At 36.3% G+C, this 72,089-nt stretch overlaps 1 protein-coding gene and 1 non-coding gene across 2 annotated transcripts; one reads left to right on the forward strand and one right to left on the reverse strand.

Moving 5' to 3' along the window:
- Positions 1–15,452: 15,452 nt before the first annotated feature.
- LOC120263697 (patatin-like protein 2) lies at positions 15,453–17,484 on the reverse strand. Its single transcript, XM_039271662.1, has 6 exons — positions 17,287–17,484; positions 17,025–17,206; positions 16,756–16,945; positions 16,373–16,531; positions 15,979–16,281; positions 15,453–15,869 (listed from the first exon to the last, which is right to left on the reverse strand). The coding sequence occupies exons 1-6, from the start codon at positions 17,422–17,424 to the stop codon at positions 15,624–15,626; spliced, it is 1,218 nt and encodes a 405-aa protein (XP_039127596.1). The 5' UTR covers positions 17,425–17,484; the 3' UTR covers positions 15,453–15,623.
- Positions 17,485–51,608: 34,124 nt separating this feature from the next.
- LOC120264205 lies at positions 51,609–51,715 on the forward strand. The gene has a single exon (XR_005537374.1). It is a non-coding gene; the product is annotated as a small nucleolar RNA R71 (small nucleolar RNA).
- The last annotated feature ends 20,374 nt before the right edge of the window (positions 51,716–72,089 follow it).

Here is a 72,089-nt window from a genome sequence, read left to right on the forward strand (position 1 = left end):
TACAAAAGCTTTCAGAGTTTGGATTGATGGAGTTTATCAAAGAACCAATGTCAACATTAGGATCTCTCCACACGTGACTCCCTTCCTCTCCTTGTTGCGCTCTTAGTAGTGAAAATATCACTAATGAATCATGGTCAAAAACATCCTACAAAAAGAACTTATTCTCAAATCCTAATAATTGGCTATTTATACTTAAGTAGTTTTAAAGGGGCTTACACGTGTGTGGCAAGGCTTAAGGGTTTATATCTAAAGATTCCCAAGCCTTACGAGTACCTTGAGAAGCCATAAGATCGTATGAATGCCCACGGGCATAAGGCTTGGGTGTTAGCTAGCCAATAAAGTTTTCTATGTCTTATTTCTTTTGTTCCACTATCGAGGATGACACACCCCTTGCATGTGTGTACCACAAGTGCACGGGTTGTCGAAGTAGTAAGGTACCCAATGGGTGGGTAGTCGAATCCATATGGGAATAGATGTCTAGAAACAAGAATTATTGCTACCTAGCTAAAATGAAAATCAATTGGTGATTGTGATTCAAACGATTAATGAAAATAAAACAAAAGTAAAAGAAAATGAGAGAAAACAAGAGTAATTGGAGAAAATAACCAAATGTCACCCTATGACTATTGTTTCAAGTGCAAAACTAAAATTATGCTTTCTTAATTAAAGTTTAATGAGTCATGGAACTCCAAAGACACACGGTCCCAAACCTATGGTCAACAGTGACTAGCCCTCTACACTATGCCCCGGTGGAAAGGGATACTCTCAACACCTCATACTGTGTGGGACTGCTTGAGGTTCTAGGGACTCCAAGTGATAAACCCTTTTCCCTAATTTAGATCAAACTCTTTGGTCCAAGCAAAAGATCCCTAATCATAATTAAGCCCCAGCACTAAGGATATCTCAACACTTCACTCTGACGCTCACGCAACTAAGCCCTAGAGAAGAAGGTCTCTTATCACTTCACTCTATCATGATCGCAAAGAACTCTTGGAACATGGAGGTAGGATGAATCACGTGGGAGGGGAAAAGGGGACGTTCCGCTACTTCTCGACTCACCCTCTCAACCATCTCCATTCTTGCTAAGTCTAATGACACGTCCGAATATGCGTGTAAACCGCAAGTGCACGGGTGTCGAAGTAATAATTACCCCGGTGAGTGGGTAGTCGAATCCACAGGGAACGGAAGTATTAGTATTAACCAATTCTTAGTTATCTAGTCGAAATCAATGGATGTGATGAAATGAACTAATTGCAAGAGAATTAATAAGCAAGCAAACGAGCAAGAAAACAAGTAAAGGAGATCTCAATCAATAAAGATGAGGTACCCGGGCAATGCTCCCCCTAGGATCTAACATGAAGATCATAATTCACTAAATGCTTCTAAACCGAGTCTAATGAGTCGAGGTAATCCAAGAACAACCGGCCCTTGCCTCCAAGCCACCGGTACTAGTTCCCTACAAGGTCCCGGCGGAGAAATCACTCAATCTCAACACCTCACACCCCATATGACCGCAATACGCTCTAGGGACACCTAAGAGTGAAACCGATTCCTAAAGATAGATCCAGCCCTAATTCCCGGCGAAGGATCTCTAACCCCCTACAAGGTCCCGGCGGAGAAATCTCTCAATCTCACGCCTCACACTAAATATGGTTGCATACAGTTTAGGGAATACGGAGATAGGAAACACTCAATCGGAAGGGAAAGGGGACACTCCACTATCTCATGACTCACCCTCTCAACCCTCTTTAACCTTGAAGTTCTAACTCTAATGAAGACCTCTCTCACATCAAAGTAACAAATCATGCGAATCCAATCAACCACAAGGATTAATTAAACAAGCAAGCAATGGGAATACAAGATTAAAACTCAAATCAACTCGGATTGAATAGAAACATAAATCAAATCATTACAAAAACATAGATCCTAGGGTTCACATGCCCAAATACCTACTAAGGTTTAGCCCTCTATGGAGCAAGTTACAAAACAATGATTATTACAATGAAAAAGTAATGAAAACCATGAAGTAAAACCCCCTTAAATTCGTGATGATGGCCTTGATGGGTTGCCCAACGTCTTGAAGAATCCTTCTCCAAAGCTAGGTCGCCGAAGGCTCCCTCTATGCTATGACGGAGAGAAGATCGATCAAAGTTGGTGATGGAACCCCCCAATATCGCCAAAGACCTCCTCCAAAACCCTAGCTGCCTTGCCTTCAAAGTGCTCGCGAAAACCCTTGCCAAAAGTCTCTCCAAAATAGGGCAAACGGCCTATTTAAAGCACAAAACCGCGCCTATCACGTGCCCTCATGCGCCCGTGTGGATTTTCCACGCGGCTGCATGGGCTGCAGGAATTTCCACGCGGGCGCATAAATAGTAATTTTGCTACAGTTTGGGACACATGTCCAAACACTCTTCTCTTGAGGCTACATGTCCAGGCACACGTCCATGTGGTAGGCTATAAAACTCTTCATCGACATATCTTTGAGAGGTCTTGCAATCTTCACAAAGAGAAGAAACATGAAGATGTGGCTGCCTTTGTGCCCTTCCAACTAGTGAATTGACTTGAATCTTTTTGGAAGTTGGCACACATCTCCATGTTTATGAACTCCTCTCGTGTCTTGGTCCTTCAATTGAACAAGAACTCCCAACATTGTGCCTTTATAGCCTATCTTTGCTTCCTCTTTACTCTTCAAGGCATTCACAACCTATATGCATAAAAGAACACCAAATACACAATATGAGACATAAACCATGGTAAAAATGATGCTCAATGCATGTAAAACATATATAAAAATATGTCTACTCAAGCACTTATCATCTAACCTAATGAAGTGTCACTCATTCAAGAGGTTACCTAGATGAATTCTTGATCCTAGTATCACTCTAAGGGAAAATCAAACCAATAAGTTGACAAGATTGAAACACAATTAAAACATAAATTAAAGGAAACATAATAGAAGTTAATGAAACAAAATCATCATAGGGTTAACAATTAAAAGTACCCACTAGGGGTTTAGCTCTCCATGGAGCAATACAAGATCAAAGATGAAATCAAAAATGAATGCAAGCACTCCATAAAAATAACCCACTTGTTTTCCATGGTGATGGTCTTGAGGAGCATCTTCTTCTTCTCCAACGCTTCCTCCATCGGGCCGAGGGCACACCTCGCTGAATCAATGCCTTCAAAAGCTACCCCTAGTAACTCTCCTTTGAAAGAAATTGATGTCAAATGCCGTAGAAATGCTCTAAAATCACAGCAAAAACCTCCCCAAGCACTAGCCGTGCTCTCTCCAAAAGATAGGCAAAAGATCCCCAAAATGATATTTCGAAGCGGTATTTAAAGGCCTGAAATCGGGATTTTACACGCCCCTGTGGAAATTCCACACCGGCGTGTGAATTTTCAAGCTCTCCATTTTCTACTCACTGTGAACAGTAACTACTAAAATACTTTACTACAGTGAGTTGCTATATTAAACTGGTATAGTACTTTACTACAGCCTCCTGAAATCATCTTCTTCCATTGAGTCCGCATGGTTGGGCACACATCCATGTGGTAAATCATGTCGCATCTTCACTTTTAAACACATTGACGAAGCTCTTAACAATAATACACAAGTTGGAGCATATGTGCGTGATTGCCTTTATGCCCCTCAAATTTCTAGATTCACCTGCACATTTCAGAGATTAGCACACACCCATATGTCTATGATCACAACTTTGTGCCTTGATCCTTGTTTGGTACAAGAGATTCCTCAAACATCGCATTCATGATCTATTTTTTCTTCCTTTCTTCCAAAATTGTCTCCATAACCCTAAATGCACAAAAGAACACAAATACGCACCAATGAGCCACTAAACCTGATAAAAGCGATGCTCAATGTAAGAAAAGTATACTTAATAATACTTAAAACTCAAACACTTATCAGAGGGTTTACGCTATCATGATTACGAACATGTGAGCACACATGTGACATGTTAGAAAGCTCCAAATTCGGTTAATTCACTTTAAAAATGCCCCAAACTGTTTCCTCAGACTTTATATGCACTTTCTGTGTCTTGGACGCATAAAATAAACAAACTAAGTATGAGATAAGTCATAATTCTCCAAGAATACATACAAAGTGGTTTTGTATATTCAAAATCTTATCAAATTCCTCCACACTTAATCCTTTACTTGTCCTCAAGCAAAAAACATGATGAAAACAAAGAGGAAGATATATAAGTGTTTGACCTCAAACCTCAACAATGGGGATCTCAATAATCTAAGACAGATGTATGGTGCCAAATTTAATATGAAAGCTACAAAGAAAGTCGTTATACCATATTCACAGTCTGTGTATGTGTGTGTGTATGATGACTCTCATGCACTAGAAAATGTACTAGTTGCTCAAGTAATAAAGTGATAGGTAGGGTTACCGTATTGCATGAGGACTAGTAACTGTACTATATACACTTTTGTTATCTAGCCTATCAAATTAAATGTGAGGATAAGGAAAACTAAGGTATACTAAATATTACTAAACTAATCCCGAAAAACTACACCAAGAGTAATATCATTTGATGGAGAAGGTACTACAATATTGATCCACCTCAAAAGTTAACTACTATAACTAGACATATATATCGATTTAATTAAGGATTGAATCACTTGGATATCCAAGATTCGTAAGCCATGTTGATAGCTCTCTCAAACCTTACCAACACCTAACCCCATACAAAGCTAAAATTGAAATCTTTGCTGGCTATAGCTTCGTAGAACTGTACTATCACTCTATGAGTCCCCCTCAAGAGTGTTTATACTTTTGCAACCTAACACTAATTAGAAAAACCATGACATGCTACCTCTAGGTATCAAATAGGTTCCCTTCATCTATGCTAAATCAATATGCAATGGATTTCTCAATAATCTACACATAATCATAACATGGATTGGAGTTGTTGCTACAATAAACCATGGCATTAACACAGAATGGATAAATGACAACTTATCAATAAAGTTCAATATATACCTGATATCTAATTACAATGTCATCCTAGTGTTTACCTATATCTAAATACCCAAGGATATTTAGCTACTTATCCTAAGAATGTCCAAAATATCAAAAAAAGGAAAAAATAGAAAAAAACAATGAACATGATGAAAAACCTCCTTTATTGCTTCGATGATTATTGATGGATTATTCTCTCTAATCGATCTCTATTGGTGCACTAGCCTCCATATTATAGCGATAAAAACCTATCTCCAAGCCTCTGGAGTTGGTGTCAATAGTTGGGCTTTATGTAGCAATTAACAGAGAGGCTGCAGCCCATTGGTGAGGCTATGAATCCTCTTTGGAGTTGAGTCCAGAATGGATTCATAGGATGTTGATTAACCCTTTGATGATCATCCCTGTAGTTTGCATGGTTTCTTGGATAAGGCCATAGATCTCCAAGGAAGTTCGATTTTTTACTTGAATAGGGGATAGCATCCATGGTTCTTGCATCGACCATGTGTGTGGTAGTGGATCCTCCAAGAAATTAATCTAGTATCTATCTAAAAAATTGCCCCAAATGATCTTGTCTCTGCTCTTTTCACTGGAAATAGGGTGAAAATGGTCTGAATCACTAAAAAAAACAAATTGAGTACCTAAATAACTAGAATTAATTGAGAATACATGGAAATTAGCACAATTGATAATAAGAAAGTGTATATAAATGAGCATTCATTAATATTATCTTTCTTACTTCACCCTCCTTAACTCAGGTTAGCCCTGTGAACCGAGACTTATTAACTCTTGAAGATTGTATAATGTTCATGTATTTCATATCATTTTGTACACTCTTTGACATGTATTAGATTCATATTGTGGAATTCAATGTTAAATCTAGTGTGTTCCATAATAAATGAAGATGTTAGAGCTCTCTCGGCATCATTTGAATAATGCCAAGGCAAACTGGGTGTTTTACTGGCAGCTTAAGACCTACCTTATGGCCATAACTAGATTCCAGAGAACCTTACGGACATGATTATGCTCATAAGAGAGTTTAAAGCCAAATTAGAGAACCTTAAGGGCAAGTCTTACGTCTGCAAGGACCATCGAGAAGAGCTTATGACCATAGCATAATCCCATAAGGGCGGTCGTAAGAAGCAATATAGAAGACCTTACGGTCCAGCGCTTATGACTGTGAGCTAGACCGTAACATAAACAAAAGACCTTACAGATGAAACTTATGGTCGTAAGTGTTCATGTAAGACGTGCGACCATCTTTTCCAGGTCCCTTATGGCCACGTTCTTACTCCCGTAAGCAGCCTGTAAGCAGTTAGGTATAAATAGAAGTTATGAGAAGTTTTAGGGCATTCGTTACTTTTCTATTATGCAAATCTCAAAGATGAAGTTAGAAAAGAAAGGAGATGAATCTCCAACACTCAAGGAGCTATTTGAAGGGACATATGGATCCATATTCAAGGGGATTCGAGGTCGTAACTGTCAAGTTCACCTTGGCGGCATGCGTGGAAGCTTTCCTATGGCTTCTCCAGTGATCTTTCATCGGAATGATTGAGAAGGGGGTTTTCATGTTCTTAATATCTCCTCCTATTATTTGTATCTTGAATGCTTGTCCTTTTTTAATGGATGGCTAATTTGTAGATGTTTGGGTATAGTTGAACTCTAGGGACATTGGTTGTTGGATCTTTGATGCTTTAATTACTTTCTTAATTACAATCATTTCTATTTGAATCTAATTGCATGTTTGAATGCTTGGTTGCTAATGAGGTGAAAGCCCTAGCTATCATACTTGATGTGCTTTGTGGCGAGAAGAAATTTCCACTTAGCATATGCATGCTGTGATTGGAGGGAATTGTAAGTAACCCTGGGTATAGGGTACTTTGAAGACCCCGTCTCCCTCAATTCTCCTAAGTGAGTTAGTGATAATCTCCATGCTCTTTGCAATCATGTGGAGTAGATTTTAGGAGAAATCACAACTCTACTTTGTTTTTGGATTAGGGGTAATCTCTCTTTTCGAGCAAGATTATCTACTTAAGAGATTGTCATTAGCTCACAGTGAGGTTTCATAGAGTGTTAATGTGATTGTGTTGATGTTTGTGTCAGCTCTGCACCTATTCAGTTACGCTTTGCCTGAGACATCGAGGCTTAGTATAATTCTGGAAACTTATAGGTTCAAATAGGATTGCATGCTTAAACAACCTTTGTCCTTCACTTTATAGGATTCCACGCCCGGACATCGTTTATTTCCTTGATTTCTCTTTGGCTTTATCTCCGTATTTCTTGTCTTTATTCTCTTTTGCTCACACACACACATCACTCGATCACTTAGGCTATTTTTCAAAATTAGGGCCATTACTAGTATTCACTTCCTTCCCTTTAGATCGTCACTCTATTTTGTGCACAATATTATTATACGTTTGGCATGTACACTTGTGTCCCTGTCAAGACTTATCCCTTTTTTTTGTTGTATATTTCACACACCCCTAGGCTTATCCCTTTCTCCTAGTAAGGCAATCTGATTATCTAGGAATAACTGCACAAGACAAAGGTGATAACTCATTCTACCATCTTACTAACACTCATCCTTTGACGTATTCCTCTCTGGCTTTCAGAGAGTAGCTTCACATTTCAAAGGGAAAACTTCTTAGTGTTCTAGAAAATAAGTCAAAATTTTTAATTTTTTTAAAAATGTACTCAAAGACTCAAAACTATGCACAAAGACAAACTAATTATGTCCGAAGTCAAGCAAGCCTACTCCAAGTGTCAAAAGTGCTACATAAGATAAATCATGTGCTTAAGAGTGCATGAATGGGCTACAATTAAAGAAGAACTAGCAATTAAAGGATAGTAATGGAAGATTAACACCTACCATTCCCTCAGAATATAAAGTTTCCACTAAGCGCAATCATAGACCTTCATCGGCTTACTAAGCATGTAGTCAAGTAATAATGACTCGTACACCATTCCCCTAAACTGAAACTCGTGCATTGTCCCTAATGTATGCAATAAAGCATAAAAAAGGTAAATATACAATTAAAATTTCAAGGTGGTGAAAAAGATACTTCTCCTGTTCATTCATGAAGTTTTTGAGAAAATTGAACCTCAGAACCTAGCATGGTCACTTTTATAGAGCCAACATTGTGGGAGCACAACTGGCTCCAAAGATAGAGATTGATCATGCTACTCTCGATTGAAGACTCCATGCCATTACTTGATGTCTATCCCCACAACTTGATTTCTACATTGTCAGGTGATTCAAATGACAATAAAGGTGCAATCAATTAAGTAGTTGATTTAATTGCAAGGACCGTAATATCTTGAATTTCAAGTATAATTTTCACATAAGTTAGTAAAACTATTCAACTATTTTTATGGCCATGCTAACTATCATAGTTGACAACACTAGACGACTAGCAAAGAAAGGCTCAACTACTTTGAAAGAGTTATGCTTGTTATCTTCAAAAAAAAAAGAGGGTCCTAGTGAGTGGTAACCATTTAGAGCAGCCAATTGGGACTGAGGCTCAATTATTAGCTAGATTTTTGGGCATGCTTGCCAGATCTGGATAATGGATTGGCTTGCATTATGAGAATTGGTACATTAAAGGTGGAATTGTTGAAATTTGTTGAGGTGAGCCAAAGTTGAACAACCTAAATATTTTAATTATAATGATGAAAATGTTGTTTGAGTTATGTTTTTAAACTAAGATTTTCTTTGATGTTCATAAAAAGTTACAATTCATCCTTGGAAATTCCAATAAATTAGATGCTTAATTCTTTGGGAAAGAAGTGAAGGGATTATAAACATGACTTAAAGAAACATTATTTTGAAAGTGAAGATAGACCACAAGCAAACAAGGACAAGCTTTCATAATGGAAGCATTCAATGGCAATAGGAATAATTGGTTGATTTTTGGCATTCAAGGAAAGGAAAGGTCAGAATACATGTTATTCTTATTTTATTAGGATACTATATTATACTTATCATTTACTATATGTTTATTTGTAGGAATCAGGAAAAAGTTAGGGTTGCCCATTAAAGGCCACAAAATATTGATAGGGACACAAGTGTGTATGTCAATCGTGTAGTAAAGTGCTAAAAAGTGGGATGTCGGTCCATAGGTTGGAATGAGATTACTAGTAGTAACCTTAGTTCCAAAAATTAGCCTAAATGAAATAGTGATGTGCGTGAACAAGAGAAACAGAGAACAAAAGCAAAGAATATGAAAATAAGGAGGACATGTCAGGAGAAGAAATGATGTCAGGGCATAGTATTCCCTTACGTTTTTGTAAAGTACAGGACAAAGGTTGTCTAAAGATGCAACCTTATTTGAACCAAGAGATTTATAAATCATACTAAACCCCTTTTTCAAGGGTGAAGAGTAACTGAATCAGTGCAGTACTGATACAGTCACCACACAATCACATTAACGCTCAGTGAAATCCCGATGTTAGTCGACAGCAATTTCTTGAGTAGGTAACCCTTCTTGAGAAGATATTACCCCTAATTTGAACACAGAATATAAATGTGATTTCTTCTAAAATCTATCCCAAATGATTACAAAGAGCATGAAATATTCATTAACTGCATCAGGAAGATTAAGGGACAAGGATTCTCCAAAGTATCTTATTGCTAGGCTTACCCACAATCTCTTCTAATAGCAGTTTAACTATCTTAGGTCGGTATTTCTACTCGTCACAAAGCACATCAAGTATGAAAACTAGGGGTTTCACCATGATCGCAATCAAGCATTACAAACACATAGTTAGATTCAAAAATACAAGATTGCAATTAGGAAAACAATTAAATCTTAAATATCCACAACCAATGTCAAAAAATAAAACCCTACGGTTCAACTATGCCTAAACATCTAAGATATTAGCCCTCCATTAATAGAGGGTAAGCATTTAACTTACAAGACATGAAGAGAATGAACATGAAATCTCCTTCTCAATCATGCTGGAAGTAGATCGCCGGAAAACTCAAAGGAACCTTCCACAAAGGCCACCAAGGTGAGTTTCGCAGCTATGATTTTTTTTCTCCTTGATGATGGAATCGAATCCCCTCCAAGAATCATCTCTGAAACCTTGGAGATTCATCTCCTTTCTTCCTTAGCCTCGCCTCTAAGAAAAGAATCAAAGATTGCCTAAAAATCATCATCATGCCTATTTATACCTTACCCCAGCAATGCTCCACCTAGGATCTAGACATGAAGTACAAGACTTATTAAATGTTCCTAAACCAAGTTAAATGAGCCGAGGTAATCCAAGAACAATCAGTCCCTACCACTAGGCCACAGATACTAGTCCCCTACGAGATCCCGGTGGAGAAATCGTTCAATCGCAATACCTCACACCACATATGACAGCAATAAGCTCTAAGGATACCTAGGAGTACAACTGATTCCTAAAGATAGACCTAACCCTACTTCTAGGCGAAAGATCCCTAACCCCCTACAAAGTCTTGGCGGAGAAATCTCTCAATCTCACGCTCACACCAAATATGGTTGCATAACGCTTAGGGAATATCAAGATAGGAAGCACTCATCGGAAGAGAAAGGGGACACTCCATTATCTCATAAGTCACCCTCTCAACCCTTTTTAATCTTAAAGTTCTAACCTTAATGGAGACCTCTCTCTCACCAAGGCAACAAATCATGCATTAACAATCAACCACAAAGATCAATACGACATGCAAGCAATGAGAAAACACGATTAAAACTCAAATAAACTCAGAATCAATAGGAAACATAAAGTAATTAATACAAAAGATAAGATCCTAGGGTTCACATGCCCAAATACCTACTAGGGTTTAGCCCTCCATGGGGCAAGTTACAAAGCAAAAAATAATGCAATAGAAAGCAGTGTAAACCATAGAGAAAAACCCCCTCGAATTTGTGATGATGGCCTTGATGGGTTGATCAATCTCTTGAAGGATCCTTCTCCAAAGCAAGGTTACTAAAGGCCCCTTTGATGCTATGACGGAAGAAAGATCTATCAAAGTTGGTGAAGAACACCCTTCAAATTCGCCAAAGACCTCCTCTCGAAACCCTAGCCGCTTTGCCCTTCGAACGCTAGCCAAAAGTTTTCAAAGAATAGGCAAAAGAGCTATTTATAGGCCTAAACTGTGACTGTCACGTGCCTCTACACCCCCTTGTCAGAATTCATGTGCCTGCGTGGACTACAGAAATTCCCACTTGACTGCGTAGAATTTCCACACGGTCGTGTGAACAGTATTTTTTGCTAAGGTTATTAGACTTTTCTCTTGATAAACGTTGCTCAAACACTCTTCTCTTAAGGCCACACGGTCAGGAACACGTCCCAAATGGTAGGTTGTAAGACTTTTCCTCGTCGAATCATCATTTGGAAGCTCATGCATTCTTCACACAAGTAGAGACATGGTTGTGTGACTTCCTTTTTGTCCTTCCAACTCACAAATTGGCTTGAATTCTCTTGGAAGTTGGCACACATCTCCATGTACATGAACTCCTCTTGTGTCTCGATCCTTAGGTTGCACAAAAACTCCCAAAGTGTGTCTTTTTAACCTATCTTTGCTTCTTTTTCTTCCTTCAAGGCATTGACAACCTTATTGCACAAAAGAACACTGAATACATATAAAAAAATGATGCTCAATGCATGTAAAACACATAGAAAAATATGTCTACTCAAGCACTTATCATGATACCTATACAAACCATGTCCTATAAGGCATCAGCATTTATATTTATGAACCCAAAAAAGTCGATGACGTTTGACTATTATAACAACACTGCCATTTTAGCATTTTATTTGGGAAACGCTGTAACTTTACTGATGATGGCATCCTGGCATAATATAAAGCATTTTAATACACCAGTAAATGGCATATCTGGTGTAGTGATTCGTTATATGGATTTCATGTGCCTTTGGATTGGATTCTACTTTTTAATTAAAGGCTATAATTCAGTAAATTTGTTAGTTTATTGCATATGTTTTGCTTTGAGACATCTAGGTTCACTCTTTGTGAGTCTACGGCTATTTGTCAACGCATTTGGTTTGGCTTAGCTGGATTTGGGCCGTGATAGTTGTTGGTTTGGTTTGTAATATATGTGTGAAAGTCTTAATTATGGGTTCCAAAGTTAGTGACTAGGTGTGTGTATATATTGTAAGATAAGTGGGCATCACTAAGCATGGTAGTGGAGCTACAAACAAAATTTAAGGAGTTTTAAATTTAAATTTAAATATTTTATAAACATTAAATAACTTTATTAATTCAAACTTTGAAATGATAATAATCAATATTTCAAAAATATGAAATATACATCCATCTAAAAATTATGTTTTAGGTGTTAAAAACCTAACATATCTATGTAATTAGCAAATAACTCTATATAATTAGCAAATAAGTCAACTAACTAACAGTTAAATACTAAATTAACAAATAATAAAATTAAAAAACAACTTAGCACAAATTCATTTATGCAACAATTATTTAACAAATAATCTACAAATAATCAATTTTTCATACAATTAATCACAACAAATATCTAACAGTTTTCACGATAATTTCATAACAAATAATTAAACAAATATTTGACAAATATCCAACAATTATTTAACAAACATCAAATATTTTTAGGGGACAAATACTAACACAAAAATTAAACAAATTAAATTATATAAAAACAAATAGAAAAAAATACATAATAAGTCCATATACTGAAAGATAAAATATAAGCTCGGAAGAGATTGAACAAAGAAAGAAAACTCACAAACTGCAATGATTGTTGTTTTACAATTACATTTTTTAGAGTTTTATTTATATTTGTTATTACTATTATAACATTAATATCCTAAAAAATTGATATTATATATTGATAAGTTCAATAAAAATATATCTAAATATAAAAATTTAAACAAAAATATTTGAAGATTCACATTTGCTTAGCCTTGTTATTTATTTTTGTCAAACAACATCAATTTTCTTTAATATAATAATTTTATTGTTTTTATTTCATTTATTTTAAAAATGTGGGTAGAATTTTGAAAAATTCAATAAGAGTATGACTTTCTATATTAATTATAATTAAGAATATTTTAATTATATATATATATATATATATATATTCATTGGCAAGGGGTGCTTGAGCACACCCTTGCGGCCTTGCCCCCATCTAGATCTGCCTTTGTGGAAGCATATCACAAGAGAATGCTGAACCTCTGTTTTCCTGAACCTTTATCATCAATGATCTGATGATCTGTAGCAATTGTTGTATTGATTTGTGAATCCCTTGCACCCTATGTTCTGCATCATTGTATGTTTATTTTCTTATGACAACACAACTAAGATTTAAATTAACTAATTCTAGTCAAACTAGATAATTATCTGTAAATATGGTTAGCATTTCAGCCAACCCTAAACATCTCAGATAGCGGAAGGAATAAAATAAAAACTCTCTAGGTACAAGGATCTTGATCACTTCTCATTTCTTAAGCAGAAAACCAAGCGTTTTCTTTCCTCCAATGCCAGCATGAAAATAATTCTGACTTAAAAGGCTGCATATGCAAAATAGGAAGGCTAAAAATGGAAATTTGCTATTGAGATATATGGAAAGAATCAAAATTGCAGTTGGCCAGAACAGAAAAATCCCAGCTAGCTGTACGATGTCATGGGAATTGGAACACATGCACTTACGTGAACCAAAGAGAACATCTATCAAGTAGTTCATCTAAATATTGCTATTAATTACAATTTAATGGATAAGAATAGCATTCACATGTTTGAAAATCTATCACCTTAATTATGTGGACAAGAATAGCAACTTTTGCTTCAGAAAGAGTTACTGAAGGTGTGACTATTTGAGTAGGTGCATGTGGATTTTCCCCTTAATTTCTTTATAAAACCACAAAGATTAATCACTTGTAACCTGTTAAAAGCTCCATTAATATATTTTTGTACCCACATAAATCAGTTAATCCTCAATCGCATTAATCATCCGCTGCGAAACCATCTATTTTTTTTTATGTAGAGTTAAAAAGAAAAAATTAAAAATTAGGGTTGTTTATTATTATAATAGATTTTTGACAATCATAAATATGAAATTTAAATATATAATTTTAATTATGATAAAGCTTATAAAAATTATTTATTTAAAATAATAAATAACTAAATAATTTTAGATGCTATTGTTTTCATTTTTAAAGAAAAATGGGAATAGTTGTAAAAAGAACCAAACGAAAATATTTCTCGGAGGAAAGGAGGGTGTAGATGCTTTTCACTGCAAGGAAAATGATGACAGACTTTGCTAATACATGGATGTTTTAAATACAATAGTCAAAATTTCTACTGTCTTCAAATCTACATGTTTTCATTGTGGGAAAAAATTTTTTTGAATAAATTCAGAGTGATTTCTAAAAATAAGGAAAAAATAGAGCATTTTTGTTGTTATTGTCTTTAAAAATAAATCTATTCATATGTTTTCCAAGGTTGTCAGACCCGGGCCGGGCAATGACTCGGCTAAGCCCAAGGGTCAGGGTTCAATGGGTTCGACCGTGTCGAACCGGGGTTGAACCGGGGTCAATAATTAAATATAAAAAATATTATAATAACTAATAATGAGCAAATATAATATTAAACCCATAATTATAATATAAAAACCTACTCAAATTTGATATTTAAATTGACAAATGACCTTATATACAATAGAGTTTTCTAATTATGTCATTTATTTTTATATTTTTTAAATATTTACAAATTTAATATATTAATATATAATTATCGAACTTCTCTCTGTGTTATTTATTTATTTATTTATTGATTAATTTTGTTAAAATAAATATGAAATTTAATTCACTAATTCTTATATCTCAATTGAGTTTTTATTTTGTTTTAAATTTTCTTATATTTTTTATTTAATTAGAATATTTTAATTTTATATTTTTATAATAAAATTACACTCATTTATTGTTTTATTTTCTTAATAAATTAAATTTTTAGAAAGTATTTACATAACACATTAATATATTTTATTTTTAAATGTTAATTTTTGTTGGTATGTTTATGATATATATATATATATATATTATAATTCTATTTATTAATTATAAATTATAAATTAATATTAATAAATATACACGATTTTGTGGTTTCTAATTAGAAAATAATAATAAATTATTAAATATTGTAAAAAAAAATTAAACATTGTGACCCGATTGACCCGGCCGGGTCAACCGGTTCCCGGTTGAACCGCCCGGGTCACCGGGTTAACACCGGGTTTTTTAATACTCGGGTCAATGGGGTATACCCGGGCCGGCCACATGGCCGGTTCCCGGTTTTTCCAGTTGAACCGGTCGGGCCGGTCCGAGTCTGACAACCTTTGATGTTTTCACAAAATCTTTCATTTTTAAGAAAAGAAAACTGAAAAACTACGTTCACAATATTTATTATTCGTCCCCTGATTAGTCAAGTAAAAGGCAATTTTCTCCACTTGATTACTAGTGCATTTTTCATTCACCTTCTCAAAATCTTAATCCATTGAGCCATTGGCAACCACTTGATTTTCACAAAACAAGAAGAGAAAAACTAAATAGTGTAACAAGTATTTGAGCCCTTATTAACTATATATAAATAATTTCGAAATACAGCTAGCCATTAAAAAGTCAGTCATTCTGCAAGCAACATTCCAAGCCTGCTTCGTCTTTCATTGGAAAGAAGCTTTGCAAAACGAATGAGGGCCTCCTCATTCGTCCCTTTTTCGCCCTCATCTTCAACTGGCACGAACTCTCCAGTCTCTATGTTCACCCTAGAAAAAGGCTTCTTTAGCAATTCATTGCCAATCTTGATTAAGCTTTCCAAGTTCTCCTTGGTCGAAATATCTACTGATGCCGTGTCACCAGAAAGGCTATCATCCTATTCACAAGATATATATACATGAAAGGCTTTAGTACCTATTTATATATATTTCACACTGATCTGCTATGTTCCAAACTGATTAGTATACTGCAAGGACTAATAATACCTGAATGCGAATGTAATTCTTTTCACTTAAGAGGACTTCAAAGAGAACAGATGCGTGAATGTCAACCATATCAGCACTTCCTTGAGTAAAGATATCGATCAAAGGCGTCATTCCCTTGTTATATAGCCATCCAAGCAGGCCCCATTTGGATGATTCTTGAGCACTAAACCTCTCTTCCTGCTTTGCTGACCCAGTTCCCAATGAAATTACGAGGAATTTATTACAGTCTATAGGATCCACAGAAATGTCATCTTGATTTCTCAGAAAGGTCTCCTTCTTTATAAGGTTGATGGCAGTCAAGGTCTGCTCATATATATTTACATATATGTGAAGTCAAGTGGCAATGTTAATATTTTTAATAGGGCTTGCCGTAATATGCATATTGATCACTTACTGGATTATTTGCCGCAACACCACCATCAACAAGATTGAAGCTTCTGGTTACCCCATCATGTTTAGTTTCAAAATAGTGACCAGGTAGGAATGTTGGAGCCGCTGAAGTTCCGATGCAAACATCAGAAAGAAGAGGATTCTTTAAAGGTTTATCCTTGGCCTGAGTTGGTAACAACAATGTTGATTATATTTATTAAGAATAGATAAACTTTTAACTATGGTGACACATTAATATGAACTATATTAACGTTAGCAAGGTCATGATGTTGGCCTATCGTACAATATAATTGTATTAAGAATGATATGATATATTAAAAAGATATATGTATAAATCTATGGATGGAATAATTAATCCTTTTGAACTAATTAATAGGAAATCATTACCTCAAAAGTGGAGAATATTATGGGCTGAAGAAGCTTGATATCAAATGTGGGAATAACAACGTTGGTTAGGGTTTTGTCCAATGTCAAGTTGCCCAGCAGTTGTTGAATCTTGGAGTGAAGATACTTGCCATCGTACTTTGGCCCGGTGGATACACGAAACAAATTAATTGCTGAACTGAATATGCCAGCCCTGTAATTAATCGAAGAAAAAAAGTTATCTCTATTCTTTTGATGTTATTTTTTGTGAAATTATAGATTGAATATCTTACTGGCTTTGGGGAAATATCTTGGGTGAGTTTTCTAAGTAAAAGTCATTGATTTGTTTTGCTGCAAAGAGTGGTCTGTTGTCTTTGTCAGGAGCTGTAAGCATTGCCGTCACGAGGCCACCGGTGCTCGTTCCGGCAATCAAATCAAAATAATCTGCAATCCTTGCATGTTCTCCATCAAGTTTCTGTGAGAAACAAACCATGGAGAATTAAAGATAGATAGAAATGTAACAAAGGTATATATAGTCATAGGATTAGTACTAACTTGGAGCTTGGATTCCAGAAAGGCAAGGATTGTTCCAGGAATAAGGCCCCTAATTCCACCTCCATCTATGCTGAGAACTGTGACAAGCTTGGCCTGAGGAGGTGGGAAGATTGAAACTGGACTTACATTGGTTGCCATGGAGGAAATAAAGGCTTCAAAATATTGAAACCCTTATGAGATGGAGAAGCTTGTTTTTTGTATTTGGGTCTTGCATCTTGATTATCACTACTCTAAGACTATATATAGAGCACACATGTAGTTGGGAGGGAGAGGTAGGAAGTAGCAATTGGTTGTATAGTTAATGTTCTCTTAATTTCTAGGCAATTGCCTTGACCATGTGTTTTGGACTTGTTAAAATGACCACTAATTAGTCATCTAAGGAAGGTTGAAAGAAAGAACTTAAAATAAATAGGTTTGCACGTACCCATGTGAACCCTAAAATAAAATATCTAATTTAATTTACAAAGCTTTATTTAAAATTAAACTACTATTTAAAGTTGACTTTCAGATGAGGGTAACCCAAGAATACAGTCAGCATATAGACAAGATTATTACAATTTTATAGAATATTTATGTATTATTGCATCACTCTGTCTAAACGCCCAAACAGAAAAACATGCAAAAAGTGAGACGTGGCCACGTTGTCCTTGGACTTCCAAGCAAAAAGGTTTGGGGTTCGGGTACTACATGGGCTTCCAAGTCAAAACTTATCCTCAATCAACTTGCGCACGTTTCTATGGAAATAATTGTTAAAATCATTAAGGCCAACAAAATTGGAAGGACATAAACATATATATAAATTTTCATCAATAATATAAAATAAATATAAAGACAAAAATTTTCTCACCAAACACATTTTTTTTAATTGATATATATATATATTATATACCATTAAAAGTTTTTCAAGAACTTATTTTTATTATTCAAAAAACTTCGCACCAAACACATTTTCATAATTTCAATTTTTATTCATAACACTTTTGCTTCTAAAGTTTTTCAAGAACTTATTTTTATTTTTAAACTACATTAATTTTTTTATTTAATATATATGGGCACATCTGACTGTATTAATTACAACAATAAAAATAAATATAAAATCACTTAATTCATATAGGTCAAATTCAAAATAAATAAATCTCTATAATTTTTTAAATTCCGGTTGAAATATTAGACTACCTTTACAATTAATGATTTTATTGCTAGACACGAGAACAATGCTTCTTTAGTTCTAAGATTACAAGATTTCAAACATCAAAAATCAAAGTAAGTAGAACGATTTTCAAATAAAAAAAATGTTCCTATCCACCACTACTTCACACGCTATTGAATGATTCTAACAAAACAAATTATCTAGATTTGGCATTTTTATCAATGATAATAATTTATCATTTTATAATCTTTACTTGCGATGGCTGATTTCATATTTTTGAGGACCCTTACCCTCATAAGTATTATCTAGATCTTTGGTGCTGAACCGTTTTCTTTCAATGTCAATGAATCTCTTGTAATGTAATTTCTGTCTTTTACCTTGTAAATTGCAAAAAATTCATAAATCTTAGACGAAGTTCCGCACAGTAAATAAATTTATTATATTTCAAAGTTTTTGCTTACTCTAAAATATAAAATTTATTATTTTTAGTAATCCAATCTGAGATACATGGCAAAAAAAATATTCATGAAGAGGGAACAAATGGAATCCCTATCCTTCTTCGTCAATCCCGAAATTTAATAGTTCATATTACATATTATATTAATCAAACTAAACTATATGGTATTAATATTTAAAATATATTGTTATGTGTAATTTAAAAATGGAGAGTAGTTTAAGGGGGAGGATTCTCATTTCGCCCATTGTATTAAGACTAAAATTTGAATACAAGCTATAAAGTATAAACTTAATACTTAGATCCAAATCTGAAACTTTAAAATAGCTCTACAGTATCTTGGTGAAAATTCAATTAATGAAAGCATGCACTGCATACCGAACTAGATGATGCATATAAATGAAACACAATGATCAGTGTGTAACCTTCCAATAACAACTATACTGTAATCACACATTACCATTGCCTGAAAATCTAAGGAAAACATATTACCATTTTCTCTTAATATTTCATATTTTTATTCTCTAATTTTCGAGTCATTTTATTCCTTTCTTTTTATGATCTTAAACTAAGTTTCTTCTCTCTTTTTTATCTCTAATGCTACTTCATCTTTTTAATTTAGATGTTTTTTTTCTTTGGATGAGTATCTATTTATTTCATGTTTTTCTAATATATTTTTAATCTCAACGTTTAATTATATAATTATTTTTGAATAAATATTAGATAATTATAGACAAATTCCATCTCGTTATTGCAAATCAAATTCTCATGTTAGCAACAATATATGTCAACTTTATGAGTAGAATTTCTTAGCAATACAAAAGAAGAAAATTCCATACAAGCACTTAAATCATATCCATAGCTGTTTAAACTAATGGGTCACAATTATTTCATGCCATTTAAAATAATATGTTAATCATTATTCACAAGAAAAGAATTTTAAAATTCTGAAATTTTGATAATGAGATTACTACAACCAGATTTACAACAAATTTTTTGAGTTTTTTTCACACACATATCTTTGTAAAATTTAGAAATTAATTATAAATATATCCATGTAAATAAAGTTCCTTTTTTCATAAATATAAAGAAAATTTACGTCCTTAATGCATTAAGCTTTTTAAGATTAATCATAGTTTGACTATCTTAAGAATTGCAATATTGCCTCTTCTGGTATGAAACTAAATTTAACCTTTACGTTTTGCTGTGTCAAACATCTTAATTAATTAGAGTTAAAAGTATCAGATGATATGTTTTTATTTTTTAGACAAATTGGAGATAAGCACCTTTTTATTTTTTTATTGCATTGTGCTTAAGAGGTTTCAAACTTGAGGCCTTTCAAACATAAATAAAACAAAAAACCACTAGGCTATGCCTTGGTTCTTGATGATATGTTTTCAAATGTAAATTCATCTTATAAGTGTTCAAAACTTTAAACGTTAAAAAATTATACAAAGAATCAAATATAAAACCTATAATTGTGTGTGAAATTTTATATATTTAAATATGTATATGTACAAAGTGAGATTTCACCCTTTTTGGACCATTTCAATGAATTAAAGATATTGGCATACTAATCCCTACTAGAAGGTGATAATTTTAATAGTGTGATTAATATGCAATTTTTTATTTTGTCATAGTTTATAAAAACTTGTAAATGAGTTAATCTAGATAGCTAAGCATTGTGTGATTTGTTAATTCTCTATTAAAATATATAGGTAGGACAGTGGACACTAGAATGCTTTCGTGGGAATGAAGATTTGGAATAAAATGTTTTCTACGTCTCTTTTGTTGATGTTTGATAGGAACTTCTGATTTGATTCATGAATAAAAACCTCTAAATAAAAGGTTATGCATATTTGGTGGCAAATACTTTGTATTACTATACATGCTCAAAAAAACTTTTGACTATTATTTGAGATAATATATGTGATGTGTTGTGTATGAGGAGTCTAATATTTGGTTTAGCATGATTTCTTGGACTACGTTACTTGTAAGAGTCTGAGGGCAAGTACATCGGCAGGAGTCTCAATGACTCTGGATTCAAGGTGTAGCACCTCTGGAAGGAAAATTTTATTTTAGACTAGACCTGTGTACTGTGACAATTTTTTCTCTCCTTTATATACACATCTCTATAATTGTAAACTTGGGATTAGAGTTATATTAATACAATAATAGTGTGGCCATGGATATCAGTCATATTGACCGAACCACATATAATCTTGTTTGTCTATTTGAATTTCTTGATTTTCTTTACCTTCTTGTTCTTGTTATTGCTTAGATTCAATCTTTGTTCAATCCACAATAATTGGTATGAAAGAGAGATTTTTCAGACAAGTGGAAGCGATGGCAAAAGAAAGGAAAGTAAAGATCAACAAGATTGATGGTAAGGACTTCAGGTTTTGGAAGATGCAAATAGAAGATTATTTGTATTAGAAAAAGTTATACAAGCCTTTATCAAAGAAAAAAGATAGATCACATGAGCTAGAAATAACTACTACACTTTGTTGTATGGGTAGGCTATGGGTGGGGTCCGATTAATGCTAGCTAAGGACATCACCTACAACAAGGTACTTAGGGTGAATAGAATGATCAACGAATTATCAAATATGTACAAAAATTCATCTACTTTCTAATAATGTAATTTTGATTTACCAATTAGTTAACAAGCAGATGAAAGAAGATGCTTATGCTATTGATCATGTGAACAAATTTAATTCTATACTATCAAGATTAGTCTTAGTAAATATTGAATTTGTTGATGAAGTGCAAATTTTATTTTTGTTATCTTCATTGTCTAAGAATTGGTTAGGAATTGTCATAGCAATTAGTAGTTCATCTGGGCTACTAAGTTGACCTTTAAAGGGATTCATGATTTGATTCTTGTAGAAAAAATTCATAGGAGAAATTTCGAAGAATCATCAAGTTCCTTGTTAAGTATGTAAAGCAGAGACAGAAATTAAAGTTGAAAAGTGGGACAATTGGTTGTTTGGCATATCGAAGTCTAAGAAAAGGAATCAGTCTAAAAACTGCAAGGATGTAATATGTTGGATTTGCCAAAAGACTGGTCACTTCATAAATCAGTGTACAACTCCCACGGCTCCTCTAAAGAACGAGGATAACTCTATTAATGCAATAATTGAAGATGTAGATAATGAGTTGATCTAATATATTGAGTGTTTGATTTAATCATGGATTATGGATTCTAGTGCATTATTTCATGCTTTCACTTGCGACGATATTATACTAAATTTTAGAATTGGACATTTCGATAAATTTCATCTTGTTGATGATGGGACTTTAGATATTACGGGCATGGGAGACATTAATCTCAAAACCTTCTTTTGGTATTACTTTGATAGTGAATGATGTGAGGTATATTCCACATCACAAGAGAATGCTGACCATTTTGGGACATTTAGATGATTAGGGATACCGTGTCATCTTTGGAGACAACGATTAGAAAATAGTACAAGGAAGTTTAGTGTTGCTCGTGGTTGGAAGAAGGGAACTCTATACATGGTTGAGCTACCAGGATAGAGTTAATGCAGTTATTGAAGGAGAGTTGGTCCTTCAACTCTATGGTACCAAAGACTTGGACACATGAGTCAGAAAAGTATGAAAGTGCTAGTTTTTGAGGGGAATGTTCCAAAATTAAAGAAAATGGTTACTTTTACAAAATTAAGGAAGCCGCCTAAGGTTGAGAAATTAGAACTAGTTTATACAGATGTGTATGGGACAATATTAGTTTCTTTATTGGGAGGACCACGATACTATGTCACCTTCATTGATGGTTCTATTGGAAAGGTGTGGGTTTATTTCTTGAAGAATAAATCTCATGTTTTCATGGTCGTGACTATATTAATTGTGAGTTTATTCATTATTTTGCTCTTAATGTGAATAGAATGCAAAAAACTATACCTAATAGACTTTAGTAAAATAGCATTACTAAAAGGATGAACAGAAACTTGAACTAGATGACAAGAGTATGAGGTTTCATATAGGGTTAGCTAAGATGTTATTTGTAGATTCAATGAGTACAACATCTTATCTCATTAATCGAGGAACCTTAGTTCCTTTGGGGTCCAAGATTCCTAAGTAGGAATGGTAAGGCAAAGAAGTAAATCTTTCACACTTGGAAGTATTTGGTTGTGTTTTTTATGTGTACGTTAAAGATACTAATAGAGACAAGCTTGATTTGAAAGTAAGAAAGTGTTTCTTCATTTGCTATGGTTCAGATGATATGTGTAGTACTAGAGACTTTTGGTTTGGTAGTGTTTTGTATTTTTGGGTGTGTAGTAGTGTGGTTTGAGTAGTTTGGAGAGTTCCTGGTTGTAGTGCAATCATTTATGTGCTTTCTGCACAATACATAACCAGAAATCCACACCGATATGAACATGCCCGTGAGGATGCCCTTGTGTCTTTCTGGTGTTTCGCGGTCTTATAGTACTATTACTGTAGTATAATATTATAGTAATCGACAGAACGGCACAAGGCCATGTGGCAATAGCACACTGCCGTGTGAGAGTAGGACACGCTTGTGTGTCTTACTGGCATTGGTGGTACTATAGCAAAAGTACAGAAGTAAGGGTACTGTATTGACCACCATGTGAGGCATTTTTGTAGTGAGTGTACTGTAGTGAAAGTATTGCGCAAAAATACTATAGCAATTGGCAAAAAGGCACAAGGCCATGTGGGATTTCCATATGGCCGTGGCCGTGGGAGGCTTTTTTGGTCATGGTAAAATGGGTATTTTCATCAATTTAGTGCCCTAAACCATTTTTTTCAATTCTTCATTTCATTTTTCTCATTCTTCTACTTCTTCCCTTGAATGAGAACCTCTTCTGAGAGTTCCTCCATCTTCCTCTTAGAATTGGGAGATCATCCATCATCCTTTTATTTCTTTGAAACTAGTAAGATATAACTAGGATTTCACACGGGCATGTGAAATTTTTTGAATTGTGGTAGTGAGGGTATTTTTATCCGTTTGGTTCCCTAAACCTTTTTTCTAATGAGTGTAGAATTATACATCATTTAATATCATTTTGTATACTCATTAGGCATGTATTAGAGTAATATTATGGAATTCAATGTTAAATATGATGTATTTTGTATTCTCGAGCTTTGGGTAGTTCTTAAAGATGAGAAAGAACCAAAAGAAGCAATCTAGAGCCAAAATGATGAAGATGGAGCTTTCTCAGCATCAATCAATGAAGAACAAACTACGTAGACTCACATATAGACATCTTATGACCGTGCTTACGGCTGTAAGCCTTTTCCAAAGTACCTTGCAGTTATGTTTATGCCAGTAAGAAGGAGCAAAAAGATAATTAGAGGGATTAAGGGCATGATTTACTCCCATAAGTCAGACCGTACGGTTAATTCTAGAGGAGCTTACTAGCACAACACACGCCCATAAGAGTAGTCGCAAAAGCTATCCAGAGAAGTTTACGGTCTAGCGCTTATGACCATAAGGCTTGCAATCCATCATCTTCAGCTCCTTAAGGCCTGGTTTTTACACCTATAAGCAGCCTGTAAGTGGCTAGGTATAAACATTTCTAATGAGGGTTTTGATGGGATCTTTTGTTCTATTGGACAGCGAGGCTTAGCAAAAGAAAAGGGGCAGATCTCTAGGGGTTCTGATGCGAATCAAGAGGGAGAATCAGCCCACCTAGCTTGGATTAGAGACATTGGAGCCTTTAAGGATAGTCCTGACAGTGTTTGTGGATGGTCCTTGAGTGTTCTACGGCAATATTCTTGTCATGACGCAATCAAGAAGGGGTGTTTTCATGTCTTCTTTAATTCTTGTTGCGTATTTTTGTTTAAATGCTTGCTCTCCCTTAATGGAGAGATAATTTTGTACATGTTTGTGCATAGTTGAACTCTAGGGTTTATTCTATTTTGACATTGGTTGTGGATCTTTATACTTTAATTGTTTCTTAATTGCAATCCATATTATTTGAATCCAATTGCGTGTTTCCAATGTCTTTAATGTTATTAAGGTGAATGCCCTAGTTTTCTTGTATGATGTGCTTTTTGATGAGTAGAAATATCCACCTAGCATAGTCAAGCCATGATTGGAGGGGAATGTGAGTAAGCATAGAAATAGGGTTCTTTGGAGTTTAGAGTTCCCCTTCCCACAATCCTCCCTAGTGAATTAGTAAGTAATTCCATGCTCTTCACAATTGTAGGAAATATATTTGAGGAGAAATTATAAATCTATTCTTTATGGGATTAGGGACAATCTCTTCATAAGAAGGATTGCCTACTTATGATTTTTTATTAATTCACATTGAGAATTCATGAAGTGCAATGCAGTTGTGGGGTGTTTGTATTATCACTGTATTGGATCAATTACTATTTACCCTTGCAAGAGGGGTTAAGTATATTTTAGGATTTTTCTCAGTTCAAATAGGATTGCTATGTTTATACAACTTTTGACCTGGACTTATAAAACCTTTGAGGGACTCTATGCCCCAGCATCTCGTTTTTCCCTTGATTATCGACCAAATTCATTTTTATATTATTGTTTTCTATTCTATTTATTCTTAGGCTATTTTTACTCATCACAACTGTTGGTTTGGCTAGTTTTCGAAGTTAGGATTAGTACTAGCCCTCTCAATTTTCCCTGTAGATCAATATCCTGCTTTCATGCACACTTTACTACTGGATCGGCGGGTACGCTTGCGTTAACCCCTATCACTTTCCCTTCCTCATTCTATTCTACTCAATCTTCTACTTCTTCCCTTGAATGTGAGAACCTCTTCTTTGAGTTCTTCCATCTTCCTCTTAGAATTTGGGATATCATCCATCATCCTTTCATTCCTTTGAAGCTAGTAAGGTATGGCTTCCTAGTTTTGCTCCATGTTCTTCATCCTTGGTAGATTGGATCTAGGGTTTTGTTAGACGGTGATCACTTGTGCCTTCAATCTTGCAACATCTTCTTATATGATGTGGAGCGTGTTGTTGATTATTATCCTTCTTATTTCTCAAAAAATCTTGTTGAAATTTTGAGTAACCTCCATCCTTGAAATGGGAGGATATTGTAGCATTAATGTAGCAACCGAAACCTTGTTTTGTTTCTTCCAAATGTTTTGGGTAGAATCATAGTTGTTAGCATCAGCAACCCATTGGTTCTTATTTTGGGTAAATTAAGCGCCATTTTGAGTCCAAGTGGGCCCAAATCGCACGGATTAGGGGAGTCGCACGTGCGTCTTTTTTTTGTATTTTTGTTTTCATCATTTTCATGTGTATTGTTCTTGTTTGCTAGAAAGAATAACATCCGGGTATGGTGATGAGCTCGTGGAGGAATGGAAACAACTTTTTGAGAGCGTTTGTCTATGAGTGAATAATAGTAGTTGCATAGTAGCGTAGGGCTTTCAAAGTACATTCATAAATTTATTTATGCTCTTTATCACTATAATACGTTTATGATACTATCTTGGTTTCTCACAAGTGTTTGCATACTTTACTTGCATTTTGGCATAATGATGTTGAACTTGGAACTAGTGATTTCCTCGTATACGATCAATATTGTATGTATGATTTTTTTTTCTTTGATGGTGGTATGTTTAAAGGGCGAATACATGTTATTGTTTTACTTTGAAAATATTTGAGCTTATAGAAGTTTCTATATTAATATCTATTTCCTGATTCAATTGTGTTTTACATGCTCATGTATGTGTACTATTGATAAAATGCTTTTCAAAGTATGTTGGCATGGATTGAGGCTTGGAGCCAAAAAGTGATTCTTTTAATCTGAAAATAGTTTCATATGTTTATTTGAACTTGATTGTGATAGCAAGGTACAGCCCCGGGCACTTCAGTGTAGGGATTTCCATAGTCCAGCCAAGGTAGAGGTGGTGTGGTTATCCCTAGGGTTTCTCAAGCAAGAGGTGTTGTAGAGCTCTTGATGGGTGTGATGATGAGATACCTTGAGTTACCACTCGGGTTGATTAGAGGCCAATGCAAAGGTAGGGCTCTGATAAAGCATATACAAAAATCCTTGGCGGGAGCTACCTGTGGCCGTAGCTGCATAAGATATGTTTGACCAGCTCCATGTTTTATGATCCAGAACACCAGAGACCAACGCCAAGTGGAGGACTTTTCACTATTTGATAAAACCCTTGATTGGACCTTGTGTATGGGCGCTCAGTCAATGTTGGTTTGGTCAACTTCTATTAAGTGTTTTTGTGCTTTAAAATGTATTTTAATAAACCTTGTTGAATTATATTGGAGTATTTTTATTTTGGCCACATTTCCAGATTTGGCATATATATATATATATATATATTTTGACTATCTTTGAATTACCAGATTTTGGAAACTTTATTTTTCATAGAAAATGAGAAATCTACTTTTTATATTTAAGTTATTATTATCATCATTATTACCGTCTTTATTACCTGGAATTTCAACATCAATTCTAATATTCTGATATGACTTTATTTACTCTAATGTGTTGTGCATTGTCCCTCACTGAGCAACTTTGTTACTCACACACTCCCCTCTTTTCCCAAGTCTATCATAGCATAGAGGTTGTGCCCTACTATTTGTTTTAGCACATTTAATGGATCCACTAGATTATTATAGAGTTTTACTTGTCATTTGTTATCTATTATTTTCTGTATCTGTATTTTAACCGCTACATGAAATATTATTGTATACTTTGTTTTATACTCCTTCTCTCCTTGTATTTGTTTTATTGAACCTTTCTTGAATCTTTTGTATGATTTGTTATTTTCTTTGATGATAGTGAACAGGTATGAGTAGGTCGTCTCTTTGTAAGCCTTGCTACAATTCGAGGGTTAACTCACGTATATCCTTCCTCGGGATTGTCACACCAGCTGTTGCGTGCCTGGCCCATGGGTCTAGGCGTGATAATATGCGATACCCTTTTTTGGATTAGTCAAGCAGGAAAGTCCTTGGAAGCAAGGATGCCACTTTCAATGAAAATGTATTGTACAAGAATAGCCTTATAGTAGATTCTGAGGTTACAAGAAAACCAACTGAAATGAAAATGTAGTATTTAACGATATTGTAGAAGATTATCTTGTAGGAAATAGTGGGAGTTTTGCTTACAAAAATCCTGAATAGATAGTTGCAATTACTCTAGTGACAAAAGTAAGAAGGTCTAGTAGAGTTTTGAGACCTCCATAGAGATATTCTCCTTCAGCAAATTATTTGCTTTTGAGTAAGGATGGTGAGCCTTAATATTATTATGAGGAGTACAGATGGATAATTCAGCTTAGTGGAAGTTAGCATGAAATGATCGAGGAGATTAGCTCGCTTGAAAAGAATGAGACTTGGTCATTGATTAAGTTACCAATAGGAAGATGGTTTTTTAGAATAAATCAAGGTTAAGGATGAAGGAAGAGCATGATGGCAGCAACAAGTACAAGGTAAGGCTAGTAGTCATGGGTTTTTAGTAGAAAAGTGGCATTCACTATGATGTAATTTTCTCTCTAGGGTCAAGATAATTACTATCAAACTTGTATTGAGTTACAGTTACAGAGGACTTATATCTAAAACAATTAGATGTTAAGATTACCTTCTTACATACTGATGCTAATGAAGACATCTACATGACAAAACTAAAGGGTTTTCAGGTAGCTGGGAAAATAAGACTTTGTTAAGTAGTTCAAAAACAAAAGTTTATGTGATTTGGAGAAAAAACTAAGACAATGGTTATTGAAGTTTGACAATTTTATGGGGAGAAGTGTGTACAAGAGATGTGCTATGGATCGTTGTTGCAATTTGAAGAAGTTTGATTCATCTTATATCATATTACTATTTCATGTTGATGACATGTTAATTGTAGGTGCTAGCATGAAAAAAACCAAAATTTTGAAGAAACAGTCGTCTAAAGAGTTCAAGATGAAGGACTTGGATGCTTCAAAAGAAAATACTTATTATAAGAGTCAGTAGGGACATATCTGAAGATAGTCTAAAATTCTCTTAAGAGAAGTATATTAAAAAAAAGTGTTAGATAAGTTTAGTCTCCATAATGCTTAAATCAAAACTATGTCTTTCCGAAGCCACTTCAATCTCAAGAAAAAAAAAATAACCCCAAAAATAATAAAGACAAGAAAGAAATTCATAAAGTTCTATATGCATCTACACTTTGTAGTTTAATGTATGCAATGGTCTATACAAGGCTAGACATTGCTTATGAAATGGAAGTTGTCAGCAAATCCATGTCTAATTCAGAGAAGGAGCATTGTTGATGAATGCATGAAATAAATATTTTACATATTATAGATGATGTGCTCTAGCCAAGTGGTCGTGCTTGCAAGTGCACGGGTCACAGAAGTAATAATCTTGTATCCCAAGGGAACAAGAGTACTATTACAAATCCTTCTTCTTTCTTTCATTATCTAGCCTAACAATAGGAATGAAATGAGTTGAACTAAAGATTTCTAAACTTAAGAATGATGTGAACACAAGATGATGAGTAATTTTTGAGGAGAAACCAATTGATAAGAGGAGATATTTGAACCCGGATTCACATATGACTACACTCACTATATTGGATTAGAGGTTGGAAAGTTCAAATGGCGAAGATTTTGAGAATATAGCAGTATAAAAATTAAGACATTTACTGACAATTTTTCTATGACTATCTATCATTTTGTCATGAATATGAGGTTTTTTGTGACAAAAAAAAATTAATCTACACTATTGTTTAAGTTAGTTGTGATGATTTTTTTTTTGTCACTAATAAATACTATTATAATTGTGAAAATTTAGGACTTATCACAATTACGCTATCATTGTTAGTATAGTAAAATCTTTTTATAACTCTAGCTTGTCACTATAAGTATATGAAATTTGGTGCCAAAGTAATTTCGGTGGGAATAAACTGTTATTGTGATGCAAATATTATCGATACTAATATCTTCATTTATTGTGATGAAAATGTTCTTCCCCACTAAACATTTTATTTTATTTTATTTTTGTGATCACATTTTGTCATAAAAAAAAATCAACTATTTAATTTTTACTCAATGTTATCATGAAAACAAGATTACTGCCGTGGTCTTAAAGATTCTCTTTCAGAGCTCAAATAGACACCCGTAGAAAACTAATAAGTAAAATATGTTTAACATATTTTAGAGAACAAATTCAATATAAATATATATACTTTTTTTGAAAGAAAAAATATTCAAATATTAAAACATTTTGTGAAAATATGAGATAAAATCAATATAAGAAAATATTCCCCAAATTTATTGTTTAGCAAGCTGCTATTGTTTACCCAATCCTCAAAATTTTTATGGCTGTGAGAGGTAAAATTTGTATACCTATCAGAGATAAAATTTATATGGCTGTCAAAGGTTAAATAGTCTTATATAAAATTAAACCAACATTAATAAAGAAATACAACTCTCATTTTTGTTTTAGAAAACGATCTAGTAACCACAATAAACCCCCAAAATGTTTTCAATTTGCAAGGCCTTGAAACCATTCCTTTAATTTAGATCACACTTAGGATTTATAGTATTAGAGAAAAATTTTAAAACTCAAATTAAACTTAAATTGATATTTACCAAAATCTCACAAAACAAAATCTTAATAATATAAAATTTTAAAAGTTATATATCCTCAATGAACTTAACATATAAAAAGAACATAGGAAGATGGTGAAGTCATGAGTGCTTATGTGCCTATGAAGATCGATGACAACTGTTTGGCTTTATTTGATTTGGAAAATCAAAGTCACTCAACTAGCTCTAGATATAGAGATGCATATTATTGATGATTTGCTTCTTTTCCTTTTGTTAAATCTTTTTGCCTAGTTTATTTGATGGATAAGAGATAATTGTTGTTTCATTTTGTCTTTTTCCATCATCAAAGTTAGGATTATCAAATTCTGGTTTTCAATAATAGTTGTTTGTTAGTGTTTTCCTTTTTAACACTTTGAATCTTAGGTTTATAATCGGAATATGTTGTTTAGATTTTGATTGTGTATCTTTCACTTTTTTTAAATGGGTTTTTTTAATCTATTTAAAACAATAAAAGTCAAATGCAACATGGATCGTATCTCTTCCAAATTAAAATGAAATAACTCTATGAAAGTTATAATTAATTTTGATTTTTAAAATTTTTAAAATTATTTTATAATATTCTTGTTTTTATTTTTTATTTTTTAAATATGTTGAATAAACATAAAAAAGAACTAATACGATTTAAGTCTTTAAAAAGAGTCAAATCCTAAAAGAAAAACAGGTTGTAAAGCAAAACAAAGAGATTGAAATGCCTAGCGGAGTACCTCATCTCCAAATTTACATTAGTGAATATTTTAAGATAAGTTTTTAAATGTTTTACTTTTTAGAAAAGATTATTTTATAACTATATTTTAGATATTAAGATTTGCAGTTTTATATATTTGAAATTAGAATTTTGCACATGTTGGTGATATTTATTTATTTTTATATAACATTAAATATTTTCATTTGCTTATGTTACAATATTTTACTATTGAAAAATTTATAATTTTCTGTCAAAATTGTCTAAGATATAACTTTGTAGTTATAAAACATATTTTTATTCATGGCAACACTTATGATATTAGTAACCAAAATTAGTGTAATATATATTTTTTACTTAGTAACAACATTAGCGCAAGATTAATAATTTTATTTGTGATAACATTAATATGCAAGGTCTTCAACAATTCAAGTAATTTCTTAAACTGTTCATCCTGTTGATCTTTCTTCATCTTAGTCAGATAATGTAGCATAGGTTGGAAGCTAGGGATCTTGGTCTCATCCTTGATATGTTCCCTCTCAGTTTGCTCAACATTACCACCAATAGATGTGTCCTTCACAATCACCACTTTAGCTTTGGGAGATGCTTTCTCACACAATTAAGCTTGCATTAGATATCAATTCCCTTCCACACCTCAAAGTGATTGCCTTTAGGGACTCATGTTGGTTGACCTCTGTATTGCTTGGGATTGAACCTGGAGGACGTTCAGCAAGGATTTTGGTGATTTGTACCACCTGATGTTAAAGATTATGCAATGATGCTTGTTGGTTCCTCATCAATTCCTCATGTCCCATAAAAAAAATTTAAAATTTTCAAAAATTCTAGTTTAATTACAACTTTCATACCATTATTTCTTTTCAATTCAGAAGATACAAATTTCATGTTACATTTGGCTTTTTGTTGTTTTAAATAGATAAAAAAAAATCATTTAAAAAAACCCCACATAATCAAAATCTAAACAACATATCCCTACTATGAACCTAACAAATAAAGTACCTAAAATGAAGCACTAACAAACAATCATCATTGAAAAAATCCAATAAGCCTAACTTTGAAAATGAAAAAGATAAAGCAAAGCAACAATTATCTCTTATTCAATGCATAAACTAAAGAATCTAAGAAAAGGAAAAGAAGCAAATCTTGCGACCATCAATGATATGCATCTCTACGTCATGAGCTACTTGGGTCACTTTGGTTCTACGAATCAAATAAAGCCAAATTGTTGCCACTGATCTCCTTAGATACATAATTTCTCAAGGTTTCACCATCTTATTTTATTCCTTTTATATGTTAAGTTCATTGAGGATATTGATCTTTTTAAAATTTATTTTTTTTTAAAAAAAAACATTTTTACATTATCCAGATTTTGTGTTATGAGTTTTGGTAAATATCTATTAAATTTTGATTTTAAATTATAAATTTTTCTCTAATACTATAAATCCTATGTATGACCTAAATTAAAGGCTTGTTTTCTAAGCTTTATAATTTAAATTTTGAGTATTGGATAAATTATAATTTTAATAACCTTTTAAATTTTACCTATAATTAGTTACACCAAATAAAATTTAAAAAAATCTATACATAAATTTTGAGATTGGGTTGGAAAAATAGACTTTTTAATATTTTATTTTGAATATAATTTTTGCAACCACATATATTAATTTATAAAAGACTATATATGTTAATTTATATTTTTATGATGACATTCAGTAAACACTCCATATTTAAATTTCTTGGTATCCAAAATTGTTGACATAAGATGCATAATTGTGATACACATTAAATTGTCACAATTGAAATTGTAATAGTGACAAAATAATTAGACATCACAACTAATCCAAACTATAATGAAAATTAACTTTTTTATATCATAAAAAATCCAATAACATGGTTAAGAAATCTAATTTTGTCACAATATTTAGTATACACTAAATAGTTAATTTTTTTGTGACAAAAATGTTGTGACAAAAAATAGATGTTGAGTGACAGAAAACACTTTCGCCATAACAAACAGAAAATTATAGTGATAAAAATATGTCTTGTCACAATTATATGTCATTCATATCAAGAATTTTTTACACCAAATCTTATATGTTTTAGTGACAAACACTAGACACAAAAAACTTTTTTTTTTCAGTTAATATATTAGTAGTGGCAAAAACATAAGTTGTCACAACTAATCCAAACAATAGTGTCGATTAACTTTTTTGACACAAAAAAACTACAATTTTTGGCAAAATAACAAAGAGTCACAAAAAAATTGTCACTAAAAGTCATAACTCTTGTAGTGAGAGTTACATCGTTATCCATTTTTATACCAAAATTCTATCTTAAAAAAAACTAGAGCAATTTCTTCTTTATTTTTTCCCCTCCAAAGAGTGATTCTCTTTCTTTTGTGTTCTAGGCATGGTGATGACAAAATCAAACTTCATAATAATATTACTGATGTTGAACTCCTAACAATTATATAAAATAAACACTGTGTAAGATTTCATAATAAAGAAAAAATATATATATATATATATATATGTCTAAAGATATCTTACAAATAAATTCTCATGACTAAGCAATTCATCAGTATGCATGATATCCATAAACAATATTTGTCAGATAAAAAAATAATGTATAAATAAAGAGTGAAAATTAAATAGTTAAGGGGCTTTATAATTAAATTACAGTAAAAATAGGATAAATGAGAAGATGGATAACAAATAGTCTAATCTAATTAAAAAAATAAAAAAGAATGTTTCAGAATATCTGCAGAAGATAAAGTTTGTTAATAGAAACAACAAATATATTTATCTAACTTTAACACCAAAATGCGTTTTTGCAAAGATGAAGAAGATAAAATTTGTTTTTAAAAATTAAAAGCCTAATATATTTTAGCGCGGTGTTTCTAAAACATAAAAGAAACTGAGTTAAAAATAATTTAAAAGGGGAAATAACAATATGAAAGGGGGTTTAGTGAAGTTTAATCGTGGCCACTGAAAACATACATGACACATGTCAAGCATCTAAGACTGTATTAAAAATCACTGGATGGGGACAGCACTAGACTAGAGCTGGACCCCGAGTGCAGAGCACTATGCATTGATGCGCAGGGCCCACGTGGCCTTGTGCGTTTTAATTTTTAATTAATTTTTTAATTATTAATTTTTACCCAGGATACATTATTGGTAAATTTTAGAGAAAATATAATAAAGTCACACACCCCTTGCGTGTGTGTACAGCAAGTGCATAGGTTGTCAAAGTAATAAAGTACCCTGGTGAGTGGGTAGTTGTATCCACAGGGAATAGTGCTCGAAAACACAAGAATTGTTATTTAAATATAGTTAAGATGGTTCAAGAGTGGTGTGAACAATATCAATGCAAATAAAAATAAAGGAAATAAGAAAGAGACGCAATGAAATGATAGGAGAGGTAATCGATAGAAGGTGGGGCATCCGGAGATTGCTCTCCCTAGGACTATTGTTTCAAGTGCAAGAAGACTCACTATGTCTCCTAACTGATGTTTAATGAGTCATGGAAATCCTTAAACACAGGGTCTCAAACCTAAGGTTAACCATGACTAACCCTACACTATGCCCGGGCGGAAAGGAATACTCTCGACGCCTCACACTGTGTGGGGTTGCAAGAAGCTCTAGGGACTCCAAGTAATAAACCATATTACCTAATATAGATCTAACCCTTTGGTCCAGGCGAAAGACCCCTAGTCACAATTAAGCCCCAGCAATATGGATTACTTAAATGCTTCACTCTGTTGCTTGCGCAACTAAGCCCCAGAGGAGTTTATCTCTTAGCACTTCACTCTATCATGACAGCATAAAACTCTTAGAACGTGGAGGTACGATAAATCACATCGGAAGGGAAAGGGGATGTTCCACTACCTCTCGACTCACCCTTTCGACCTTCTCCAACCTTGCTTTGTCTAACCCTCATGGTGTGCCACTCATCCACAAAGATTACCAAGATAGATTCTCAACCCTAGTGTCACTCTAAGGGAAAATTGATTCAACAAGAATTCAAGATTGGAACTCAATTGAAACATCAATTAAAGAAACATAGTAAAAGATCAATGAAACAAAATCATCCTAGGATTTACAAGTCCAAGCACCCACTAGCGGTTTAACTCTCCATGGAGCAAGATACAATCAACAATGAAATCGAATGTAAAAGCATACAATCCATAAGTAAAACCCCCTCATAGTCCGTATCGATGGTCTTGTAGAGTATCCTCATCTTCTCCAAAGGTTCCCTCGTCAAGCCTAGGGCACACCTCGCCGAATCGATGCCAATGAAAGCTCCCCCAATAACTATCTTCTGAAGGAATGCAGTGTTGAAAGCCATAGAACTACTCCAAAAACCTAGCAAAAACCTCTCCAAACCCTAGCCGCGAGCGCCTCCAAAGATAGGAAAAATATGTGAAAAAAATCTCTAGAGAATCCTGAAATCGCGGCTTTTATAGGGCTGGAATCGGGCATCCACACGGGCGTATGGATTTTCCACACGCCCGTGTGGATTTCCAGACTTTTTTTACTTCTTCAAAATGCTCTTGATTCCACTCTTTTTATCAAGGCCACATGAATGGACACACATCCATGCGGTAGATCGCGTTGCACCTTCAATGGAATCACATTGATGAAGATCTTGCTAGCATTACGCAAGTCGGAAAACATGAGCGTCGCTGCCTTTGTCCCCCTCCAATTTGTGTGTTTGCATCGAGCACAATGGAGGTTTGTACACACTCACATGTCTTTGAGCACAACTTGTGCCTTCACGTTTGTTCACTGCAAAACTTCATCAACAAATGCATCCATGATCTACTTTTGGTTCCTTTCTTCCACAATTGTCTCCACAACCCTAAATGCACAAAAGAACATAAATACACATGCATAAGCAATAAAATCTGAGAAAAGTAATGCTCGATGTAAAAAAAAAAATACTTCGTATTACTAATACACAAGCACTTATCATAAAGCGACACAAGAGTCGAAGAATACATGGAGCAAGAAGCCTGTCGTGAATTCCAATTTACATGTTTTGTATGGAGCACAAATCTATGAAAATAGATTAGGATATTATATTTTTATTTTTAGATTGACTTATTGATTTGGGTTAATCTTAGAGATTCATGATCATATGCTTGTGATGGCTTGAATGTATATGTATCTCATATTTTATGCATATATGTTAGATGTGATGTGAGGCTTAATTAATTACATATTCCATCGAGCATAATGGAGGTTGGCACACACTCATATGTCTTTGGTCATAAATTGTGTCTTCTCGTGTGTTCACTTCAAGATTCCATTAACAAATTGCATTCGCAATCTACTTTGGCTTTTTTTCTTCCCTATTTGGCTCCACAACCCTATATGCGCAAAAGAACACAAAAGCACATGTATTAGTGATAAAATCTGAGAAAAGTAATGCTCATCATAAGAAAAGAATACTTCATATTACTAATACGCAAGCACTTATTAGTGGAGGAACAAATGCTTGTAGAGAAGAGACCTCCCCCAGATGAAGAGCATCAAGAGTTGATCACATCTATTTCTGAGCATACACTACCAACCATTGTAGCTGGGGAGCATTGAGAGAAGAAAAAAATTGAAGAGGTCAAAGAAACATACTTAAGTGACTTCGAACAAGTTGCTTCTTTTGATATGGATGAATGGGTATACAGGAAGAGAGTGCTTCAAGGAATCAATTTAAGTCTTGCAAAGAGGTTGAAACAATCTTTATACTTTCCTTCTAAGAAATTGCACAACTTGTGTCCCGGGTTGTTCCCTTGGAGGCCTAAGTGTAAATTGATGAAACATTTATCATTAAAGAGGGCTCCAGTGATGAGGCATAAGGATGTTGATTGTGGAAGAATGAGAAATACGAAGGCAACCCCTTTTACCATGCTTCATATTTTGGAGTTTGACCAAGTTGTTCTCAAGGAATTCACTGGCAAGCTTACACACTTCTCATTATTTGGAATCAACTTTGCAAGATATATCCGGAGGGAACATTTTTATTTTCAAGCTGAAAAATTAGATGAAGAAGCAAACTCCAACACCTTGAAACAAAAAGCTTATTGTATGCTTAATGAACTCATCTTTGGCAAGAAGTAGATGTTGGGAATTAAAGAATTTGTGGGTAAGAAGAAGGAGCAATACAATGACCCACATGTGCATGTGCTGATCCTTGATAATTCCCAACCCAAATTGTTCCCTTGGAAACCTAAATCAAGTTGGTCGAAGCCTCTTACATGTATCCTTCCATGGCAAGCAAGTTTGTGCTTTAATGGAAGTAGCTATGCAACTCATAGCCGGGAGGAGCACACTCTATTCAAGCCTCCATAAGGTAAGTAATAAGGTAAGTCAAGCTAGTAACATTAAACAAGCGCTTCTTCTGAGCTAACCCAAGCTTTAATTGTTTTATTTTATTTTGTTTTCCTAGTCTAGTTTAGTTTCTTTCTTTCAATATTGAATAACTTAGTGGTGCATTTGATTTTATTTTTTACTTGATTCTTGGTATTTGTGTGTATTTACTTTGTTTGTATATGTTGTTAGGTACTAATAATTCTTGCCTAGAATTTGAAGTGCTAGAACTCTGAGGAAACAGGATTTTGATGGATTTCAGGCACGACACGGGCAAAACACACCCCTGCTCGTTCCTCTGAATTTTACTAGTTTTAATTTCTGAAACATTCCAGGATGAACACGGGCCAAGCACGAGCGTGCTAGGGAGAGCAGCACGTTTGCCAGTCTCCTTGCACGATCGTGTCCTATCGGTTTGCATTCTCATCGTTCTGCTAAAATTTTCAGTGGGCCAAACACACTCTAGGACACGATCATGTTCATCTTGATTTCTTACATTTGCAGATTAATTTCTCTTGTTTTAATGATGGAATTATCATACTGAGGTTGAGAGCCATATGAATGATTCTTGAGCATCACCAATCTTTCTTTTAGTAGTATTCTTCTGTTATTTCTTATTTTGTTTCTCTTGAGCTTCACTTGTCCTCTTTTTGCTTGTAGGATGTGATCCATGTGGAAGCAAGGAATATACATGTTAAGAGCAGCCATATCACGCTCCGCATTCAAGAAAACTTCTAAAACTTCTCCCCAATTTTATTTGTCCTTGATTAATTTCTTCATGTATGCATTTGTACATTGAGGACAATGTACGGTTTAAGTATGGGGGAGGGTTTTACTATTGTATTCATTGTGATGAGGCATGACTTAGGACAATCTATGGTTTCATTTTGTGGAATTTCTAAGTGAAAAAGGACACTAATATGTTAGTGTATTCTTTTTATTGAGCTTAACTGTTAATTTCACTCTTATCTTGGAAACCACATACTCTTCTCACCTTAACCTAATTGTGGAGCCACTTGTATTTAGGAGAGTGCATTAGCTTAATGACATGGTTTCTTGTCTTAAAAAAACCCCGGAAAGTCGGATTCCTTGTGGGATGCCCCACCGGTTCTCTGTAAATACTTTGTAAAAAGATGGTAGAAAGATCTATCACCTTAGATGTGTGAAAGGCCGCTCTTGAGTAGTAGAATTTTGGGCATTACAAGTGTACACTTGATGACCTACTGACAATGCTCCCCACAAGTGCACTGGGTTGTCAAAGTAATAAATCCCAGGTGAGTGGGGTATCGTATCCATAAGGAAAAGGAAATAAAAATACTTAATTTGTTTCTTAACTATATGAAAGATGAATAGTAATATGTGTGACAAGATTCAATTCTCAAAAGTAAAGCAACCCGAAAGAGAGCAAAAGTAAAGGAGAAGGTAAGGCATTCGATAAAGATGGAGTACCCGGGTATCGATCCGCCTAGGAAAATCATTTCAAGTGCAAGAACTCTATTATGCTTCTTAACTAATGCAATGGTGAGTCAAGGACATCCTTTTAATGCATGGTCCCAAATATAGGGTTAACCAAGCCTAATCCTCTACATGTCCCGAAGGAGAGATTGAACAACCTCTTAACCTAGCACTCGTAAGAAAGATTGCATTGAGCTCTGGGGATTGCAAGTGATAAATCTCTTCCTAATTGTAGACCTAACCCTTTGGTAAAGAAGAAAGGTCCCTAACCACAATTAAGCCCTAATTGCTAAAATCAGCTCAACGCTTCACTCCGTTGCACTCGCAACTAAGCGAAGGGTCATCCTTTAGCTCATTCGCTCTGTTATGGCCGCAAAGAACTCGAGGAACAGAGGTAGAATCTATCACATTGGATGGGAAAGGGGACGCTCCTGTACCTCTCGACTCACCCTCTCAACCCTCTCCAATCAAGATTTGTCTAACTCTCGTGGTGTGTCACTCACTCACGAGGGTTACCACATGAACTCTCAACCTTAGTGTCACTCTAAGGAGTATTCAACAATCAAACATTCAAGATTGTAACTCACAAAAACATCAATTAATTGAAAGCATAATAAAGAGATTTAATGAAACTAATACATCCTAGGGTTCACAAATACCCAAGTACCCACTAGGGGTTTAGCTCTCCATAGAGCATAATACAAACGATAATGAAATCAAATGTAAAAGAAAGCAATCCATAGGAAAAACCCCCTCGATAGTCGTGGCGATGGTCTTCTGGAGAGTCCTCTACTCATCGCAAGATCCCCTTGTCCGGTATAAGATACGCCTCGCCAAATCAATCCAACGGAGGCTCCCTTACCAACCTTCTTCCAAAGAGATGACGATGTCGGAGCAGTAGAACCTCTCCAAATCCCTAGCCAATACCTCTCAAAACCCTAGCCGCAGCCCTCTCTCAAGTTGGGAAAAAGATGGAAAAGAATATTGAAATCGGGGCTGAAATCGACCTTAAATAGGGCTGGAATCGGGATTCCACACGCCCCTGTGGATATTCCACATGGGCCTGTGGAATTAACGCACAAGCGTGTGGAATTTCCACACGCCCGTGTGGCTCCTCTGTTTTGCTCCTTCTTCGGCCGGCTGTGAACAATACCTGCTACAGTGACGACCCGAAATACTCCCGAATCCATGCTTTAATCGAGGTAACGTAAACGGGCACACATTCACGTCGTAGATCGTCTTGGTTCTTTAATAAACGGTCACGTTGGTGGAGATCTTGCTAAATATGCACAAGCCAGAATACTGGGATGTAACTGCCTTTGTGCCCCTCCGAATCATTGCCTTAGCTCGAATACAAGGAGGTTGGCATACATTCTAGCATTCTAAACCCGACTCATGTCTCCGCGTTTGAGCTTTCTCAAGATCTCCTCCAAATAATGCGTAAAATGATCTACAATGGCTTCTTTCACAAATAATCGGCCTCACAACCCAAACTGCATAAAAGTACACAAATACACACGTATTACCGCTAAAACCTGACAAAAGTAATGCCCATCATCAGGAAAGAGCGCTTCGCATTCTTTTCGCACAAGCACTTATCAAACTCCCCCACACTTAAGCTTTTGCTTGTTCTCAAGCAAAAATTAAAACATTGTATGCATAGATGAAGGGACTGTTGGAAGTGCTTGGCCTTAGGTTCACCAAAGCATGCAAAGACAACATTCTAATAGTAAACGAAATTTCAACACTAAATATGAAAGAATCAATGCTCTAGCTAAAAACTTAAATAAAAAAGGACAACAAACCCGAAGTCGTGTAAGTGTGTGAATTCACTCAGGTCAACCCAAAGTATACTCCTCAAAGTTCTATGTATAAGGGACTTATTTATCTACAAAGAGTACCAAACATGTCAAAAAGGGTAGTAGCTTCACACATCGTCTAACGTAGCCCTTTCCAAAGCGGCCGCTAAGGTGGCTTTCATACTTTCAAGGTGGTAGCTCTTTCTACCATGGTGGTAGCTTTCACATATCCCATGAGATAGCCCTTTCTCTCAATAGGGCATAGCTAGTATCTGACTTATGAGAGTAGCTTCATACATCATGGGTGGTAGCTCTTTCCACCCAACAAGCAAAATTAAACAATAAAAACACTTTGTTCTTTCTTTCTTTTCCATTTTTTTATATATAAAGCAACACAAGAAACAAGACTAAAACTAGTCCCTTTAACCTTAGACTTGAGTTTCCAAAAGAGTTTAAAGAGTGAGAAGTGCACAAATTGTTATTCGGGCAAAAATTCCTAAAAATTCAAGCAAGAACTAAAGCATGAGAACATTCAATGTTTAAAATTCTCATAAACTCAAGAATACCATCATTGCAACTAAGGTGAACCTCCATTGGATATATGAGCATATATATCAATCAAAAATAGTGTAAAAAGATGTGTGCACTATGAAACTCCCCCACCCCACACACACACACACACACATATAAGTTGCACATTGACCTCAATGTACAAATGCAAGCTTACTTATAATGTATATCAATCAAGAATAAATGTTAGAGAAGCAATCGAAACAATACTCCCCTGACTCCTAGTGTTGCATTTAATGAAGCTAAATCCTTGGGGTAAAGTTCCAACGGTTTGTGAGGCACACACGGCCAAGTGCCGAAGCACCTTGGACGTGTCTATGACAAGTTCTCAATTCCCATGATGACAAGACCATCTGCACGCATACATGAGGGGATTCAGTAGAGCTCAATAAAAGTAAAACAAAACTCAAGTATATATAAGATAGAGCAAGAAATACAACTCAAGACAACAAAATGAAAAATAAGCTCAGAAAGAAAGTCCTTTCTGAGGATAACATGTCCAAAATAGAATGCAAGTAGAAGTAAAATAAAAGCAAATCAAGTGTCGGCGCCACGATCTGGCTCCTTTGCTGTTGGTGCTGGATCAGAAGATGCTGGTGGGTCCCATAATGGTGATGCAGGGGGCGTCTGGGAGGTGCGCGGTTGCAGTAAAAAAGGTGCAGCAGCATCTCTCTAAAGGATCTGCTGTAAAGCGTCGAAACACGCCATGAACTCTGTGAACTGTGCGGCCTGCGTCGCACGCACCTCTGCTTTCTCTGCTAGTGCCTCAGTGATCTCTGCCCGTACTACCCCCACGGTACTCTCGAGCCTCTCAAAACGATCATGAGCTCGAGATGGTGAGAACATATGTACCCGGGGTAAGTCCTCCATCGCCGGAGGTGCGTCAGTCTCTATCGGCATCGGCTGAGGCTCGGGGGCAGGCTGAGAAGCCTCTGCATCATCACCCTCATCCTCAGCCATATCTGGAGTGGCTAGAACCAAGGCATATACCCCCGTCCATACTCGGCGGATCATACCCGTCAAACTCATCGTCTCCAGACTCAAGAGAGCAGCAGTACTCGTCCTCTCGACCCCGCGAATCGCGTCCAAGAGACCCATGCCCATGACTAGCCTCGTAATGTAGGGGCCCGAGAAGATCGCACTCAATCTAGCATAATGCCCCTGATAATGAATGTACTCTGCAAGGATGTGCCCCAGATGAATCGGTATGCGCTGCAGCATCGAATACAGATATAACAGCTCCTGCCGGCTCAGAACACCTGTGCTTTCACCACGGTCATTCACCGACCTACTCATAATGGCGTGTAAGTATCGGTAGGTAGGTCGGGAAAGGCACGTGGCCTTGGACACCCCCGGCTCGTACTGAACCTGACCACACAGCACTCGGTAGGCTCTCGGAGGGGTCAAAGCTCTAGGATAATCAGTCGGTAGCTGAGAATACTCCTCAGTGTCCGTGAATGCCTCCTCGTATAGCCCAAGCGAGACTGAGAACTGTGTGATTCTCATGCAGTAGTGATGTCCAAGCACTCTGAATTGGATGGCGTCCATACTGTCGAATCTCTCATACAATCGATCGAACTCAAATGACAACAACACCTCCAATGTAAGCTCATGGATGGCTGGCTCTCTAGTCGTCAACAACTGACTCCATCCCCCTACTGAAATAAGGTCCTCGACCTCTTCAACAAATTCGTCCCCCTACTGTAACTCTCAGAGTATGCTACTATCCAGATACCGAGTCTGTCCGAACCAAAGTCTCAACAAATGCATAAAACGAGCCTGATGCTCGGGAATAACAAAACTCATGCCCTCAGACTCGGAGGATGACTCCCGCGGCCGTTTCTCTACTTGCTTCTTTGACCTAGGTGCCATATCCTGTAAATTTTCAAAAGAATCAATCAAACAAACTGGATAAATAATGCTGCAGAAATCCACACGGTCGTGGAGAATTTCCGCACGCCCGTGTGGATCCACAGGGCGTGAAGAACCGCACGGCCATGCCTCAAAAGGCCAACAAAACACCTCTAAAACTCTTATAATTTCTTTCTAGGAATGCTCTCACACTCTAATTGCAAAAACGAAGCATTCATAGAAAGTTCATCGATTAAAAACAAGAATTGGCAAAGAAAATCAAAAGTAGGGGCTTACCGATGAGTTGAGATGAGGAGAATAGGAATAGGCCAGAAAACCAAGTAAAATTCCTCCAAAATCTGCAGTATGAGGTCGGAAACCAATGCTAGAGTATTCGGAAGATAGTGGAGGGGGTGTAGATGAAGAGAAACAAGTCGTCTTTAAAAAAGAACTCGCGCACCTTGGAGTTCTCTATATCCGCACGGGCGTGCGGAAATTCCACACGCCGGTGTGTCCAACAGTGGAGAGCCACAGGGGCAGACGCACGCCCTTGTGTACTCTCGGGATAGCTCTTGCTGTCTCTAAAAATGCTCGCACGGGCGTGTGGAAATTACCCATGCCCATGCGTCCGACCCACAGGGGAAGCCGCATGCCCCTCTGTGCTCACTGTCCAACCGATTGAAAATCACTAAGTGTTTCGTACGCCCGTGCGGAAATTTCGCACGGCCGTGGACAATCACAGGCCCAACTCACAGGGGCATTCGCACGCACCTGTGCGCTCTCGGGATGGAGAAGGGATCGTCTGCAGAAATCTACACGGGCGTGCGGAAAATACCCACGCCTGTGCGTTGGTCACAAGGTTTCCCACATGGGCAAGTCCACGCCCCTGTGTGCTCTCGGGAAAAATTCCCAGGTTTCTGCAGAACAACGACGCGCGTGCGGTAATTCTGCACAGCCGTGCAATAATCGCAAGGTCGCTCACAGGGGCGAGTACACCCCCCTGTGCCTTCTCTAGATGAGCTCGCAATACAACCCCACGGGCGTGTGGAAATTCCACACGCCCGTGAGTTTTCTCTGGATTACTTGACAAACTTTGCAGGCTCTGTAGAAATTTTCTATACAGATTTACACATTCAGAGCCTGCTCTTTTATGCAACAATTACCAGCGAAAAACAATAGAAACAAGCTCAAACGAATAAATCTTTGCCAAATCCACATGAAAACACACGATGACATAGAAATCCACCAATATGAACTCAGCACATGCATCTAAACATGAAGACACCAACACTTAACAAATTATTCATGCAAAACTAAACTATGACTGGGAAAAACAGTAAACACTTGGGTTGCCTCCCAAGAAGCACTTGTTTAACGTCACTAAGCTTGATGTACCTCGTCTTACCTCACGGGGGTTCATAGATGAAAGTTGCCCTCTTACCCATGGCTTGAAAGCATGATGAGCAAAGTGTCTTGAGAGTAGAGGGTTGATAAGTGCTTGTGCGATATGAATGCGAAGTGTTCATTCCTTATGTTGAGCATTACTTTTCTCAGGTTTTACACTAATATGTGTGTTTTTATGTTACTTTTATGCAGGTAGGGTTATGAGGCCGAGTATGAAGGAAATAGGCCAATGTGGATCATAATGCACCTATTTTGGAGGAAATCTTGCTAAGGTTCAAATACGAAGACATAGGTCAGGTGTGAGATGCTCGAGTGTGTGCCAACCTCCTCACATTTGAGTGAGCACATCTATTTGGAGGGGCACAAAGGCAGTCACACTCGAGCATTCCGATTTATGCACATAAGAACGAGAGCTCCACCAACATGTATATCATTGAAGAAGCAAGTGATTCACGACGTAAATGTGTGCCCTTTTGCGTTACCCCGATGAAAATATGGAATTGGGAAGTTATTCAGGTCAAAGACTGCAGCACGACTGTAGCATGTACTGTAGCAGCAATGTTCACAGCCGGCCGAGAAATCAGAGAAACAGAGAATCCACACGGGTGTGTGGAAATTATCCACGGCCGTGTGGAAATTCTGCACAGGCGCGTGTACTGTCCACGCCCGTGGAGTCGACGATTCTAGCCCTATTTAAAGCCGATTCAGCCCCGATTTTGGTATTCTTTTCTCGATCTTTTCCCCAACTTGAGAGAGGGCTTCGGCTAGGGTTTTGAGGGGTATTGGCTAGGGTTTTGGAGAGGTTCTACGGCTCCGATCCGGCGAGGTTATTGGGAGAAGGTTATTGGGAGAGCTTTCATCGGCATCGATCCGGCGAGGTGTATCCTAGGCCGGACAAAGGATCCCTTGCGACGAGTAGAGGACTCTCCACAAGACCATCGACACGACCATCGAGGGGGTTTCTTTATGGATTCATTGCTTTTACATTCGATTTCTTTGATTGTACTTAGCTCCATGGAGAGCTAAACCCCTAGTGGGTACTTGGGTGATTGTGAACCCTAGGATGTATTCGTTTCATTGAACTTCTTTATTATGCTTTCAATAAATTGATGTTTATTGTGAGTTCCAACCTTGAATGCTTGATTGTATGAACATTTCCCCTAGAGTGACACTAGGGTTGAGAGTTCTTGTTGGTAACCTTGTGAGTGAGTGACACACCACGAGCGTTAGACAAAGCTAGGTTGGAGAGGGTTGAGAGGGTGAGTCGAGAGGTACAGGAGCGTCCCCTTTCCCCTCCGACGTGATAGATTCTACCTCCGTTCCTCGAGTTCTTTGCGGCCATAATAGAGTGAATGGTCTAAGGGATGAATCTCCGCTGGGGCTTAGTTGCGCGTGCAACGGAGTGAAGCGTTGAGGGGATCTTAGTATCTAGGGCTTAATTGTGGTTAGGGACCTTCCGCCTGGACCAAAGGGTTAGGTCTATAATTAGGAAGAGATTTATCACCTGGAATCCCTAGAGCTCATTGCAACTTTATTCGAGTGCGAGGTTGAGAGGTTATTTAATCTCTCCTCCGGGACATGAATAGAGTTAGGCATAGTTGACCTTAGATTTGGGACTATGTATGTAAGGATTTCCACGACTCACCATTGCATTTATTAGGAAGCATAATAGAGAGTTCTTGCACTTGAAACGATTATCCAAGGTGAAGCATCATCCGAGTACACCATCTTTATCGATTGCCTTACATCCTCCTTACTTTTGCTCTCTTACTTGTTGCTTTTAATTGTTGAGAATTGAATCATTGTCACACTTATCATTGTTCATATTCCACATAGCTAAGAATCGAATTAAGTGTCTTTACTCCCTACTCCCTGTGGATTCGATACCCGCTCACCCAAGATTATTACTTCGATAAACCCGTGCACTTGCGGGATATATGCAAGGGGATCTTGTCAAGTTTTTAGCGCTGTTGCCGGGGAGCTAGGCATTTAGAGATACTTTGCACTTTGTTTTTTTAGCTATTTACCCTTCATTCTATTTCACATCTCTTCTCTATTACCGTTCTGATTTGTTCTAAAAAAAAAAAAAATTATTTCACACTTTCTTATTCTTCCATCATTCTCATTTGTTTTCTTTTGTCATGTCTTACTTTTCTTGCAAGGATTTTAAATGATGATTGACCCAGTCATTGCTCTACATTTGCAGGTTGAAGCTCTAAGTGAAAACGTTGATAGAATTTTAGCTTCACAACAACAGAATATTCCATGTTACAACGCATATTATCCAATTGAAGTGGGCTACCCAAACGTATTATGAGATAATGGTGAACAACATTGGGAGGCACCTCAAGAGGAATGTCAAACGGGTGAGATACTCGGAGAGGATGCACTTCAGTTGCAAAGAGTATTAGCTAACTTCATTGAAGCATCCGATGTCTGCGTCCAAAATATGGAGACCACACTAAGATGTCATGAAGCCTCCTTTAAAAACCTTGAGCATCAATTAGGAGGGATACTTGACACACTCTCCAAGGAACAATAAGCATTTGAGAAAGCAATTCAAGTTCCTTGTAGAGATGATGTGGTAGTGAACAACAATGAAGAAGTTGGGCAAATTGAGTACATTGGTGTAGAAAATGAAAAGGGAGAAGCTGAATACCATTTTGAAATTTTGGACAGTGTGAATGAAGATTGTGCTTGTGAGCGAGAAAATTTTCAAGGGGATTTGCTAGTGTCATGTTCCTTTCAAGCTGAAAATACACAAGAAGAAATAAATCCTAAGGTAATGGAACAAGCACTACTTTTTGGGATTGATCAATTCATAAATTGCAAGAAAGAGATTTTGGGTTTGGGGAGAAGATGTGGGTAGGAGATTGAAACCATCCAATGATCCACCTATGCTAAGCTTGGACAATTCCCAACCCAAATTGTTTCCTTGGAGGCCAAAGGTAAAATGGTTGGAATCTCCAACAAATATTCCACCCCGGCAAGCAAATTTTTGGTTTAAGGGAAGTAGCTATGCAATGTCTAGTAGGGAGGAACATACTCTTTTCAAGCCTGCATAAGGTAAAAAAGAGGTACGCCAAGCTTAGTGACGTTAAACAAGCGCTTCTTGGGAGGCAACCCAAGTGTTTCTTTGCTTTTCTTAGCTTTTAGTTTAGTTGTTTGCATTAATTATTTGTTATCTATTGGTGTTTTAATCTATTAGATGTTTGTGCTGAGATTTCCTTGTGAACTTTGAGTTTTTTTTAATCGTATGTTTTGATGTAGAATTGGCGAAGTTTGGTCGTGTGAGCTCTATTTCGTGTTTTTCACTGGTAAAATTTGCATAATAGGGCAGGCTCTGAGTGTGTAAACATGTTTAGAAATTTTCTGCAGAGCCCTCGCAGATTTTTCTAAGTAATCCAAAGAAAACACACGGGCGTGTGGAATTTCCACACGCCCTGCGGGTGTATACCGCGAACTCATCCAGAGAAGGCACGGGGGCTGCGGCTTCCCCGTGAACGACCATCTGACCGTCACACGCCCGTGGGTAATTTCCGCGCAGGGCGTGTGAATTCTGCGAGTTGGGCGGATTTTTCCCGAGCACACAGGGCGTGGACTCGCCCCGTGAGCGACCTTGTGAACCACTTGACGGGCATGGGTAATTTTGCACGCCTGCAGTGAAACCCCTCGCAGAGGAGTTCTCTCCATCCCGAGAAAACACAGGGGCGTGCAGTTACCCCTGTGAATTGGGCATGTGAATGTCCACGCCCATGGGGATTTTCCACACGGGCGTGTATAACACTTGGTATTTTTTTCTCGGATGACCCGGAGAAGTCACGGGGGCGTACGCCTTCTCCTCGTGGGTCGGGATGCCCAGGCGTGGGTATTTTCCACACGCCCGTGCACGAGCGGTCAGAGTCAAACATGCGCTTTCCCAAGAGAGCACAGGCCCCTGTGGTGCTCTTGAAGTGAGGCGCACGGGCGTGGGGAATTTCCACACGCCCGTGTGGATGCACAGAATTCCAAGAGACGCGATTTTTTCCTTTAAACCCTTGTGATCCGTCTCATTCTTCATCTCCAGTCGCCAGAGAATGAATTCTTATCATCTGTTCGACCATTCATCGTTGTTTAGGGAGGATTTTGCTTCACATATCATACCGATTTTCAGAGTTTTCAGAGTTTTCAGAGTTTTCACAATATTTCTTCGGTAACCTTTTCATCCTCTTTTCTTCGCCAACTCTTGTTTTTCACAGATTAAATATCTTTGATTGCGAATTTCCATGCATGGTATATGTTTAGGAAGTGTTTAGAATTGGTTTTAAATCAAATTTTGAGAGTTGTTGTGCACCCGTGTGGGAGCTTCAACGCCCTGTAGATCCACACGGGCGTGGGTAATTTCCACAAGCCCGTGTGGAATTCTGCAGTATATTGCTTTTGAGATTCTTTGATCGTTTTCTTCTTTTGTACTACAGATATGGCCCTTTGCGTGAACAAAAATGAAGTGAAGCGTCTCAGACTCACACCACCAGAGCCATTACACATGGAATTCTCAACCCCCGAGCATCAAGCTCGATTCGAGAGACTTTCAGCACTCGGGTTTGAGGGCGGACTTGTTTCGGTACATTTTGTAAGTGCTGAAAGATATTCAGCAGGGTGATGAGGTGACTAATGAAATTGAGGAGATGCTAGCGGTGGGAAGCTGGAGGAGGCTATTGACGATCAGTGAGCCAGCTTACCGAGCATTGAAGCTAGAGGTTTTAGCGTCTTTTGAGTTTCATTTAATGCACGGGAGATTTGATACCACGGAGGCGATACAGTTTCGAGCATTCGGACATCCATTCTCCATGAGTGTCACTGAGTTCGCGATTCGGTTAGGCCTGTACGATGTCGCTTACACAGGTACAGTGGAGTATGAACATTTCTCCTAGAGTGACACTAGGGTTGAGAGTTCTTGTTGGTAACCTTGTGAGTGAGTGACACACCACAAGCGTTAGACAAAGCTAGGTTGGAGAGGGTTGAGAGGGTGAATCAAGAGGTACAGGAGCGTCCCCTTTCCCCTCTGGCGTGATAGATTCTACCTCCGTTCCTCGAGTTCTTTGCGGCTATAATAGAGTGAATGGTCTAAGGGATGAACTTCCGCTGGGGCTTAGTTGCACGTGCAACGGAGTGAAGCGTTGAGGTGATCTTAGTATCTAGGGCTCAATTGTGGTTAGGGAACTTCCATCTGGACCAAAGGGTTAGGTCTATATTAAGGAAGAGATTTATCACTTGGAATCCCTGGAGCTCATTGCAACTCTATGCGAGTACGAGGTGTTAAGATTGTTCGATTTCTCCTCCGGGACATGTATAGAGTTAGGCATAGTTGACCTTAGATTTGGGACTATGTAATTAAGGATGCCCACGACTCACCATTGTATTGATTAGGAAGCATAATAGAGGGTTCTTGCACTTGAAACAATTATCCTAGTTGGAGCATTATCCGGGTACCCCATCTTTATCGGTTGCCTTACCCCCTTCTTTACTTTTGCTCTCTTACTTGTTGCTTTTACTGTTGAGAATTGAATCATTGTCACACTCATTATCATTGATCTTTTACATAGCTAAGAATCGAATTAAGTATTTTTAGTCCCTACTCCCTGTGGATTCGATACCCGCTCACCCGGGATTATTACTTCGACAAACCCGTGCACTTGCGGGATATACGCAAGGGGACCTTGTCAGTCCGCCAATTACAAAGTCATCCAAGTGGGACTAGGCTCGCCCAAGCCTTGCTTTTGAAAGAAAGTGTATGGCATGACGTTGATGCTAGCCCCTGAATCCGCCAATGCCATTCTTCACCTAGATTGCCAATATTACACGGAATGATGAAGCTTCCCGGGTCTTTCTTCTTGTTCGGCATGTTCTTTTGCAACACCGCCGAGCAAGATGCATCTAAAATCACTGAAGCACTCTCCTCTAACTTCCTCTTGTTAGTCAACAAGCCTTTCAAGAATTTCGCATACTTAGGCATTTGAGCTAATGCCTCAACAAAAGGAATATTGATGTGGAGTTGCTTAAACAAACTCAGAAACTTCTTGTACTGTTCATCCCCTTGGTCATTTTTCAATCTAGAGGGATGAGGGATTCTCGGCTTGAAAGGTGGAGTTGCCACCTCCTTTTCTTTGCTTTTTCCCTCTTCAACCTCTATAACCTCGGGTGCGTATTCTTTTAGCTTCTCACCTATAACCCTACCTTCAACCTTATGACCACTTCTCAAAGTGATCGCTTTCACATTCTCTCTAGGGTTGGTCTCGATATTGCTCGGCAAGCTTCCATGTGGCCTTTCCAAGAGAGACTTCGTAATCTGCCCCACCTGATTTTCAAGGTTATGCAAAGATGTGGTGTGATTGCGAAGTGTAATCTCAACTGATTCAAACCTTGTATCTGAAGATTGCACAAATCTAGTCAAGGCCTTCTCCAAATCACTCATTCGGGTTTCCAAAACTGAAACTCTGTTTTCCACGTTCGGGGCTTATTGTTGGAAACCCGGTGGCCCCATGGCCTTTTGTGGACCTTGGTTGCTCCATGAGATATTAGGATGATTCTTCCAACCTGGATTGTAGGTATTGCTATATGGGTTTCCTTGAGTCCTCATGCCATTACCTACAAAATTGACGTTCTCAACCGAAGATGCATCACCAATAGAGATCGGGCAATCGAAGGGAGCATGTCCTCCACCACATCCGGTGCAAGTACTCACGGGCGCCACTCTGTTTGAAGTTAGAAGATCTAACTTCATACTCAAATTTTCCACTTGCGCCGCCAATGAAGTTACTGCATCTATCTCATGAAGACCGGCCACCTTTTTTTTCTCTCTGGCATTCCATTGGTAGCTGTTTAAACCCATTTCTTTAATAAGTTGACGGGCTTCATCGGGGGTCTTGCTACCTAAGGTACCTCTTGCTGCCGCATCCAAGAGTTGTCTTGTACTCGGATTCAACCCGTTGTAAAAAGTCTGAATAATCATCCACTCCGGGAATCTGTGTTGTGGGCACTTTCTCAGGAGCTCCTTGAACCTTTCCCATGTCTCGAATAGAGACTCCCATTCCGACTTTACAAAGGATGAGATCTCATTCCTAAGCTTTGCGGATTTTCCAAGAGGGAAATAACGGGCTAGAAAAGCTTCTACCATCTCCTCCCATGTAGTAATCGAAGCTCTAGGTAATGAGTGTAGCCACTGCTTTGCTCTCCCTTTTAGGGAAAATGGGAAGGCTCTCAACTTGATGGCATCATCCGTCACCCCGTTTATCTTGAGCGTATCACACACCTCGAGAAAGTTCTCTATGTGACTGTTTGGATCCTCATCGGCCAAAACATTGAACTGTGCGGATTGCTGCAACATGTGGATGAATGCCGGCTTTAGCTCAAAATTCTGAGCTGTAATTGGGGGTCGCACAATACTCGATTGTTTGCCCAAAACTGAGGGTCTAGCATAATCAGAGAGTGTCCTCTGCTGCTCATTCTGTTCTGCCATATTATCTGACCCATCAACTTCAAAATCAGCTAGATTAGATTGTTCTTCCACAGGTCCTATCCCTTTTCTTCTAAGTGTTCTTTTAAGCTCGGGATCTCCTTCAATCAATATTAAGGGTTTCCCTCGGGTCATCAACCTGAAGCTGCACAAAGGAAAGAAAATAAATCAGAACGATGATAGAAAAGAAAATGTGAAATAGAATGGATAAAGGAATAGCTAAGGAAACAAAGGTGCAAAGTATCTCTAAACGCCTTTTCCCCGGCAACAGCTCCAAAAACTTGACAATGCTCCCCGCAAGTGCACGGGGTTGTCAAAGTAATAAATCCCAGTTGAGTCGGGTATCATATCCACAGGGAAAACGGAATAAAAATACTTAATTTGTTTCTTAACTATATGAAAGATGAATAGTAAAATGTGTGACAAGTTTCAATTCTTAAAAGTAAAGCAACCTGAAAGAGAGCAAAAGTAAAGGAGAAGGTAAGGCAATCAATAAAGATGGGGTACCCGGGTATCGATCCACCTAGAAAAATCGTTTCAAGTGCAAGAACTCTCTATTATGCTTCTTAACTAATGCAATGGTGAGTCAGGGACATCCTTTTGATGCATGGTCCCGAATATAGGGTTAACCAAGCCTAATCCTCTACATGTCCCGAAGGAGAGATTGAACAACCTCTTAACCTCGCACTTGTAAGAAAGATTGCATTGAGCTCTGGGGATTCCAAGTGATAAATCTCTTCCTAATTGTAGACCTAACCCTTTGGTAAAGAAGAAAGGTCCCTAACCACAATTAAGCCCTAGATGCTAAAATCACCTCAACGCTTCACTCCGTTGCACTCGCAACTAAGCCCCAGCGGAGGGTCATCCTTTAGCTCATTCGCTCTGTTATGGCCGCAAAGAACTCGAGGAACAGAGGTAGAATCTATAACACTGGAGGGAAAAGGGGATGCTCCTGTACCTCTCGACTCACCCTCTCAACCCTCTCCAATCAAGATTTGTCTAACTCTCGTGGTGTGTCACTCACTCACGAGGGTTACCACATGAACTCTCAACCTTAGTGTCACTCTAAGGGAGTATTCAACAATCAAACATTCAAGATTGGAACTCACAAAGCCATCAATTAATTGAAAGCATAATAAAGATATTCAATGAAACTAATACATCCTAGGGTTCACAAATACCCAAGTACCCACTAGGGGTTTAGCTCTCCATGGACCACAATACAAACGATAATGAAATCAAATGTAAAAGAAAGCAATCCATAGGAAAAAACCCCCTCGATAGTCGTGGCGATGGTCTTCTGGAGAGTCCTCTACTCATCGCAAGATCCCCTTGTCCGGTATAAGATACGCCTCACCAAATTAATCCAACAGAGGCTCCCTTACCAACCTTCTTCCAAAGAGATGATGATGTCGGAGCCGTAGAACATCTCCAAATCCCTAGCTAATACCTCTCCAAACCCTAGCCAGCCCTCTCTCAAGTTGGGAAAAAGATGGAGAAAAGAATGTTGAAATCGGGGCTGAAATTAGCCTTAAATAGGACTGGAATCGGGATTCCACACGCCCCTATGGATATTCCACATGGGACTGTGGAATTAACGCACGGACGTGTGGAATTTCCACACGCCCGTGTGGCTCCTCTGTTTTGCTCCTTCTTCGGCTGGCTATGAACAGTACCTGCTACAGTGACGACCCGAAATACTCCCGAATCCATGCTTTCATCGAGGTAACGTAAACGGGCACACGTTCACATTGTAGATCATCTTGGTTCTTTAATAAACGGTCACGTTGGTTGAGATCTTGCTAAATATGCACAAGCTAGAATACTGGGATGTAACTGCCTTCGTGCCCCTCCGAATCATTGCTTTAGCTCGAATACAAGGAGGTTGGCATACATTCTAGCATTCTAAACCCGACTCATGTCTCCGCGTTTGAGCTTTCTCAAGATCTCCTCCAAATAATGCGTAAAATGATCTACAATGGCTTCTTTCACAAATAATCGGCCTCACAACCCAACCTGCATAAAAGTACACAAATACACACGTATTACCGCTAAAACCTGACAAAAGTAATGCCCATCATCAGGAAAGAGCGCTTCGCATTCTTTTCGCACAAGCACTTATCACCTACCAAGAGAAAGGGCTACCTCTTGGGTGTATGAAGCTACTACCAATTTAATATATTGTGAAATAAGGTCATTGTTAGCTAAGTTGATCCAACATTACATGGGCACATAAATTACGTTAATCACACACGCACTCGGGAGTACAAGGTGAGAGTGAAACTTATCATTTTTTATCATCAGAACACACACTAACAACTGGTTTCCTATTACACTTTTGAAATTCCTATATTACTGAGATCAAAGGTCATGCACATATCTTCTTTTTAAGTGTTGAAGTGTTTTGGTTGAGGACAAGAAAATGTTCAAGTGTGGGGTATTTGATGAGTGCATTTCATATATATATTTCCATACCCTTTTCATTTATTTATCTTGTCTTAAAGCGTTTATTTATTATGATTCGGTGCTACTTTGGGTATTATAGTGTATTTGTGCAGAAAAACAGGTCCTTGTGCAAAAGAGTAGGATTCGGCATAATTACAGTGAGAAAAGATGAGAATGTACAGTGCTCTCAGGCCTGACACGGTCTCGACACGACCATGCGTGTTCCACTGATTATTCCAGGCGATTTATGAAGATGAGCACTGTAGTAAAATCACTGTAGCTGAGTTGCTTTAGTAATTTATCACAGTAAATCACTATAGCACAAGTATTGAGAAGGGACACGGTCTGTGTGCTCCTAGGATGATCATGTTGAGCCTAACACCCTCGTGTCGCAGGGTGTGTCATGCCTAAAAATCAGCTTTTCGGTGATTCTGCTTTCAATGATTTTCGGGGGATTGACACCCCCATGTTCTGGGCGTGTCGCGCCTAGAATCCACATTTTATGTCAGATCTAGGGCATTCTGAGTAAAGGATTCTCTTCGCCCTTTCTCCTTCTTCTTGGGGGCGGCTGCCATGGTATTCCCCTTCACATTTCTGGGGCCGGACTTAACTTTGGTGCTAGAGCGCAAGTAGTGGAGGCACAAGAGAAGTAAGGCTAGCATTGGAGCTCAACATTGGTGGTGATCTTGAAGAGAAGGTAGTCTCATCTTCTTTCTTTAAATCTGTAGTTGTTTTCTCCATGTTGTACCCATCCGTCAGGGGCTAACAATCCATGGTGGCTTGGGATGTTGAACTTTGATGCTTTTTATGTTTTGAATGCTTTCTTCTAATGATCTACGGAGTTCTTTTGGTTTCTTGTGTTTAATGATGTGTTTGCATAACTTGATGTGTTTGATGTACACAGCTACTTTGGTAAAACTTGGTGTTTGGATGACCATAGTTGTGATTGCTTATTGTAATTGCAAAACTTGACGTGTTTGAGATGCACAGTTACCCTAGCAAAACTTAGTGTATTTGAGAACCATAGATGCAACACTGCTTTTGAGCACACACAAGAACCATAGAATGTACCTGGTAGGCATTAAAGGTCAGTTGGCATACGATAGCTCATAGGAATCATTCTGGGGCATTGCTCTCTTGTTGTTGAATTATTAGATTCTATAATTCCACCTGCTCTATCTTTGCATCTCTCACCTAGTCTAATTTCAGCCCTTACCTGTCATCCTTCCTTCCTTTAAAATCTAGTTACCAACCATTATTTACCGGTTAGAGATTAGAATATCAATTAGTACTTTTAGTCCAATCCTTGTTGTTCGACAACCCTACCCCTCACGAGGTACCACTTTACTACTTGTGTGCGACCCGTGCACTTGCGGAGAACACCTCAATTGTACTAAAATATTGTGCCAAAACCATGACTAAGTTTGGCATAGTAGTGAGAAACCATGCCAAAATATATGTATCACACATATGATAGGCAAGGATATTTTCCCATATCAAATCTACCTTGCAAATTGCATCTTTCTTTGTATTGTTTAAAAGATATTCATTGAAATGGATACCTTATTGAGGTTAAAAGCAATAAAAAACATTGAACATCTTTATATTATTATAATTATATTAGGAAAGAAATGTGTAAGATTACTAGCTTTTTTTTCTTGTTTGTACAATACAATGGTTAAAACAAATGCTATAGTAAACTAGAAGTTCATTGATATGAATATTTTTATTATTTGGGATGACCTATTAGGTCATTCTAGATCAATTATGATGAGAAACACCATTGAAAATTCATATCAACATCTATTAAAGAAATACGTCATTCTAATTTAAAAGAATCACATGTGTTCCTTATTCTCTATAAACCCAAAAAAAAAAAGTCTGCACACTACATTTTTGGAATATAATCAAGTTGATATATATGGACCCATTTATCCTTTGAGTTAATCATTTAAATATTATATGGTTTTAATAGGTACATCTACGAGATGGTTACATATGTGCTCATTATTACCTTGTAACCTAGATTTCACTAGATTGCTTGCTCAAATAATTTTTCTAAAGCATAAATTTCATATTATGAAATCAAAACAATACATCATGATAATGCCATTAAATTTACATCTCAAACTTTGAATGATTATTGTAAGTCTATTGAAATAATAAATGAAAAGCATGTTGCTCATGTTATTCTAAAAAAAGGTTTGGAAAATTTATTTATTAAATATCTCTAAATAATAACTAAACAATTATAAATGAGAATAAAATTCCCCATTTTAGTATGGGGATTTGTTATTTTATATGCAGTAAATCTTATACTATTGATGCAAATAAATTATGATAAATTTTCCCTATTACAATTGTCTTTTCATCATGACCCAAATATTTCCCATCTTAGAATTTTCATATGTGAGGTATATGCCCCAATTGCTCCATCACAGCATACAAAGATGGATCCCCAAAAAGGATGGGAATATATTGTTAGGACTATGCCCTCGAATGCTAATGAGGATATATACTTGTATTAGAGCATTTCATATGTATTATACATTCTTATTATTATTAATAGTTATTCATTTTAATGTTCATATAAATCTTTTGATGGTAATTTAATTAGTTTTGAACACTATTGTCCTTGTGTATTAAGTTAAACATTCTACCCTTTATGGGATAATAGAAGGTCTTAGTACTTATACACTTACATATTTCACAAATTAGAAAATCTTTAATTGGGCATTAAAGATTAATAAGGATTTGTATGACATATGTTTTGACAAAGAGTGCTAGTTGAACACTATGAGATAGTGGGAGCATATGTCATAAATACACCAATGGAATTGGTGTATTTGAACATAACTCATAATAATCCAATCACATGGGTTTTACTTTTTGACAGTCAATGATTGGAATAGTTGGTTATGATCTTATGAATGGGTCTTAGACCTAAAGTATCATGATCACGATGTGCTTGTGACATCTAGTCTTCGTAATAGAATAGTAAGGCTCAATTTACCTTTTAGCAGGGTTAATCTCAAAGTACAACTATGTCAAACAACTAGCAGTTGTAAGTGATCATCAAGAAAAAATTCATTCTCTCAGAAGTAAACGAGTTGGTATATATCTTATGCGATCATAGGTAGGTGAGATTAAAAGACCTAGACCAAGGCAATCAAACTAATCTTGTAAAGCACTAAGGGTAGTTTGGTAATTTTACTCTATTATGATTATTTGCATATGATCGAGTTTAGTGAGTTTGATGATTACCATGGCTATCACTCGGTTGGGATACAAGAACAAAGAGTTTATACACATATGGTAATTATAAACTGAACTAAAATACTGCAGACAATAGCATCATACAATTACCATTAATGTTCAAGAAGTTTCATTTCTAAAATGAGAAGACCATGCCCTGTTTTGATGTCTCCCTTCCAAAATTGGTTCTAGTGAATAAGGATAGATATCCCATTTGAAGGTTAAGGCTAAAAAATAATCTTGTCAACATCGAATATTAACTAGCATTCTAAGCCATTGGGGATGATAATATTTGAACCAGAAGAACTATCAAGTCTAAAGTCAACATAATTTCTCAAAATATCCTGCTCAGGATAATGTCAACTCTACATAACAAAACTAATTCATGTAAAACAAGTTGTCCCTTTTCCATCTTTTCATTCACTAGACTTCTATCTGAGAAGGCTAACTCTTCATTTCAAGTTTCAGATGAGTTGACTTATGGAAAAAGATTTGTGATGGCGTGAGGATGACTCATCCAATCAGCTTCATCTCAAATATTCTACTTCTCTAGTCCACTAGTGAGACTTTCAACAAGAGAATTATAGAGCATAACACTAGACAAGTTTCCACCATTATTACTGAATTCCAAAATTTCAATCAGACTAATAAGCACCTGAACATTGCGTAAGGATAAAATTTTGTAACATATCAATACGCACAGGTAAGAGCCCCTCATGCTTGGTTCTCTATAATGGGAATCTGACTATTATTGTTGTTTAGATAAGTATCAATAGTTGTATTGACAACGTTTAAAATTTGAACATCAACCACACAGATCACTCAAAATGGAAAGGATCTTGATCACAAGTCAACTTGCATACGCTGCGCTTTACCAAAGAGAACTAACTCACAGATTCATAGAAAAGGACTTGAGGTTTCAATTAACCTTTTATACACACACATCAAGAACTTCATCCCACTCACTAATAACCTGCAATTGGCAACCCAGGTGTTATACTTGAGGTTGAATTAAAAGAAAATGTGAGGTGTGCAATCAACTAAAGGGGCCAATTTTACCTTCACATGTTGGTTATCATATCTGAACCACTTCCTATCTTTAGAGTTGTATGCAAAGCAGTGATAATGATGGGCATAATAGCAAACCTGCATATTTGATAATCAATGAATAATAAGCAGCCACATGAAGATATTAAGCGAACTAAATCACAAAAATGTCCAAATCGCTATTTTGTGTAAATTTTATATTCAAGACCCAAGACCAAAAGAAGTATCCAGCATATAAAAATAAAAATAAAATAAAAATAAAGTAACCTTTTAAAACTATGTATCCATTGCAAGTATCCTAGGAATTAAGAACTAATCTTTTATAACTAAGCATCCATTGCAAGTATCCTAGCCATTAAAACATCTTGTCTGGCGCTAACATCAATTCAAAGAGTAAGGTCATAAATCTTTATAAAAACTTCCATGCATGTGTTTGACCGCTATTGCGCGATGTTTTTAATTTTCTACCCTGATTTGCACTATTCCTCAACGTTAACCTTCAAAGCTAACTTGACAAATTTTTGTTGATGCTAATGATAGGAAGATCAGTTTATGTAAATGGAATGTATGATTCATCTTTAGGGTTGACTACAGTAACCGTGGCACTGATGTTGTAAAATTCAATCCAAAAAATTGTATTCTATTCATACTTAAGTTAATAGGCTAGTTTTGAGTTGACCATTATCTTAACCATGACTAATATCAATCATTGTCAACTAGTCCAAAAGCAGTTAAACTAGAGTACAACAGCATAATAAAGATGTTCTGCATTTCCTTTAGCAGCCAAGACGATGGCAAGACTAAAAGGCAACAGCTTAGATGAGCTTGTGAGGGTTTTAAATAAAGTTGGCACAGTTACAGAGAGTTTTTGACGCAACAATGACATCCCTTATCGAGCAGATAAATATATAAAATGAAATTTTAAAAGTAACTCTTAAGAAATAACCTAAACAATGATCAAGCCAAACTCATTTATGAAACTTGAAATTAACTTAATTTTTGTAAATCTAGATTTAAACTTTCTCATAATCATCTTAATCTATCAACATACCACTGAAACAGGTGTATGCTTGTTTCCTTTATTTAGACCATTATACAACCCACCAATTTCCAAATCAGTTGATATGGCCTCTAATGTTGCTGATATATCATGTGTGTTTTCTGTAGTATTCTGCCACCCAAGACTGACAAATAAGATAAACAAATGAAGTTCCTTTATAAGATAATTACTATCAAAATGCATACATTGGAGATAACTCAGTAATATATTTACCAACTATGAAGATATGAGGTGAAATAGAAAGACTTCGAGTTATGTAGTTCATAATTCCACAATCACCAGCATCCACATCACATGTAAACTGGTGATTCCTCTCCACAAACTTAGAAGTTCATGAAAAGGGCTTTCAGCATGTAGGTTCTAAAGGAGAATAGAGAGTAAGCAACTTATCATTTAAGTGTCACAAAAGATTAATAACATTTGATAATGGAGACAAAGATCGTAGTAAGGAGAAACAAAACTTTATTTATCAAGTTTACAAATATGTGAGACATGTCTTCATTTTTCGGAGTGAACTTCCATTGATGTGGTAGAAAAATGAACTGTACTTGCTATGCCTAGATTCCATGGAACAAACAAATCATAAGTTCATATGCCTTCAATCCAAACAAATTATGTGCCAGACACGAGTCATCTTCACATTCCCATGAACCAGTCCAGATGGTTTTGACTAATTCAGAATCGGATTCAACAGAAGATGTGAAAGAGCGATTGAAACATTTGAAAATAGCTTCCAAAACCTTAGCTGCATCAATCATATGCCCCTATTGAAAGGAATCAAACCTATTAGTCCTCATAAAAGGAGGTTACCGGGTTCTAGACACTGGATAATGAACCCTTTGAGAAAATCATAAACTAGATACAATTCTCAGGATCAGTTCACAAGATCTCTGATATTACCACCTAGAGGACATTGCTGTGAATATATAGTTTGCTCAAAATAACTATCAGACAGTTAGGATCAGTGAAATCCCACTGTGATTCAGCCACTTTTCTCAAATCAGCAAAACTATCACAGAGTACCCAAACAACACAAGGATCTATCACATGCTTGTGTAGTGACGATATTCTCATGAACTTATTACCAAAACTTCATATGTGCCACAATGACTAAATTGATCACATATAACATTATCAAGCACAGGAGAACAATTGAAAAAAATTAAATAAATAACTAAGCTACTCAAATCATTATAATGTAAGACCTACTTTAATGATCACATTGAGGAAACAATTGTACTCACCAGCGTCATTCTTTAAGCCAGCCTCAAATGAATCTTTTCCTCTAGAATTGTTACAATTGTTGCCCACAAGCTCATTAATAGATGTGCCAGAATCTGATGTGGGAGATACCTTTATCGATAGTGAAACAGCAAGTCCTTGGGAGGCACCTGGAAAGGAGAAAATAACTCAGAAGTTTAAATGCTGGAATTTAAGTTTAAAAACTTTTAACAAACAGGATCCAAAACTGTCTTACCTTCAAAAATGAATTGTTTTGGGGGAAAATGAAGCACATGTAATTACAAGCTGAAGTCACAAAAATTATGCTATTGTGCATTGATACCATCACTGTTTATTATTACAAACAGCTGGTGACATCATTATTTGTGCAAAAACATCACAGTTTTCAGAAAATTGGCACAAAACACAGTTAGGATCATAATTATGGTAGAACACCTAGATATGAATGCAAAACACACATATCCAATTCCATTCACATAATGTTACTCTAATTTTATATTTACTCCTCCAGGGATAAATATTGTTATAAACCAGTCACCAAAGAAATCATAGCATACATGTGCAACAAAAAATAATCACTGCCATCCCGTGTATCAAGAATAATACCTATCTTTAGCTGAATTTCATCGTGCAAGGCATCTAATCTTGCACCCAAAAAAAGATCCCAAGGACTTATCCACACTTCAAAGGGAATGGCTCCTTGAAAGGATCCCATGACTCCACAGCATAAGGCAGCTTTGGAATAACAAGATCAAGAATTAACTAAAGCACAAATGAAGATAGCAATCTATCCCGTGATTCCAAAAAATGGAGCATTGGCTCTGGATTTGTTGCCTGCCATGTATTAGTCACTGAAATTCTCATTGCTGGCAAAACTACCTCACTAATAAGTTGCATGTAAGGACAAGCATCTGATATGTTATCAGAGTAACCATGTAGCTGGTCCCTTAGCAGCAAATCTATCCATGAGGACATAATCTCAACACCACGCATAGGATCTTGCAGAGGGTTCCATCCCTCTAATACTCAGACCAAAAATGGATATGCAAATGAGCATGTAGCTCCTGAAAGGTTGTAAAGCCTGAAGTTCTCCTCAGATCGCTACTTCAATCCAGTAAAGGTCTTTAGCAAAAACTTCAATTTCAAATCCGCCTCAGGTCGCTAATTCAATTTAGCAGAGGCCAGCATCAAAACTTCCAGTCTCATTGAACCTACCCCTCACTCCTCCTTAGTCCGTCCAAAAATTTCAGGAGAAGTTTCCATCGCCTTCACCTGTTGTTTCAGTAGAGCATCCCCCTTTTAAAGCTTTTCCTTCACTCTCTCTGTGAGAGACTTGCCCATGGATGAGAGGCGCTCACATTAAGTGAGACAAAAGGTTCAGGTCGCGGGTTCGACTCTGAGGAAGTCGAATGCCCGACTAAGAGAAACAATACTTGGCTTGTGATGAGTTCTATTCTGAGTCTCATTGAGATGGGTCAGTCTCTCACAAAAATAGCGTTTTTTTTGTGAGGGACTACCCTACTCAGAGCGACAAATCAGACAGATGGGCCCACTAACTCCTCAACACAATCCAGGTATTGTACAATATCCGTGGCATTCGCCCTTGCAAGGGATCGAACCCGTGACTTACTCTTTATCTCGCTCTTAAAGAGAGCCCCTCTCACCAATTAATCTGCAGATTAATCATTGAGAGACTGGCCCATCTTAGTACTTAAAGTGAGAGGCGCTCGCCTTAAGAGCGCAACAAAGAGTAAGTCGCGGGTTCGATCCCTTGCGAGGGCGAATGCCGCGGATACTGTACAATACTTAGAGTGTGTTGAGAAGGCTAGTGGACCCATTTGTCTGATTTGTTGCTTTGAAGAGGGCAGTCTGAATTCAACAACTTAGCCTATTCTGTGAGCCATGGTGAAGCTGTGATTCAGGGTGTTTTGAAACAGAATAGACCAAGTTGTTGAATCAGAGCAAGTTGTTGAATCAGAGCTTCAGCTCTGATTCAACAACTTGGCCTATTCTATTTCAAAACGCCCTGAAGTGGCTTCTTTTTCCCTAAAACATAAATAAAGGCCGAGGTGAACAAAAGAATGAAATTTCATACTTATTAGGTGCTAAGCATGTCACAATCCATGCTAAATGCAGTGTAAATGATACAGAAAATATAAATTATTTAGCACTTATCACTTGCTTAAGTAACTAAAGCATAATGATTTATTTTGTTAATATAACTCATTCACTATGCAATGAAAATTAATAAATTATTTTTTTCTAATAATATATATTTAATAAAATCATAAGATCTAATCATTTCCGTAAGTTCAACAAATCTAACGCCTCCTCCAGTCCTTTAAACCCATGATTTTTCTCATTTTCAAATTATTCCGAAATGTTTTTTACCAAATTTTATGAGAAACTTTTGCTAAAATAAAAAATAAGATAAATTCAATGGTGAGGTTTTGATTATAAGCCACCGGCAATAGCCAAGCCGCAGTTAAGCATGATTTCTTCTTAATGCATAGTTGATTTTTAATAATGAATAGTGGGTGGTTTGTAAAAAAAAGAAAAAACAAAAGTTTTCAATACAACAATTGTTTGGATGTGAAAAGATAATGTGAAATATTTTTATAATATATAAATTAAAATAGACAATGCACTAAAGGTGGTATGAAACTTTTGTTTGGATTTGCAAATTACATCAAAATAAAGACAACAATAAATGAAATTCAAATGCAAAATAAAGCATTAGAATGATGACAAATTTCACATCAAGTTCTCATATTTTGGCTGAAAACAAGAGCACAAGCATCCACACAAACAATATGCAAAAGATGAAACTAGATCTCCAAAACTAGTGGGAGGATGTGAAGCAGGCGATCCATACAATGGTGAAGGAACCAGATACTGTTGATAAGAAGCAGATCGGATATTCAAATGGTCATTGATTTCATCACCTTGAGCTTTGGGATCATGCAGCCATGGTGCTAATGCTGGTAATGGTGGAGCAGAAGGTTCTGGATTACTCCATCCATGGCAAGAACAACAGCAATGGCATAAATGGGCTGGGTTATCAACACCGTTGCCCTTCTTCTTCTTGTTCTTCTTTTTTGCCCATGTTTTTAGCTTGTTGAAGGCTCTGATCATCTTTAGATCTGATGTATTTTGTTGGTTCCTGTTTTTTCATTTACACCCAATGTAGAAACAAGATGGGATTTCTTTTTTGTATTCTTTTCAAAAGAAAAAGAGATGAGAGTGGTGGATGGCCATGTGCATTATTATTATTATTTTCAAAGACGCTTTGAATAATGCAAGCTCTACGAAGCTAGGTTTAGATTTTATAGAAAAGGACATAAAATTCAACATTTCTGATAAAAAAAATTCAAATGCTAGAGCTTTGAAAAATTGAAATTGCAATCTATACACCCTCTCTCGATGATGGAGGATGTGAGCTGCAAGTCTAAATTTACAACTGAAAACCATTACCACCACTACATCCAATGAGACTCGAATTCAAGACACTTAGTCTCACTCGCCTTTCAAAGTGAGACCAATGCCCTTGGGAGATTAACCCTTTGATCAAATCCTCTTATTTAAAAAAAAATTCTTTTGATGGAGAATTTTTTAATTAAATTTTGCATAAAATTACCCCATCATCTCTAGCTTCGTTCCTTTTTTTATCTTTGCAATGGATAGTTTGTGCATAGATAGATTTTTATAGTATTCAGTTTGGGCATGAGTAGCTAAAATATTATTTTAATTTTAATTTTTATCTTTATCGGCATCCCATCTAACTTTTTTAAAAATTTCAAAATAGGAATGGAAAATGGTGATGCGAATAAGGATAAAAATGAGAATAAAGGTAGTGGGATGAGAATGTAAATAGTGTTTGATGGAAGCTTCAAGGGAATGGGAATTGTGAATAAAAAAAATTAGATGGAGATATATAGTAATATGTCAATAGAATGGTATTTTATAAGGTAATAAATTTTGTTTGAAAATAAGTAAATTTATTTATTTTAAAATATTTTTAATATAATTATTCACTATACTTAATTATAATTAAGTATGTTAATTAAATAATTCATTTTAACTATTATCTACCTTAATTATGATAATTAATTTTTGTAATTATAAAAATGAACTTAATTATTATGATTTTAAATAATGCTTTTATTATAAAGTCAACATCTCATCAAAATAGAAAATATATTATTAAAAAAATTGAAATAATCATTTTACAAAATCAAAAATATGGAGTAAACAAATCACATGAACACAATAAGTTGTATTGATTATCTCATCCAGCCCTTGGTGTATAACTTCCGATAAGAACAATAAAATGATATTCATAAACGAATCTTTAAGCAAAATTAAATGACTGTTTAGGAGGTTGCATGGGCATATAACTAGGCCATCTATAAGTACACGATATATACGGCGTGTACAAAGCTTTGTGTTTCTCTGGAAGCTCATGGATTGAACATTAGAGTTACACGGACAAAGTACATGAGTATGCACTCAGCTATGTAAATCTCTGGACACTCCCAATTGTTTCAAATTTCCTCTTTCACTCCCAATTTCATACTTTGGATTGTGATGCATGTATATTGGGCTAAATATACAAAAGGAACTAATAGAGTACTAATGAAACCTAAAAATACCTTCATAAACAAGCATAAGTCTATGAAATTGCATATGGGAAAGTATGTAAGATTAACACTTATCAATATGCAACTTAGATAACCACAACAGGCATTAAGAAAAATAAGGGATTCACAAGAAAACTTAATAGCTAATGTATAACTAGGAAATTGAATACAAGAAAGTCTAGAAAATATGGCCCAAGGAAAGGAATGGTAGTTTAGCCTCTCATGCTTAGAAGAACATTATCAAAATCAAAATACAAGGAAAATTAAGAAATCATGAAGACTTTCTATATTTCTTGAATTGGATGTGACGAAATCAAGCTTGGAAAAGACTGATCCATGATGTGGAACTTCCAAAGGCGGTGGAATCAATGTCAAAACACTCATGAAACCTCACCTTTATAGTGCTCTTTCTCAACATAAAGAGTCCCCTCAACAAATGCTCGAATTAATAAAAGCACAATATAAGTTAATATAAGATTAAAATCGTAGGGTTTATATACCAAAGTACCCATTAAGGGTTCAACTCTCTATGGAACAATACAAAAGACAATCAATCAAAAAATAAAATCTAATGAAACCCATAAAGAAAGCCGCCTTTAAGTCCATTGACAGGCCCTTTGTGTGTCCACAAGTGCACAGGCCATCTAGTAATAAAGTATACTTGAAGTGATTGAATAGTCAAATCCATAGTAAAAAGAAGTACTAGTGGTAACCATGTCCTCATTATCAAGCCTAAACAAGGAATAAGACAGTCTAATATGCAATTAAACAGGCAAGCCAAATACAAACAAATAAAAAAAATAGAGAAAGGTATTAATCATAATAAGAAGGATTCTCAGGTGATGCTTCAATCTAATTTCTTGTTAAATGGTGGACTTATAAAGTATTTTCTGATTGAGTGTAGTCGAGTCATAGGAATTCAAAAGACACACTGACCCTTATCTTTAGGCAATTGATAACTAGTCACCTACGATGTCTAGGCAGAGAATTCTCTTGATGCCTCACAACACATATCACTACATAGAGTTTTAGAGATCCCAAATGATTAACCAAATTCATAAGTATAGGTCAAACCCTATCTATAGGCCAAAGACCCCTAATTCCATATAATGTCTTAAAGAAGAGTTCTCTCAATGCCCCACACCATATATGATTGCAAAGGACGCTTGGATTAATAAGAAGGTAGGGGAAACCAAATTGAAAGGGAAAAAGGCCAGTTTGCTAGCTCATGGCTCACCTTCTAAACCCTTTTTCAATCCTAGTGGATCTAACTCTAGTGATGATCTCTCTCATCACTAAGGTGATTAAATCATACAATCAATCCAACTATAGTTATTAAGATTAAAACTCAACAAACACTCAAATTAATAGATATATAATGAAAACCAATAAAAGATTGGAATCCAAGGTTTTACATGCCAAAGTAGTCATTCAGGGATTAGCTCTCAATTGATTAATACAAAAGACAATCAATTAAAGAATAAAATCTAATCTAATCCATAAATAAAACACACTTTAAGTCCGTGATGACAACCAAGGTGAGCAACTCCAACATCTTTAAGGATCTCTCCAATGAAGCTATGTATGCTGATAAGTGCTTGTACATGCATATTTTATATGTCATATGCACTGCATTTGGCATTTAACTCATATGTTTAGCAACAAACTAGTACAATATTTTGTTCTTTTGATCTCTGGAGGCTTTAATTTCATTTCAGGGCCAAAAAAGCGAATATTAGGGTGAATTAAGGGGAAGTGTACTAGAATACAAGTTTCAGAGCATTATCATGGCCTCATAATGCCCATTATATAGATAACACCATGAAGACCACACCCATGGAGCAACCTGTACCAGAATGATGAGAGTTGGAGAATATGACAATGTACTTCATTTCAGGACATTGGTATTGTCTGTTTCCTATTGTTTGAACAACGGCGTTGTGAAGCAGTTATGAAGGTCATGGTGCCACTTTGATCTGATGGGTCCTTGGGTCATTGTTTGGGCAATGACTGTGATGGAGTTGGTTGTGATGATCACCACGGCTATTATAAGGCTGTGATGAAGTGCGTTGTGACCTTCTCCAACTCTCAACGTTTTGGTACTGGTTGCTCCAAGGGCTTGGTCTTCAGGCCGTGATCTATACAACGGGCATTGTGAGGCATTATTGATGCTTTGAAACTTGTATTCTAGTACACTTCACCTTAATTCACCCTATTATTTGATTCTTTGCCTTAAAATGAAATTAAAGCCTAAAGCAATCAAAAGAACAAAATTATGTACTAGTTTGGTGCTAAACATATGTGTTCCATGTCGGATGCAGTGCAAATGGCGTATAAAATATTTATATTCAAGCACTTATCAAATCTCCCTACACTTAAGTGCTTGTTTGTCCTCAAGAAAATAAAAACAAAGAAAAAAGTGTGATAAGTGCTTGACCTCAGGCTAAGGATGATGGAGTTTCGCTAGTACAAAGTAACAATCAGATATTAGGTAACATAGATATGTTCCACAAAAAATCATTTACTCTACGAAGAAAAGTACTCTCCTAAGCTATAGTTTGAATCAATGTTGTAAAAAAAATGTCAGGACATTATTAAATTTGTTTTACTTTTTCCAAACATATAATATATAATATATATATATTTTTGAATATCAGCTTCACACAACCCTCGAGGTAGCCCTTTTGTATATGACCCAGGTGGCTTTTACACTACGGGATAAGTAGCTCTTTCGACTATCTTCTACAATCAATAGCTTTCACACTTCCCAAGGGGTAACCCTCTTTCCCGATGTGGAATATAATGTATCTGACTTGTCGAGAATGACTACACACTACGAAGGAGATAGCTCTTTCTAATATAATTTGAACAAAATAAAACTAAAACTAGTGACACCCTTACTATCAAACGACATTTTTTTAGCAAAAGGAAGAGTATAGAAAGTGCAAGGTGCTCATAATGATATAAGGAAGGGAAAAAACAAAAAAAGTAAACTAACTCTTAAGAAACATGGAAAGAAATTGCTAAACTAATATATATATATATATATTGTCTCTAAACTAGAGAAATTCCAACAAATAAGTGAAATTCCTTCATAGGTCTACAATAGCATGTCTTAAGCACGAGCGCCCAAAAATCTTAGAAATGTTTTTTTTTCAGATTTTTGCAATAAAAATTCACAATAAGGCGACAAAGATAAATTATATATGTATATAAATCATACACTTCCTCCACACACTTACAAGTGTACGTTGTCCTCAATGTATGCATGCATGTACAAGTGTAGGTGAAAATAATAATAATGAAATAATAATAGGGTGTGGATACTAGTACTACCCCGATTTCTAAGTTGAGCCAACGAGGGTGATGAAGCTACCCTTATCCAAGCTCCTGACCGTGCGAATAAAAAAAACACCCGATTACCTCAATTCCTGTCAGAGACATTCACGGTGTATTATACTTCGTTCTTCAAGCCTCCTAAGAAGCAACTCACAACATACTACTCTAATAAGAAGGCTTTGTTTATCAGCTCATTGATCTTGTCTAGATATGCTTGCACTTTACTCCACTCTTGAGGTTCTTTAACTCCGCCCTCGAATCTGCTTGCAAATCACTACCAAACCTAACAAATAATGCCTTGGTGTACTCCTCCCAATTAGGCATCTTTTTCTTCAGACGATTCTTCACGAAGTTCAGGTTCCAATGAGGGCTTTCCCTTCCATATGGATGGTCATGACCTTCATTTTATTTCCTTCGGTGTATCATTGTACTCAAAGAACTGCTAACACATATACAACCATTTATTTAACCTTTCCCCCATTGAACTTGGGAAACTCCATACATGTATGCTTTAGTGGTGGTGCCTTACTATTCCTAATGTTCCTTACCTTACAAACAGGGTTAGATTTCCCTAGATCTTGTTGAGTTTGAGTCTTAATCTACGCCTGAAGACTGAGTAGAATAGCTCTCATTTCCTCCATGTCTCACTCCTGCCGATAGCACATTTCTTGCATGGCCCTTTCCTGCTTCTTTACTAATTTCTCAAAGTACTTATTCACAAAGTTCTTCAAAGTTAGCTCCACCTTTTTTAGTACATGTCTTCTCATTTCTATAGTCAACAGAATTGTGCTTCTTTAATACCACTTAATATAGGTCCACACCAGTTCGTAACTAATAATAGTAAGATTACAAACCATGGATTCAGAGGATACTCAATCTTGGAAGACTTCCCAACAACCACACAAGATAAGGATAACAGTAAGATAAGAAAGGTTTTCCAAGAAGAGATAAGATTGTCAAATACAAAAGCTTATCATCTTCTTAAAATGGGGTTCTTTTTAATATCCAAATCCACCATTTTGATGATGCCAAGTTGTTCTACTCACTGTCAACTACCCATTAGCTTCCCTTTTACCTATCAATCTTCCATTCCTTTATTTCCTTTCGTAACCAGGTTAGGGTAGCTCAGCCATATCTACTTTTAAAATGTATCAAAAAATGGTTAGAGAAGCCAAACTTATAATAAAAGAACATGAACTCGTAGCATTCAAGTTAGGGACAACGGCTTTGATAGTGATCATTTTCAAGGAGTCGACCTTGCTCAAGTTGGTGCCATAGATAGGGCTACGGATGAGAAGCTAATTAGAAGAACAAAAGAGTAAAGTCAAATATGAAATATAGTGTTCGAAAAAAAAGAAAAAAAAAAAAGCAATAGGATCCATACTATAAGACTTCAAGCATCTCATGGAAGTCATACTTTTCAATTTTACAAATGGAAGTGGTTTCATGGAAGTGGGCCTTATTTGTAAGTAAGATTTTTGGGCTTTGCAAAACAAATATAAGCAAATAATTGGGAATCGACCACTTCTATCATTTTTGGGCGCAATTCTATGAACTAAGTGTGATTTTTTTTTTCTATATTTCTTTTTAGCATGTTTCTTCAAAAATTTTGTTTTTCTTCCTTTATTCTTCCTTGAATATGGACTCACTATTCAAAATTGTTAGTAAGAATACTGAAGATTACATTGTAAATTTCACTATACTTCGGCTTCATCATCTAATCTTGTCAAGGTTATCGCCATAGTGGTTCTTGTTGTTATTTTATCTAAAATATATGTTTTCCATTATGTATATTCAACTAGTAGGTGAAATAAATTTCTATTTTGTGGATCCATTCTTGAATTAATTTGACAATTTTTTTTAGGATGATATAAAGATTGAATAGACCAATGTTGCTTTTAAAATTAGCACAACAATAAGGAAAGAATTGATGTGTAAATAGATTTACTACACCGTCATTGTTCATTTCAAAATTTTCAGCTAGTAATAATTGACACGCCCTTTACGTGTATACCACAAGTGCAAAGGTATGTGAAGTAATAAAATGTACCCACAAGTTGGGTAGTCGAATCCACAAAGAATGAGAGTACTAGTAGTCACTCTTTCTCTATTATCTAACCTCAATTAAATTGTTGGATGAAAATGTGATTAAGCTAAAGGAAAAGAAAATCCAAGGGATGCAATAATACAATAAATGAGATTCAATCTGGAATGGAGTGGATACTGGGGTGATATTCCTCTAAGTTGTAAACATGAAGTGTGGGATTTAAAACAGGCTTCCTACTCAAGTTGAAATAAGTCGTGACAATCCTAAGATACATCGGTCTCGATCTCAAGGTAACCGATGACTATTCCCCAACAAGGCTTTAGCGGTGATCTCTCTCTTTGCTTAAGCCACCTATGAATGCAATGTGCTCTAGGGATCCCAAATGATCAACTAGACTCCCCAAAATTAGGTTAAACACTCTCTCGAGACAATTAACCCCTAATCCTATACAAACCTTGTCGGTGATCTCTCACTTCACTAGGGTTCATACGATCACCTAACGCTCATAGGAGTACGAAGGTAGTTTTGATCAATTCAAAGAAGAAAAGGGGACTTCTCTACCTAAGGTTCACCCTCTCAATCATCTCTAACCTCGGTAGGTCTAGCCCTAATGGGTCTTTCCACTCAACACTAGATCAACCCAAACATACAATTAAGCTTTTGCTACAGATGGAAGTATGACATTCAAACTAAAATTGAAACTCAAATCAACAAGAAGTAGACAAGCATGAATTAAATCAACCAAATACAACCCTAAGGTTCATACACCCAAGTATGCAACAAGAGTTTAGCTAGTCATGGAGCAATGCAATCCACAAATACAAATAAGCATTAAATACATGAATGGAAGTAAGAAAACTCCCTCCAAAATGGTGGTTAAAACTAGTGTGATAGGCCCTCCGAATAGCCGAA

The sequence above is a fragment of the Dioscorea cayenensis genome, chromosome 6 (assembly GCF_009730915.1).
Source record: "Dioscorea cayenensis subsp. rotundata cultivar TDr96_F1 chromosome 6, TDr96_F1_v2_PseudoChromosome.rev07_lg8_w22 25.fasta, whole genome shotgun sequence".
Taxonomy (NCBI): domain Eukaryota; kingdom Viridiplantae; phylum Streptophyta; class Magnoliopsida; order Dioscoreales; family Dioscoreaceae; genus Dioscorea; species Dioscorea cayenensis.

What these genes read in the sequence shown, in the direction of transcription:
- LOC120263697 (XM_039271662.1), bottom strand. Translation starts at nt 17,424, where the DNA reads ATGGCAACCAATGTAAGTCCAGTTTCAATCTTCCCACCTCCTCAGGCC. An exon ending in GTGTTGCGGCAAATAATCCA is followed by an intron (nt 16,282 to 16,372) that starts GTAAGTGATCAA and finishes ATATATGAGCAG; the next exon opens with ACCTTGACTGCCATCAACCT. An exon ending in AGAATTACATTCGCATTCAG is followed by an intron (nt 15,870 to 15,978) that starts GTATTATTAGTC and finishes TCTTGTGAATAG; the next exon opens with GATGATAGCCTTTCTGGTGA.